This window comes from Lissotriton helveticus, chromosome 5_1 (assembly GCF_964261635.1).
Source record: "Lissotriton helveticus chromosome 5_1, aLisHel1.1, whole genome shotgun sequence".
NCBI classification, from domain to species: domain Eukaryota; kingdom Metazoa; phylum Chordata; class Amphibia; order Caudata; family Salamandridae; genus Lissotriton; species Lissotriton helveticus.
The window spans coordinates 1,531,771,797-1,531,843,885 of record NC_136065.1 but is presented as its reverse complement, the minus strand read 5'-3'; the positions used below and the strand labels follow the sequence as shown (position 1 = coordinate 1,531,843,885).

The 72,089-nt window shown below is 45.9% G+C and overlaps 1 protein-coding gene across 2 annotated transcripts; it reads left to right on the top strand.

Annotated features, from left to right (window-relative positions):
• The first annotated feature begins 15,739 nt into the window (after positions 1 to 15,739).
• DYRK3 (dual specificity tyrosine phosphorylation regulated kinase 3) lies at positions 15,740 to 64,050 on the top strand. Of its 2 annotated transcripts, none has more exons than XM_078644567.1 (3): positions 15,740 to 15,859; positions 39,579 to 39,694; positions 60,759 to 64,050. In XM_078644567.1, exons 2-3 carry the CDS (start codon positions 39,611 to 39,613, stop codon positions 62,337 to 62,339), a joined length of 1,665 nt encoding a protein of 554 aa, XP_078500693.1. In that variant the 5' UTR covers positions 15,740 to 15,859; positions 39,579 to 39,610; the 3' UTR covers positions 62,340 to 64,050. The 2 variants fall into 2 exon arrangements, with proteins under 2 accessions (XP_078500693.1, XP_078500692.1); XM_078644566.1 differs by lacking the exon at positions 15,740 to 15,859 and adding an exon at positions 16,910 to 17,520.
• Positions 64,051 to 72,089: the final 8,039 nt, after the last annotated feature.

Here is a 72,089-nt window from a genome sequence, read left to right as displayed (position 1 = left end):
TCCGATAAAAATGGTACCTCACTCGTGTGGGTGGGTCAAGTACCATGCAGATTCCTGAACTTTCCCACACAGAAATTTGAGAAAAATTTGATTTTTTTGTCAGCTGATTTTGAGGTTTGAAGGGGATTCTGGGTAGGAAAACTTTGGGCGGTTCACGCAAGCCATTACTCGCTGGGCTCCCCGGGTGTCTAGTTTTCAGAAATGTGTGGCTTTGGTAGGTTTCCCAAGATGGCCGCCGAGTCTGGGGCCAAAAACTCATGGGACCCCCAAAGCAAAACCATGTTGTTTTTGTGATAGGTAATTTTGATAACTCCTAAATACGTTTTGGGCCCTTACCTATTGCGGGTACTTGACCAACACACACAAGTGAGGTACCATTTTTCTCAGAAGACTTTGGGGAATGCAGGGTGGGTGGAATGTTGTGGATCCACGCAGATTCCAGAACTTTCCACCACAGAAATGTTAGGAAAATGTGGTTTTTTTGACAAATGTGGAGGTTTGCAAGGGATTCTGGGTAACAGAAGGTGGTGGAAGCCAGACAAGTCACCCCATCCTGGATTTCCCTGGGTGTCTAGTTTTCAAAAATGTATAGGTTTGCTAGGTTTCCCTAGGTGCCGGCAGAGCTAGGGTTTCATAATCTACAAAATGGTCAGTTTTCACTGTGAAAATGTGGTGTGTCCACGGTGCGTTTTGGGCCCTTTCTTGCTGCGGGCACTAGGCCTACCCACACAAGTGAGGTACCATTTTTCTCAGAAGACTTTGGGAAATGTGGGTGGGTGGAATTTTGTGGAGCCACAGAGATTCCAGAACTTTCCACAACACAAAAATGTGAGGAAAATGTGTGTTTTCTTTTATACATTTTGAGGTTTGCAAGGGATTCTGGGTAACAGAACCTGGTGAGAGGCTTACAAGTCACCCCATCCTGGATTTCCCTTGGTGTCTAGTTTGAAAAAATGTACAGGTTTGCTAGGTTTCCCTATGTGCCAGCTGTACTAGGGCCCAAAATTCACAGGTAGGCACATTGCTAAAAACAAGGCTGTGCCTAGTGGGCATTCTGCCCCCCTGGGAGGGAAATCGGGGGGAGGGAGGGGGAGGGAGGGGTTGGCTCCGATATGCCCCATAGTGGGGCATAAAGACTGTGGCTATTATTTTGGGAGGTGGTGGCATTGGTATGCCCATTCTGGGCCTCCACACCGCCACGCATAAAAAAGCCAGCATAATTGCTAGCGCCTAGTGTGCTCTCTGACACCCCCTGGGGGGAAGATCAGGGGCTACTGCCCCAATCTGTCTCCTGGGGAGCAGAAAGACTGTGGATTTTTTGGGGGTGTGGTGGGGGCATTGGCATGCCCATTCTGGGCAGTCCATGCCCCTGAAGTAAAAAAAAAAGTATTCCCTGATGCCTATTGTTCTTTCTACCCCCACCCCCCTGGGAGGCAGATAAGGGGCTCTTGCCCCTATCTTCCTCCTGGGAGGGGGGGGTGCAGAACAACTGGGGCATTTTTTTGGGGGTGGGGGCATTGGCATGCCCATTCTGAGCAGCCCCCACCCCGAACTTTGGAAAGAAACAAATCCCTGGTGCCTAGTCGTCTTTCTGCCCCCTCACCCCCCGGGGGGCTTGGGGGCAGATCAGGGGCTATTGCACCCATCTGCCTACTGGGAGGGGCAGAAAGTATTTTGCCTTCTTGGGGGGGGGGCACAGGGATGCCCGTTCTGGCCAGCCCCCACCCTTGCCTATAGAAAAATAATCCCTGGTCTAGGGTGCTTTCGGCCCCCGGGGAGGAGGGCAGATTGAGGGTGACTGCCCCCATCTGCTCCTCAGGGGAGGCAGAAACACTGCCCAAAATATATGGAGGGAGCAAAGGCCTTTGCCCAAGGGGCCTCTCCCTGATGCTAGTGGGTGGAGCCCTGCTTGGAGATCGCCCTCCTGGGGTGATCTTCAAGCAGGGATCCACTAGGTAAGAGTACCATTGGGGAGATTCTCCCCTTTCCAGCGATACCTCTCCCATCCGTTTTGGTGCTCGGGGCTGAGATAGCCCCACAAGCACCGAAATTCTGAAACTAAGTTTCAGTTTCATTTTCATTGCAATAACGATTGCGCGCCATGCGCGCGATTGTCATGGCAAGGAAATCTAAAAATAGGCCTTGGGAGGTTAGGGAAGCTCTTCCCCAGGCAAAAAATAAAATAAAATGGGACATCCCTCTGCTGTCTGCAGCAGAGGGATTTTCTGAGCATATGCTCATGACGAAAGGGTTCCGTTATGAGCACAAGAGCACTGGTGCTCATGACGGAACCATTCCGTCATGAGCACCCAAAGGGTTTATAAACCTTATCATTTCTAACCCTAATGTGTGAGGCGAGAGGGATAATGTTAGCCCCCATGTCTTTGATGAAATCCTGATTTTCCATGCATTGTAATGTGCCACGTTGCGCTAGCGCGTGCAAATGCGGCACCGCAGCATTAATAATTATCAGGACACCGTGCTCTGTTTCCTCGTGGCTCCGACTGACTTCGTCGTCCACGCCTCCTTTATTTTATACATGACGCGCGTGACGTCATGCGTCAGCGTTAGCGTGCCCTTGCCGGCGCGGGTAGACTGCACCGCTACCCGACGCCGCAGGGCACTACATTCCTTCTAACCTTTATTAAACAAAAACCCATATCAAATACAGATGGAAAATAGGTGGATCAGTTACCAGTCATTTAGTCCCAGTTCCTGGATCATCACACCAGGAAATCAGCCAGTTGGGATGATGGTGCTGGATTCTGGCGCAAGCCATACCTGGACTGTTCTCCTCTGGACGGTGGCACCAGCGGTGTCATTCTGGTTGGTGTGCTGTTTCCCTGGACTGTTGCTGGAGAGCTTGGCAGGCTCTCCCCCGGGGTTGTCGGCAGTGGCTGAGTGTCTTGGTCCATCAGGTTCTCCTCTTCCGGGGGGTACTGTTCCGACAGCTCAAAACCGCCGCCATCCCTGAGTTGACTCGGACGGGCTCTCGGGTGATCAGGCTCTGGATGAGGTGGTGTGCCAGGGTGCACCTTTTTGAAGAAAGAGATGTTGCGAGTGACGGTTTTGGTTCCCCTCTGAGCTGTCACCATAGTGCCGGTTCGGCGGAGGACAGTCCACGGCCTGTGCTCGAACGGTAGTCGGAATTTGCTCCCTGGATATCGATTGTTGATGTACATATGGTCTTTTACTTAAATGTCGGATTCTTTGGCTCCTCGCCGACTGCTGGCTTGGTTATTAGAGTGAGTCCGGTTGGCCAGGGTCCTCTCTGCGTCAACTTGGGCTGGGACCCAGGTTGGGTGATTCGGGATGGTGTCCTTCACTACTCGGCCCATGGTCGCCGGCCCCGGTGCTGCTTCGGTCATGAGGTGCGGGGTCAGCCGGTACTCTCTCAGGAAACTGTAGATGGCCCTCTCCAGTGGTGATCCATCAGCGTGCGCAATGCGTATCGCCTTGTTGAGTGTGCACATGAATCTCTCCACTTCCCCATTGGCTTGGGGCCAGCGTGGAGTTACTTTACGGTGGTGGATCCCCCAGCTCTTTAGGTAATCCGTGAACTCCTGCCCCTGGAAGGGTGGACCGTTATCCGTCTTGACCACTTCGAATATGCCATGTGTGGCGATCGTCTTCTCAAACTTGGTGATGACCTCCATGGATGTCTGACTTCCGACAATCTCTACTTCCGGATACTTTGTGAAATCGTCAATGATCACTAAGGCATAGCGTCCATCGGGAAGATGTCCGAAGTCCGCACTTACGCATTCCCACGGTCTCTGGGGGTTGTCTTCCGTGATGACTGGGTGAGGGCGATCTGGCTGCACCGCTGCTTGACACCAGGTGCAGGTTCCGACCGTCTGTTCTACCATCGCGTCCATTCCGGGGAACCACACCTTGGCTCTCAGCCGGCTCTTGGTTTTTACCATGCCTTGGTGTCCCTTGTGTGCCAATTCCATGGCCTGCTGTGCTAGGCTGACTGGCATGACCAATCTCGGTCCTCGTAGGAGGCAGCCTTGGCTGTCGAGGGACAGCTCTTCTTTAACCCTCATAATGGACTCTAGAGTTGCTCTGGCGTGCTGTGTCCGCCTGCTTAGGGTGGCTTGAATGGGGCACCAGTCATTTGATTGGACAGCATCCGCTGCTAGTTGTAGGCACTCGTCTCTTTGGGTGGCTTCAACGATGGCTTCTAGACTCATGGGCAGAGGCCGTAACCTTTCCATTACCAGCCGGACGTATTCCTCGGTATCCTCCGCCTCTTCTCTTTCCGCTTCCGTGGCTGCTCGGGGGTGTCTCGAGAGATAGTCTGCTGGATTCGTCGAGCCTGGTTTGTACTCTACTCGGTAGTCATACCCTTGCAGTTGAAGTATCCACTTCTCGATCCTCGGTGGCGGCTTTGACACTGAACCCTGAAACAGGGGTATGAGAGGCTTGTGGTCTGTGGATACTGTGAAGGAATGGCCATATACGTAGACGTGAAAATCCCAGCAGGCCCAGTGAATGGGGATTGCTTTCCGCTCTATTTGCGAGTATCTCTGCTTCGTGCCCGTTAGGGAACGGCTGGCGTAGGCGATGGACGCCCATTCTCCATTGCTTTGAAGCAGGGTTAGCTCTGCCCCTAGCCCATAGGGGCTGGCGTCCACTACAACGTTGGTGGATCTGGTGGGGTCGAAGTAGGATAAAGTTGTATCCGCTGACAGGGCTACCTTCGTGGCTTTGAACGCTTGTTCCTGTTCTGGGCCCCATTGCCATGTGGTGGTGGACTTCGTCAGTTCCCTGAGGGGTTTCGTGATGTTGGAGAGGTCGGGACGAAGCGCCCACAGAAGTTCACCATACCCAGGAAGCTTCTTATTTCCGAGATGTTGGATGGGGCTGGGGCTTCTTGGACATCTCTCACCTTGTCGGGGTCCGGTGCTATTCCTTGGTCGGAGAAGGTGTAGCCAAAAAAACTGATCTTGTTCTTTAAGAAGTGGCACTTCTCACAGTGTAGGGTCAGGCCGGACTCCTTGATCCTTTGGAGGACTCCCCTCAGTCTCTGATGGTGGTCATCTAATGAAGATGCATAGATTCATAGATCATCACTCACATTTAAGACTCCTGGGAGTCCGCTTAGGACTTCCCGGATGGTATTTTGAAATACCTCCGCAGCACTCGAGATTCCGAAATTGAGGCGCTGGTATCTTCTGAGGCCTACGTGCATGGAGAAGGTGGTTATGTATCGAGAGTCTGGGTGGAGTGGTAGTTGGTGATAACCTGAGCGAAGGTCCATCTTCGAGAACCATCTTGCGCCATTCAATTCTCCCAGTATGTCGTATATGGTAGGGGTTAGGTGCCGTTCCCTCTTTACCGCTGCATTTGGGAGGCGCATGTCCACGCAAATGCGGACTTGCCCCGGCTGTTTCGGCTTCCGGGCTACCGCGATCGGGGACACCCACGGGGTGGGCCCGCTGACCTTCTCAATAATACCTTGTTTCTCCAACGCCTCCAGTTCTTCTTCGACTTTCTTCCTCAGGTGGAACGCAATGCGCCTATGCCTCAGCGCCACTGGTTGGACCGACGGGTCGATATGGAGGGAGACTTCCTTCCCTTTTAGGCATCCGATGCCTTTGAAGACTTCACCAAATTCTTCCATGATGGTGTCTAGTTCTTCTTCCAGTACCACCATGGCAAACGATATGAGCCTCAATTTTTCCGCTGACTGCCCACTTATTAGCATGCCACTGCCCTCTTTCGTGACATACACGGTGGGGGGTACTTTCAGGCCTTGGTGCTGCAGCTCAGTCTTGAAACATTCTATCAGGGGAATAGGTGTCTTCTGGCCATACGCAAACACTCTGATTCTTGCTTCGCGTAGGAGAGGCCGGGTCCTTAGCTGGTTGTACACGTTGGCGGCCATCAGCTCAATGGATGCTCCTGTGTCGATAGTGGCCCTCACTTCCTGCTGGTGAATCTTGATGCGGTACTTCGGGAGACGCCGCTTCTTCCTCCGTGGCTGGTCTATCGCGAACTCGTAGTGGACCGGGTAATCACCCGTGTCGTCGTCCATGTCTTCACTGTCTCGTTCTTCCAGCACTGCGTGTGCAGCTTCTTTCTTGGCCTTCGCTGATCTGCATACCGCTGCAAAATGGTTCATCCACCCACATGCACTGCACTTCTTTCCTTTCGCAAGGGCATTCCTGCATGCGGTGGGGCTGGCCTCCGCAATATCCACACTCTTTCTTCTTGTCTTGCTGTTTCTTCCCCACGTTTTGGCGTGCTTTAGGCCTTACCACGTTCACTTTCTCCGCCATGTTAACTTGCTCTGTCTTGACGGGTCGGTGGAGGGCTGCTTCTATGTGGGAGGCTCTCGCCTGCGACAGTTCTTTGGAGTGGCCTAGGGTGAGGATGTCCGCTAGTGGTTTGCCGTCTTCTTGAAGGATGGTGACTCTGAGTTTGGATGAGTAGCAGCCTTGGATAATCTGCCCTCGGATTTCTTCCTGTTCATCCCGAAATCCGCACGTGTTGGGCAACTCTTTTAACCTTCCGTGGAATGCATCCAACGACTCTTCGGCTTCCTGCTTGGCCTGGCGGAAGATGAACCTCTCATAGTCTCTGTTTGCCATCGGTTCAAAGTGTGCGTTCAAAGCGTTGAGGAAAGTGTGATAAGTCTTTGGTGTGGCTTCTACCAACGTTTTGTAGATCCGGTGGATGTCTTTACCTCAGAGATGGAGAAGCAGAGCTCTGCATCGCTCCCGGGCCGTGCCCGCCCCTTCGAACTAGATTTGGAGGCGATCCGTCCAGTCTCTCCACCGTGGAGCCAGAGACGATGGGGCCCCATCCACTATGAATGGTTCAATGGCGGGAATTGATGCCATCTTGACGCGTGCGTAAACCCTCTTTGCGGCACGTGTGCTGTTCACCTCTTGGGCGCACTGGTAGCTGCCTGTCCAAGTGTAATGAGGACGATGCTGGAGTACTTTCCTGTGGCCGGCCTGCCTTCACTCTTGCCCCGATTGTTGTCTGTCTGGCCACTCTGTCCTTTGCTCAGATGCAGGTGCACATGGTACTTGGGTGTGGGCTAGCTCCTAGGTGCAGTGTGGACTCACTTTCCCTTCCTTAGGGCATGAGCAGAGGCCTCAGGGGATCGTTGAGTATCAGCACCTTAGGACTAGAAGCACCTCTCAGGCAGACTCAAGGGCAGCGTGATTCCCGTGGGCCCCAAATATAAGGTCACGCTGTGTGGGTGAATCACGAGGTGAAGGAGGGGTAAACTGCACAGCCTGGGGTCTTTTAGCCCCTCGTCGCCAGTGCAATGTGCCACGTTGCGCTAGCGCGTGCAAATGCGGCGCCGCAGCATTAATAATTATCAGGACACACGTGCTCTGTTTCCTCGTGGCTCCGACTGACTTCGTCAGCCACACCTCCTTTATTTTATACATGACGCGCGTGACGTCATGCTTCAGCGTACCCTTGCCGGCGCGGGTAGACTGCACCGCTACCCGACGCCGCAGGACACTACCTGCATGTTAATCAGAGAATCCCATTTCATTACATGACTGGAGGCTACAATTATGCATGTTGAAAGCCCTTTAACACCACATTTGCTCTATTGGTCTCAAATATTTTGCAAACGTTCCCACATTTGACCAATCGGCTGCTTTCAATATATTTGGTAACTTACCTCCAGACCAAAAGGCTTTACTTGCAATAGCAACTGTTACCGAATGGACTTTACAGCTCTGCCAGGTGTCACACATCTCGCGTTATACTAACGCATTTTAAGTCATTACACCGCATTACCGCAAGCAAAAATATTGTCACGCACATCAGATTATTATAAAAGTTTAATCTATTACCTCTTTTTGTGCTCTTTTAGTATCAGCTCCATATTTTTCAAGTGAGGTCCGCTATCGATGCATACGTGGATCAAGGGCACCCAGCAGCCAATTGATGTCCTTGCAAGTTATGATGAGGCTGTGTGATTCACCCGGATTGGACAGCGTTTTATTTGTTAGCGTAGTGATTGGTCACTACCATTACGCACGTGCGTGTGCAGTACGGCATTCCCGCACAACGAGATTTACTGCTGCCCGGCCAGTGGAGTGTTTCTGCTGATAAGGTAAGTTTGGCTGCCGCTTCAGTATGGCCCACTGGTTTTGGATATGCAACGTGAAACGAAAAAGCGTCACAATCCCAGCAAGGTGTTCTGGCCAAGAGACGCTGATATCACGTAACAGCAACTGTAAAGGGGGTCCCCGAGGCCGCTCGATTGGTGCCAGGTGCAGAGCCCTATAGCTGCCTTTTTTATGACGTGCAATCTCTGTGTATTCCTGACACTTGAACTGCCAGTGGCTTATCAGTATATATGAAACTGAAGCTTGCGCAGCCATTTCCTCTGATGGGGCTCTTCTGGTTGCGAATGTAGATATGACTGTGCCGCTGGCTATTCAGCTTTACTGTATTGGAATGAAGTTTACTCCGCCACTGCCTCTTCTGTTATTGAAGCTTGTGTTGCCTGTTCTGCGTGTATTTTGTATGGCATGCATATGTTGTGTGCACTGCCATCACAGAAGGCCTCTGTGGCCTTTGGGCAGGTTAGTCCACCTGTGCACAATGGCAGACAAAGATCAGCACTGGAGCAGTCTCAGGGTGGGTAAGAATAGCTGCAGTTGCCGGGGCAGAGTGAGGGAGGTACCACAGTGGTTTTATTTGCACAGCTATAGGTCCTGAGGCCGTCACTCAGTGACACGTCAATAATGCAGTATACATGAGAGTATGGGTAACACACCCATACTCTCATTTATACTGCACTATTGACGTGTCACTGTGGAGCATTAACCATCACTAAAGCACAGCTTAGGTTAAACCATGTTAATTAAGTAAACTATTAGTGACTGCAAGCGTTCTCGCCCGTCATGCCCTCGGTAGACCACTGTTCTCTACACGGATCTCTCACTGCAAAACATTAAACAAGCCGCACTGTAAACCATTCTTTCCGAATATGTACATCTAACAGGCCTGTGTGTGCTCATGTGAGACATGTTTTTCCACAGATTTACCTTACGGGAAAGAGCCCAGCCAGCCTCTCACACAAACCAACTGAGCTACTTCAGTTGTTGCGGCTGCCAAATGGCTGTGTCGTCTTTTCATACTTTTAGCCAGTAGTATCAATAGTCCCAAAATGCAACATCATGTAGGTTAATGAGTAAGACCTATAATAAGGTGTTACACCGGATTAAGAGCAATTTAGCAAGTAAACATTAAATAAGAGTATTTCAGGCTAAAAGAGTCAGCACCACTAAATATGAATAGGAGTCATCAAGACTTGGGAGAGTGGAGGAGAGAAATAGACAAGGGCAAAAGTGGTGCACAGGAGTAAGTATGGACAAAAGGAAGAGGGTGAAATGAGGAGAGAGATAGGAGTAATACAAGGGACAAAGGATGACGGGAGAGAGCCGGGTGGAGAGAGACAGTTTCCCTTGTCTTCATTGCTTGATTTTGGTTGTGATAAAGTGTCACTCACAGTCGTTGAAATGTCTCTCATAATTCCACTGAAAATATGAAAATGTCACACATAGCAATCTGAAACCTTGGCAGCTATGACTTTATACTGCTCCATATTCATCCCTGCTTTTTCCATTGTCATTTTAATCTGTCTATAAATTGTTGCATTACTTGCCGCCTTAATTGGCTTCACATAAAATATTAATAATGGTAGCCTCCGGTCTTATAATGAAATCAACAGTACTCGTTTCATTGTCCTTAATTTTGATTGTAAATTCTATGTCAGGACGGAGGCTCCGATTATGCTGTCTCATTTCTTTACTACCAAAAATACAGCAGCCAATCACAATAGTAAAGAAAAACAATAAACTACATATCCCATGAACCTCTAGGATACCATAGAGTAGGTGTAGTATAAAAGGTATTCCAGAGGACAGTCCTTCCTCTTTCTTTGCTGCTCCGCAGCCAGTTAAGTGCATTTTTGACTTTCTTCCTTGCGCTTTGTGCATTACTCTGCGCTTTGGGTAATTTTGGCTAAAGTTATAGCGTGCTTGCTCCGCTTACCTTACTGTATATGTTATTGCCGCTTGCTATTGTCGCATGTATTGTAGCGCTTGACTTCGCGCTGGTTTTGCGTTGGGGGCGTGTGGTCACCCCCCGCATGCGGGCTTGCTCTTCTGCGCCTGCTTTTACTATTGTGGAGTGGGAGTAGGAGCTGAGAAACGCGCGATCCTCGCGCGTCTCTCATTTTCAGCCGGCTTTGTTTTCTGTGTCGCGCATGCGCAGTACCTTCGTCTCGCGCTTCAGGCGACCGTCGGTACTGCGCGTTACCTGCATTCCTGGCGTTTGTGAGGAGGAATTGCAGCGCGTCTTCGTGCATCTGTCAGAAAACATTAAAATCGGCTTTCTAAGCCTCTGCCCACCTGCCGGCTGTCAGGCTCCAGACGCCCTTTTGTCAGAGAGGACTAAGGGTTGTAAAATTTAAAGTAGGCTTTGCCTAGAGTGTTACAAGCCCTCCCTCCACATTCAAATTGTTCCTTCTGGTCAGTTTTCTTGCCTGAGGCTTGTTATTGGGGTCGCACTCCCCCTGAATACCCTAAGGGTGTGAATTTCTGTCCTTTCCTCTGTGGGCTATTTACTGTTCTTTGTTTACCAAAGATGGGAGATTTTTATGAAGAGTAGGGCTTCTACCATGGTGAAGAGGAACCTTCTGGTTCCATGGAGATGGAATATGAGGGACAGGCTTTCCATTCCAATCTTGTTCCTTTCCAGTTACACCTCGCAGAATATGCATCTAAGCAGGGATGGTTGCCGCCTTCAGGGCGTTCCACTAGATCTCCCAAGAATCCGCATGTGGCGGACTTTGTTAAACTGGCGCATTCTCTGGCTGCACCCAAATCCTCTAAGAAGGGGAAACGCGCTAAAAAGTCTTGCAATCCTTCCCCTTCCACTTCTACCTCCTCTGACTCTACATCTTCTGAATCCGAGTCGCCCCCTCCTAAGAAGAAAGCTCGTAAAGAGCATTTTGTTGATGCCCCATCTAAGCCTCCGGTGCTAGATTTTGAACCCACTGAAATTGTGCATCCTAATTCTTCGGCCTGGTTGCCTTCCCCTGAGGTGGCTGCTTATGTTCAGATTAATATCAGGCGATCTTTTGACAGTAACGTGCGAGCACGATTAAGATCTGAGTGTCCCCGTCCCGATCTGTCCGACAAGTTAGCGGAGACTCCTGAGGTAGACCCTACAATGGTGACTTATTTACGGAAGTATTCCAAGGATCCTAAAAAGGGTCTCGACAGGTCATGGAGATCCTGTCAGGATAAGATGCTGGATCTTCTTGGCCCTCTCACGAAAATTTTGGATTTAGCTTTTCGAGCGAAAGACTCTGACGCCCTGATTGATCCGGAAGAGATGGTAGGATGGGCTCAGCGGGCTATCTGCATGCTTGGTAATGCTAACTGCGCCCTAAATAGTGAACGCCGTCGATCAATACTCATGAAGCTTGATCCTAAGCTCACTGATCTGGCTCCTTCGGAGTCTGGGCCTCTAGCTCAAGGTTTACTATTTGGTCAGCCGTTTTTACAAGAACTCTCCAGTTTTGTGGCCACCTTCAGCGGTTTGGACAGAGCGCAGGCCAACCTGCGCGGAGCTTTCCGTCCGGTTTTCGGTCGGGCTGGACGAAGGGGGCGTTCGTCCGGCCGTGGAACTTCCCAACCTAATCAGAGAGGAGGTCAGTCCCAAAGAGGAGGCGGACAGGAGTCCTACACTTCTGGAAAATCGAAGTTCTACCCTTCAAGGAAAGGTCGGGGTCAATACTCCAAAGGTGGATACGGAGGTGCCCAAGGTGGCCGCCCAGATTCCTCAGGTGAGATTAATTCTGTCTTCAGAAGTAATTTTGGGGGGCAGGTTGAGATGTTTCCTTCCAAATTGGCAGTTAATCTCCAGCGATGCTTGGGTGTTGGAGACGGTCCAGGGCTACAAACTCGAGTTTTACGCTCACCCTCTCCAACACCGTCCTCCTTCTCCCCATGTTTTTTCCCTACGAGATCAGGAATTCATCTCCACAGAGATAGAGTCTCTTCTGGCGAAAGGGGCCATAGTACTTTCTTCCCCTCATCCAGACGGCTTCGTCAGCAATGTCTTTCTGGTGGTAAAGAAAGGAGGGGGTTCTCGTCTAGTCCTCAACCTCAAGGACTTCAACGGCGGAGTGGTGTATCGTCACTACAAAATGGAAGGTATTCACCTTCTAAGGGATCTCTTGAGGGAAGGAGACTGGATGGTTTGTCTGGACTTGAAGGATGCGTATCTTTCAGTTCCAATCTATGCTCCACATCGTCGCTTTCTCCAGTTTCAGTGGATGGGTCAGTGGTACGAGTACACGGTCCTTCCGTTCGGTCTATCTTCCGCTCCGTGGTGCTTCACGAAGCTATTGCGTCCAGTTGTAGAGTCCTTGCGGGCCCGTGGGGTCAGGTTGATTGTTTACCTGGACGACTTTCTTTTGATGGCCCAGTGTCCTCTCCTTTTACAACAACATCTGCATTGGTCCATCGATCTTCTGCAATCTCTGGGATTTCTTGTGAATCCTCAGAAGTCGGACTTTCGTCCTTCTCAAACCATGGAGTTTCTGGGGTTCAAAATCGACTCAGTTGCTTGTCAACTTCTGCTCCCGGGACAGAAGATCAGAGCAATCAAACGGGAATTGCGTTTGGTTTTGTCCGAACAGTTGGTTTCCTTGCGATCGGTAGCTCGAATTGTGGGTCTGTTGTCCTCCTCAATTCAAGCAATCTTTCCAGGTCCTCTACACTATCGGGCCCTTCAGCGTCTCAAAATCCGTCATCTTCAGAAGGGCTTGCGGTATTCCGATATGGTTCCTCTTTCAGAGGACGCCAAGTGGGAGATGCTGTGGTGGTTAGACCACATGGAATCCTGGAACGGCCGTGCTCTTTTCGGTCAGACTCCAGAGGTTGTGATCGAGTCCGATGCGAGTCTTTGGGATGGGGAGCTCAGTGCGGCTCTCTGACGACAGGGGGGCGTTGGTCTCCAGAGGAGTTGTCCCTCCATATCAATTGCTTAGAGCTTCTTGCGGGCTCTTTTGCGATTCGTTGTCTGACTCCCCATGCAACGAACTGTTGCATTCTTCTACGCATGGACAACATTTCGGCTGTGAGGTATGTCAACAAGCTCGGAGGTACGAAGTCCATGCTCCTGGCAGAAATTGCCAAGGACTTCTGGCACCTGTGTCTGCAACGTCAGATCACGGTTATTGCCGAATACCTTCCAGGTCGCCAAAATCAAGTGGTGGATTGGAATTCTCGCCATCTGAGGGATGCCAGCGATTGGAGGCTTCACCCTCGGGTGTTTCGGCTCCTGTCCCGAACTTGGGGTCCATGTCATCTGGATCTCTTTGCTTCTCGGCTGAACACGCAGGTTCCTCAATTTTACAGTTGGAGACCGGATCCCGAGGCTCTGGCCACGGATGCGTTCCTTCAGACCTGGCCTCCTCTTCTATGCTATGCCTTCCCTCCCTTCATAATGATTCCGAGGGTTCTGGCCCGCGCGAGTCTCTTTCTGTCGGAATTGATTCTGGTCACTCCTCTGTGGAGGGCCCAACTGTGGTTTCCGATTCTTCTGGAGATGAGTTGCTCTCCTCCCATTCTGCTTCCCGACCTGCAGAATCTGTTGCTGGACCCTCTGAGAAATCCCCACCCTCTCATTCTGTCGGGTCAGCTTCGGTTAGTGGCGTGGCGGATTTCGGGGGACGTTGGCAAGTCCCTGGGCTTTCTTCGGAGGCTGCCCGATTTATCGGGGAAGCTTGGGCTCCCAACACACACAAGCGTTATGCTTCATCTTGGAAACGATGGTGTGATTGTTGTGCACAGAGGTCAGTGGATCCCTCTTCTGCAGATGTCACTTTAGTTTCCAATTTCCTGGCTTCTCTGGCTTCTTTGGGTTTGGCTTACAGGACGATTAACAACTTTCGGTCTGCGATTTCAGCTGGTCATGTCCCTGTTGATAGTAAACCTATTGGTGAGCATCCTCTTATTTGCAAATTACTCAGAGGCATTCGGATGGTAAAACCTCCTTGCCCAAAGTATGTCGCCTTATGGGATGTTTCAGTGGTTTTACGTTTCTTGGATTCATGGCCTTCTAATTCTTTGCTCTCTCGCAAACAGTTATCTGCCAAACTGACCATGTTGTTGTGTTTGCTTTCTTGCAAACGTGTATCTGATGTTCGTGCCTTGGATCTGGCTGGACGTCTTTTCACCCCAGAAGGGGTTTCCTTTACTATTTCTCGCCGTACTAAGTCTAACACTTCTTGTGTCTCATATCCTTCTTTTCCTCACAATCCCAAACTCTGTGTGGTTCAATGCATCAGGGATTATGAGGTGAGTACTGCTCCTTTTCGTAGCAATCTCCAAGGTCAACTGCTTATATCTTTACAGAAACCGTTTAAGCCTGTTTGTCCTGCCACTTTAGCAAGATGGGTTCGTTGGCTCATGAAGGAGGCGGGCATTGATGTCTCTGTTTTTGGTGCCCACTCGGCTAGAGGAGCTATGGCCTCTAAGGCTTTTTCCTTGGGTGCCGGCCTCCAAGACATCTTGAAGGCTGCTGATTGGTCTTCAGAGTCAGTGTTTAAAACCTTTTATTTTAAACCTATTCTGCATGTTGCTTCTGTTGTGGTGGAACAGCTTTAAAAAAGCATAATCGGAGCCTCCGTCCTGACATAGAATTTAAAATTTGCTAACATTCGTGCCAAGAATTTTCAATTCTATTAAGGACAGGAGGCGAGGATTATCCCACCCTTATTTATATATATGCATTGTATTGCTCATTGCTTTTACACTTGTCTTCTATGCATATGTTGTATTTTTTCCCTCCCTTATCCTTTATCCATGCTTCCTTCATCTGGTGGTTTTGGATATTACGGATTTGTTTTTTCATTTCAGGTTCTGATCCTAAATGATTGCATTTGGTCGTGTCCCTCGGGCCAGCGGTGGCTGTTCTTCGGACGGTTTCTCCAGTTGCAGCTTTCTGTTTAGGACGTCCTGGACCCTTGGCCATCCGTCTTTCTTCTGGTTCATTGTTCTGCTCCCCGAAGACTGGGTTTCGTGTTTATCTTCATTTTATCTTGTTGGATTCCTGGAACTTTTACTTGTATGACTTTACTTACGACTGAACTGTTCTACACAAAGAAAGAGGAAGGACTGTCCTCTGGAATACCTTTTATACTACACCTACTCTATGGTATCCTAGAGGTTCATGGGATATGTAGTTTATTGTTTTTCTTTACTATTGTGATTGGCTGCTGTATTTTTGGTAGTAAAGAAATGAGACAGCATAATCCTCGCCTCCTGTCCTTAATAGAATTGAAAATTCTTGGCACGAATGTTAGCAAATTTTTAATTCTAGTTCACAAATGTAATAGAATTTTCGATTCGCTTGAGTGCTGCTTCTTTAACAGACAAAGCCAATCGCGTTCAGACATTGGTTGCTTAAACTAAAGCATAACTATATGCAGGCTACACCAGAGACTAATTTGTTAAAAAAAAAAGTTCAGTCAAAGTTCAGTCTAAGATGGCTGGCTGGCTGACCTGTTATCCTTACATAACGCCCGTGCTCTAGTCTGTGAGCGTCGAGGCCATCTTAGAAAGGTGAGCGTACCCGTTTAATAATGGCACACAAAGCCGTCTCATTTCTATTTCTCGAGTCTCAGCTTAATGACGTTCCCAGCAACGTCATGCAGTGGGACGCAAGCCAGACGATGCGGCATGGTTGTCAACGGCAACCGGCGGAACACACAGGTTTCAGGCTAGGCGGACCCGGGGAGGCTTGAGGCCGGAAGAAGGATCCCGTTGCCGTCTCCATACTGGAAGCAAGGGTTGGCTCTTAGTTCCTCTTACGAGTTATTTATTATCGTCGTCAGTTACGAGTTTTTATATAATCAGTGAATGACACTCGCGGCGTTAAGATAGTGGCTTCTGGGAAGCGGACGTTTATTTCCTATGGGGCAACTGGTGATGAACGGGGTGAGGAGTAGGTCAAATACAGCTTTAGCCTGGGATCATACATGAAAACTTTTACCGATACTTAAGATAATGTATTATGTTTGCTAAAATGAACAAATTAAAATTGTGTCTATTTAGATAGGGAGAAAACAGACCCGTTGAAACAAATGTCACGCTTTGCGCGATGATATGGAGGCTTCTCCTTAATTAAGGTGTTGGTGAATTCACATTAGAATCGCAGCACTAGCCTTGTTAATGTGTCAAAACCTTTGGCCTGTATTTGTGCATCTGTGTCAACATCATGCTCATAAGTTGCAATAGTTCGGTTCATCTAACTGACGTTAAAACACGTAGAGGACAATATCCCTCTTTCCAAAGATCGACCCACTTATCGTATCCCCCATATAACTATCATATGTGTACTCCATTTCCGCCGTTCCGTGTTCTTATCAGTTAATATTTGTTGTATTCGTTTTTGTCTAGTGCCTGTTCCTTTTGAAAGACGCCGCCTGTTTGCGAAAGTCTCCCACATTCATAGCGACAGGAAACACGCAGGCTCCAATACACATCTCTTTTAAATGTCTGAAGTTTGCCACCTTTCTATCCCGAGATCAAAACGCACTTCTTGAGTTGCTCCCGACACGCCTCCGACGGATCCTCCAAACATAAACAGCACCCTCTACACACCCTTCCCAACACACATGCTATCAGATGGCTCCTAAAACTTCTGCTAAAGCTGTTCCATTTCTTAGCAGACCTTCACAAAAACATCACTATTTCCTTCTCAAAAGAAAAGCCAGCATTGCAGGCTAGAATCGTAAGCCTGGTTCACGTCTCCAGCTGCCTGCCTGCCCTGTTGCCGCAGGAGGCCGCTCCCCTCCGTTTCTGGGAGCCCCGCCCCGCATCCATCGCTTCCCTCAATAGGGAGGGGCGAGCTCGTACTCTCTCTCATCGCATTACTAGAGGCCGAGGAAGAGGAGAGCAGGAGCCTGACACAGAAAGCAGAAGTAAACCCGGCCTTAAAGCGAGAACACCTATCGCTTCCTGCAAAGATCTCCGACGGGACCTAGTTCGGAGAGAGCAAGAGCCTCCTCTAAAGGGATCAAGTGAGAGAACCGCAAAATAAAGAGGCAGACAGCCCCTCCCCCAACCAACGAGGAACTAGGGTTGACCGAATCAGCCCACGCTTAATGAGGGGGGATGGGAAGGATCCGGTGCCGGAGTCGCTACATCAAGTGAGGTGGAATCTTAACAGAAAATGCAGGTTACTGAAGGGACAGCGACCAAGCGCACGAGGCCTAGCCAATGAGGGGCTTTGGATTCAACACAGGAGCTCTACAGACCACTCTCCCGCACACCTACGATCTCCCGATTGCTCTCCTTTCACTGTGTGAGTGAGGCCATCTGCACAAGGACGGGGTGTCCCATTGACTCGGGGATGGGTGGTGATCGCCCCCTGCAGCCTCCTCGCCCTCCATCTCCCTGGCAGCCATGATGTTATTGACCAGAAAGCCTGATGGCCCTATCACAGCAGGTAAACTACTGCACAACGGACACAAATGTAGTAATTGAACTCCGCTGTTTTCTTTTCTGTCGCCTCCTCAGAGGATCATACAAATATTTTTAACAGAAAAAGAGAGCCAGTTTGTCAGTGGATATTTGGTATTTCCTTATTGCGGTCTAATAGTCCTGAAGGGTGCATCAGTTACTTTTTAATGTAAAGGCTGTACCGTGTTGGATAAGGCTGCTAAGGATCTGCTTAGAACTACAGTCATCTTTGACCTCCATTCTGCTGCGCGTTCGCAATCTAGTGTCAAGGGTGAGCGGTTATTCTGAAAATATGGCAATGTAGTATTTGTACAGAGCTTCGTAAACCTGCTGATGCACTGAATAGTTTTCTGGGTGGTGTGTTTTACCCTCTTTATGTATTGTAGGAACGTGTGGTTTTATAGGGTGGTCGGAGTGGGAAGCATCCAATGTTGTGCATGAGGGTAGAAGTACAAACTAGTAGCTGCTGTTAACCATGAAATAATGGCAAAGTATGTAAGGCAGTCAGCCAGGTAAATACATACTGCCTCTTTTTGTTTGAGCTACCTTTGAGTTGTGACATATTTGGTACAAGCATTTGCAATGCAATTGGTCTCGCATTAGTAAAAGTTAGAGCTGTTGGCGTTGCAAATTACACTGCTTTTTAGTTATGTTTTTTGTTTGCAGTGGAGTGACCATTTGACCTATCTAAAGAGGAAGGAAACGGTATCGAGAGGAAACAGTGGAGCGGAGGGGTGGTACGAGTAGTGCTTTAAAAGAAAAGACAGAATTTGTAGTGTTGCTCTAGCACTGCATTAACACCACTGCAGGAGACAAAAGGAAGAGTACACACAGGCGTGCGCTTAACTGAATATTGTATGCATACTGTATTGTTAGTAGCTTTATAGAAATTAAACTATAAATATTATATGCCTTTTATGTTTATGTAGGCATTCCACCGTCCTTTTGGAATGTGTAGGTGGTAAGAGCGGAGTCGAAGTAATGTGATGTTGACGAATGGGCAGATAGGGAGGTTGGGGGCAGAAAAAGTTAGGTGACCGGGTGTAGTCAAAGCAATTTGAGGTAGCTGTCCCTATGCACAGGGCATCTGGACACTCCTCTTCGGAGACAGCAGTGGAGTGAGTCAACCGGTCCTACCGCACCCAGAGTCGCTTATGATAGTAATGAGAAACTCTGTCACAAAACCAACCACCCGGGGCTTTCTTTATAATGGGCTGCTTTTAAAAAAAATTTTTTACAGAGTTTTATATAGCGCGAACTTGAACCGAATCGGGTATCAGAGCGCATTACACGAGGGCACAGCCATTTTTGTTAGGCACAGGGAGATTAAGTGATTTGCCCATAATCATAGGATGTTCAGCGTCTTTATTTATTTATAAAGTTTTATATGGCGCGGACATGTCCCACGGAGGTATCTGAGCGCTTTACAGTACATAATTATCACATGTTATACATACAATCGGGAATCGCATATAGTGCAAATGAGGTAGATATTGCTGTTTGACTAAAAGCGGTGGCAAGTAGGTTTCAAAGAGTTAAAGGTTTAAGATGATAATTTGTTCATGAGAAACATTTTCGCTTCCTTTTTGAAGGTGGTAAAAGAAGGGATTCTGCGTAAGTCTGGGGGAAGGTTGTTCCAAATATTCGGTGCGATACCCGAGAGAGCTCTGCACCAAGTTCTCTTTTTGTGGAAGGATTGAGTTTTTAGTAGTAGTGAGCTTGCACTTCGCAAATGTCTTTGCCAAGACTCGAAATCCGTTCCCCAGATTCGGGGTCGACCGCCCTAGCCGTTAGGCTAACTCCTCTCCCCATTGTAGCCAGATGTTTTTCATTTGCTGTAATTTAGGGAAAAACACAAAATGATTAGTATTTAATTAAGTAACGAGGGGGCATAAAAGTAAATTATGGAGGTGGGCGACCACAGGCTTTCTGAACTTGCAGGGAGAGATGGAGTTGTGTAGCTAACACTGCACCAAAGTTTACTTTTACCCAGTGCGTAGTGTGCAAAGCACAATAACAGTGAGAGCCTGGAAGATCCCATCTCTTCTTTCGGCAGTGGCGGGGGATGCAGAAAAGAAGAAAAAAAACACTGAAATGGGAAGGTGGAGGGGCAGCTAGCAGGCAGTACTAAAAGAACGGCATTCGAAAAAAACATTGTCCTGTGCAGTAGGGGCAAGATAATAAATAAAAAATAAAACAGAAAAACAGCGAAGCAGAAAAATGAAATAAAGAACATAAAACTGGCCCATTTGCATTAAAAGGGTGCTCGTAGGCGCATGCAGCTGTTTGTGCGTCAATCTCCGAAAAACACCTTTGAGACTTGTTTTGTACTCCGTAACCATTCCAATCTGAGGGGGAGTCAGAGGAGCACACTCAACACTCCTTACGTAACTAAAGGAGACAGGCAAACTCTAGAGGCCAGGCTGTATGTATGGGGTCAGTGTGACCTGACTAGAGACGTCACCACCCCCTCACCCCCGTATTGTGAATTAGGAGATGTTGGAAATGGCCCTTTTGCAAGGTTATCCCCAAACTTTTTGCTTCTTCCTCCTTTTTTTTTTCCTGACTTGTTTGTGTTGCTATTAGGACCCTGGGCACTCTACCACTTCTAATCTGTGCTAAAGTACATATGCTCTCTGTGTAAATTGTGTTATGGATTGGTTTTTCCATGATTGGATATTTGATTTACTTGTTGGTCCCTAGTAAAGTGCACTGAGTGTGCCGAGGCCTGTGAATCAAATGCTACTAGTGGGCCCACAGCACAGGTTGTGCCACCCACGTGAGTAGCCTTACAAAGGTAACTCAGACCTGCCATTGCAGAGTCTGCGCGCAGTTGATAACTGCCATGTCGACTTGGCCAGTGCACACACTTGCCAGGTCCTAAACCTTCCCTTTTCTACATGTTTGTCATCCCTAAGGAAGGCCCAAAGTACCCCTGTGGGCAGGGTGCAGTTTATGTGGAAGGTAGGACATGCCCGGGTGTGTGTGGCATGTCCTGATAGTGAATAACAGCCAATTTCTTTTTTCACTATTGCAAGGCTATCTGTTCTCATATGCCAGAATGGGCAGTTTGATTATAACATCTTATAATCCTAAACTGACCCAGGGAACAAGGTAGAGATTCGAGCTTAGTATGCATGAACTCAGAATGTTAAAATACATCTTTTAGTGAAGGTGATTTTTACTTTCTGTGTTGTAAAATACCACTTTTAGAAAGTAAGTATTTTCTTGCTCAGTCAACCCGTGTGCCTCTGCTGGAATGTGGATTGCCTGTCTGGGTTTCGGATGACAGAAGGCTAGGGAGCAGGAGGGCTCCAGATAGTCTAGGTAGGGTCAGGAAAGGGCTGAATAGACCTGGGCTGCAATGAGGGAAGGGGGATGAGATTTCCTTGCACCTCAAAGGACCTGGTCTGCCTCTGACAATGCCGTCTCCACCTCCGACAATGCCGTCTCCACCTCCTGCCAGGAATTCACACAAGAGAAGGCAGAGCTGGTTCTGGCTGGTCACAGACACCCTCTGCCTAGAGAATCAACTGATTTTTGGATACAAATACTGGGTCCCAGACCCCTGAACTCTAGAACTCATCTGGATCAAGAAGACTGCCAAGAAGAAGACCCGGAGAAGCTGCGAAAAGGAACGACTGCTTTGCTGGGCTGACCTGCAGTGGCTGCTTCTGTCTTGGGCAGTGACAGGCCTGGACTGGACTTTTTGCAACCTAAAATGTGAGTCTCTCCAAGGCCTTGAGGTAGAGCTTGCCCCCTGTTCACGAAGTCTCAGGAAAAACAAAGATTTCAAGCTCTTCTGCCGGCAGCACTGGGGACTGTGTGTTTTGTGCTTCAGACAGAGGAAAAGCAACTCGACGACGCAGCTGCCAGCTCCGTGTCCCGAAGGTACCGCAGAGGGCAACGCCGCACCGCAACCCTGGTCTCACTGACGACGCCTGTTGACGCCGTCACCGAGCCTCTGCTTGCACCGCAGTCTGTGGGCAACGCATTCCGCACCGTCTCGCTTCACGAAACAAGCTTTGGCACCGCAGAGAGCACCGCCACAACGCTGCACCACAACCCTGGTCTCACCAACGACACCTGTTGATGTCGCCACCGAGCCGCTGCTTGCACCGCGACCTGTGGGCACCGCTCCGCCTCGCTTCACATCGAAGCGTTAGCGCCACAGAGCGCACTGCCACAACCCCGCACCGCGACCGTGGTCTCACTGATGATGCCTGTTGACGCCGCCACCAAGCACTGCGACCTGTGGGCTCCGCACCACCTCTCTTCACGACGACGCTTTGGCACTGCAGAGGGCAAGGCCGCACAGTGACCCTGGTCTCACCAATGACGCCTGTTGACGCTGCCACCGAGCCGCTGCTCACACCGCGACCTGTGGGCACCGCACTCTGCACCGCCTTGCTTCACAAGTATGCCTTGGCTTCCCTGACGCAGCCGCTCCATGCCTAAATCGACGCCGCTGCTTGCACCGTGGTTCGAGGACACTGCTCGTAAGTCGCCCGACGCACCGCCCTCATCCCGCACCGCAGCCATAGCCTACCGACGTCGGTGGCATTTACTCCAGTTCTTCAGCCGACGACAGCGCTGCTTGCACCGTGACCTGCTAGCACCTTGGCGAGCACTGCCTTCATCTCGCACCGTAACCTTGGTCTCACCGACAACGCCATCTGACGCTATCACCGAGCCGCTGCTCGCACCGCGACCTGGGGGCACCGCACCGCTGCACTTCGCACCACATCACCCGACGCGCGCCAGCGCTCCTGATTCCATCAGAGAGGAGCTCGACCTGCAACGCGAGTGACGTCAAGGGCCTCAACGCCCTGCATTTCTCACAGGTTTTGTTTGCGGGTCTTCCCGACACTGTAGCTGGCCCACTGCAAGCCAGAACTGTTGGATTTGTTGTTCGCGACGCAGTGTTAGCCCCTGACAGAGCTATCGACCTCAAGGAAGTGTGTTTGAAACTTATTTTGATAACTTCAGATTTGTAAGTATAGTATTGTGGATTTTTATAGTAATTGGTCTTGCCTTGAAGTATATAAAAATATTGGCTATTTTTCTAAACTAGTGTGGTGTCCTTTTGTAGTGCGTACACTGTATTACTGTTGGTTATGTGCATATGCTTTACACACTGCCTCTAAGATAAGCCTGACTGCTCTTGCCAAGCTACCAAGGGGGTGAGCAGGGGTTATATTAGGAGTGTAACTCCCTTATCCTGACTAGAGTGGTGGTTTCTGCTTCGCTTTGACGCAAGTCTCAGCTAGCCAGAAATCCCATTTCTAACAGGAGGCCACGCTACTGTGTGCTGATTTCAGTAGTCTTTCCTGTGCTGTTTCTTTTTGTGGCACTGAAAGGTATGTTGCAAAGCAGTTATCTTACAATAAACAATAGATCCTCACATTGCCAATGCTGTCGCGCCGCATTAAACCTTAACCTGTCCCATTACTAACACTATTAAAACGAAGCAACTCAGCTCACCGGCACTATCCCGCACAAACGTGCTCACAAAACACAAAATCTGTTAAAGTAGACTGAACATAAATTATTTCATTGGAAGTCAAAGGTCCCCTGACTGTGTACGCCATCTTGTGATTCCCTTACTTGGGTATGGCTCAAGTTAAATCCTATTGGTATAAATGGCCAGAAGGAATTAGGGTTCTGATGGATTCACACTTTTCTAGTCCGTGAGGCATCTGGAGATCCCATGGTCACTTGTCCATTGGGGTTTCTTTATGTAGCCAGAGGCTCAGAGTGGGAGGAATCTGTTACACAATATCTTTTGGCTTACTTCTAGAATGTGATAGCACATAGGATTGTGCAAATCTGAGGTGGGGGACTTCCACATCCTCTGAGCTGTGCTTGAGTGAGAGCATGCATAGGTCCCCATTTTTTTCCCTTTAATTTTAGAGGTTCCAGTTGGACAGAGTTGAAGATGTGTAATGAGCGTATGCCTCCGTAAATGGTGAGATTTCATACTAGGTATTTGGGAGTACTTGTGTGTAAGGCTTCAGGAGTTAGATAAGCTATATTAAGCATGTTATTTGCTTCAGTAGGGAGCCACTTGAGAGATTTTATTCTCGCCAGAGACTGTTTTAGAAATACCACTAGTGTTCTTGATCTGCAGATCAGGCCCCTAAAGAGAGCAAAGCTGGACAACAACAATAGTGCTGGGTAGTGAAATTCTGTAATCCATTAAATACAGTTCGGACAGTGAAAGCCAGTTAACTTCCGAAACTGGCTAGCGACATCCAGCTATTTTAGAGTATAGCAACAAATGTCAAAAACTTCCCAGAGTATAATGTTATTTTGCGACTCACTGTACAGTGATATCACAGTTACAGCAATTTATTAAAAATGTGATTTATTATAGTACTGTTATGTTCAATAACCGTACCTGCTATATGTTACTCAAATCTGTGTTTTCTCAACTATCCTGCTGACATGGCTATTAAGCAACATGTTGGCACTATGCAAGAAACACTGAATCAACATGAAAATAATGCAAGCTTTTATGTCCTCCAAGGCTAAAATAGTGGCATTTATCTGTATTTTATATCTAGTTTGGTTTTCAGGTTTCGTCTGCACAGTGCTTGCAAAATCTCTTGTATTTAAAAAAAAATCTTAGAACCCGCCCAATATTTACCTGAAGTTACCATTTGTTGATCCCAACGTCGCTGTCATTTACATGGTTCGGTTTGGCCAGCATGTTATCTGCTTTCACTTCCTGCTGTGCTTTGCCATGAATGCATGGGGCACGGCCCAAGTACAGCTCACTGGTTACTGGCCCGTGTCCTTCCACTGGCTACTCACTCTGATGTTACTTTTGTATTTAATTTCTGAACAAGCACTTCGTATAAGTATATGAGTGCATCTTCTACAGGCCGTCTTATCTCCTCCCAACTTAGGTGCATTCTTACATTTTTGCTGTATTGTAATTGCTGTATGATGGCATGATTTTTATGCAGATACTGTGTCGTGAGAACAAACAACCCCCCTCTCCCCCCGCCCAACGCCCGTTCTTGCTTAGCTTGTCCCACTTGCGCCCTTTCTCCTGTTGTTTTTCCATCATTATTTGCCCCGCCCTTTCTCGCCCTCCTCTGTCTAGCTGCCCCCTCCCATGTTGTTTATCATCCTGTCCGTACATAGTTGTATTTTGCTCCCCCACCCCGTTGCTTGCCAAAATACCAACTAGTACACTCCTCCCATTGCTTGCCTCGTCCCACCCACATGTAGCCAATATCCTTAAAAAAAACCTACACTAAATCAAATAAATAAAATTCCAATATTCATCCCCAGAAAAGTTCACGCCACAAAGTCATGCTTCTTTATGTCAAATATGTAAACTGATTAACAGTTGTACTATCACTGTCTGTGTATCACAGTGACAGTCTTCTGCCTTGCTTCAAGCTTACTCTGTGCAAATGAAGTGGGGAACTGAATTCTAGTCTTGGTGTCTGCTCCACATTCTGTGATTCGGGGCAAATCACTTAATATCCCAGTGTCTTTAAAGATAAATGAAGTGTTACTGAAATGTATGCTACAAAAAACAAGCATTGGCAAAGCCTATAGGTTTCGCAACTGAAACATCTGTTTTTGTCAAAGTTTTTTAGACCTGTTACACAGCAGTACTAGATGCTATGCAGCATGCCTTAAAGATTTAAAAAAAGGCACTTCGACACCATCAACGGTGTCCGCATTATCGCTCTTTTTGAAAAAGAAACTACAAGCCAGTTTGTACAGCTGTTAGCGGTGCTGTGCAACAGGTCTAAACAAGCATTGGCATAGACAATAGGTCTCGCTTTTGGGACCGTATAAATATTTTGTTATGCAGCACAATATCCTTGGTGCAACAACATCAACTGTTGCATGGCTAAAAACTTATAAGGTCCCAAAGGCGAGACCCTTTGGCTATGCCAATGCTTATTTACTTTTTTTAATTTATTCAGCGCAGCACGCCTTGGCAAGAATAATGGCGGCAGCGCTTTTCTTTAGTTATTTGCTGGCCGAATGCGGCTGCATGCTTTAATTTTTATTTTAATAGGTTTGTTTTAATTGGCAGCACCCGCATTTTAGCTTTAAACATCTTCAGCTAAAGCACGGGTTCCGCGATTGCTTTAAAAGTAAATAAATAGAAAAGAAAGTGTGCAGCCACCATTTTTTTTATTTATCTACTTTTGTTACATTCTCGGCAACCGGGCATTACTTTCAGCATCTTAAGCTAAAGCGCGGTGCCGTGATGGCTTCAAATCTATAGAAATAGAAAACCATGTTTTTTCTATTTCTTTATTTTTGAAGCTAACACAGCACCCGCGCTTAACCATGCAATGTTCAAAGCTAAAGCATGGGTGCCACAAAGGTCTCGCATTTGCGAGAGTTTGAGCTAAACGGCAATGCCTTTTTATTTATGAATTTACTAAATCTGCAAGCGGTGTTGGCGCACTGCTTGCAACTTTTGTAAACACATAAAATACATTCTCATTTACAATGCCAATAGATAAAACTCAAGCAAATGCAAGACCAATTGCATTGCAAATGCTTGTTTGCTAGATGTTGCTGTTTTTTTTTCTCTAAAGTACCAAAGATCCTGCTGAACATGTGGTCTGACCCTTAGTGTATGTACAGATTGGCTAATCCCCAATTGGCATTTTTAACTGACCCAAAAGTCCCTAGTGAATGGTACAAAGTTTAACCAGGCCTAGTAAGTTGAATGGTACAAAAGGGGGTGGTGATGGACAGAGCGTCTGAACCAATCAAACACTCACACCCAGGTAACAGATCTGGGTTTAATTCATCACTATTCTTTAGCCCACTCTGCCACCCCAGTTCAGACCTGGCCATATGCAAATCAGTCTGACCCTGTGCCTCATGGGAACAGTCCAGCCCGAACTGCCAAGCCATGCCTTCCCTGGTCAAGGCTGATTTGCATATGGCCATGTCTGAACTGGGGTGGTGTGGAGTGCAAAAAAAACGATGGATTTAGGCCCAGATCTCTGTACTGGGGTGAATGTACGACATTGTTCTGCATTCTGTCCTTCAACTGTTGTTTTGCACTAGTAAGTTAAATGTCACTAGTGGACTGCAGCACTTGCTGTGCCACCACCAAAGTGTCAAATTGAAAGCATAGCTATAGGTCTGCCACTGAGGCCTAGGCGGGCGGTTTTAAACTGCCAACCCAATATTGCAAAATAAACCTTTTTTTCAATTCAAAGCCTTCCTTTTTAATATTTATAAGTCACCCATAGGGTAGGCCTTAGCAACCCTCCCCCTGGCAGAGTGCTCCACATTAAAAAGAAGGGCATGTTCCTTTTAAATGAAAACTCGAAATTGGCATTTTCACTGTAGCAAGGCTTGTAGTCCAATTGGCAACATAAAGTTACAATAGCCCACGCCCACAGTGCTAACTTCTACTTGGGCCCACGAACCTTAGTACTCAAAGGTATCAAATTAATTGTTACATTTAACCCTACTTAAATTCCTAATTCGGATGTAATGTTAATTTTAATGCAAGTGTGATTTTAGAAATAAACCAATTTCTTGCTCCAAAGTTCTTGTAGCCATGGTTGATTAACTGCAGCAGTTGTCACCTGAGCTAGCCCTCCGAAGATGTAAAGTGCTCCCAGGAAGGAGAACAAAGGATCTGCTGGAGGAAGGGGATGGGTGTGGCCTCCCCCTGACAGGAAGGCGTGGGCAGTGGACACAAATGGCCCTGTTTCGAAAGGGTTACCGCCTCTGAGAAGCAAGTGAGCCACACCTTAGCTTGCCCCACTCCTTTGTGTAGGTTGACAGGCTATCATCTCCTCCAGATTGGTGTAATTCCCGTTGCAGAACCGTTTTTTTCAGGAGGGGTTGTCATTTATACTGGACACACCTCGGGGGTATGCAGTGCACATAGCTGTGACATAGGGTAGAAGGGTCCCGAAATTATGGATTTGGGCAGAGAGAAATATTGTGGATTTGGGTTTTGCTAACTCCCACAGGAAATAATCTTGGAAGGGGTAAAATACCCCTCCAAGGTCGGGTTTTTGAGATTGTGGACTCTGCTAGTTTAGGTTTAAAGTATACTGAAGAGGGATTCCCAGACAGAATGTTGATAATTGATAAACGCAGACCTGATCCCATAGAAAGGTAACCTGCAAAATCAGGTAAGGGTCTTTTAGAAAAACGACACTTTTGGCTTCAAATACAAAACATTTCTTGCTATATTGCTTGGACTTGGCGAAGTTACGCCTTTAGGTTAATATTGTCAAATGCACTGTATAAGTATTCAAAGATATAGGGAAAAGGTTTAGAAATATAGCTTGGATTGAAAGGAATGTGTAACTTCTCTTATCCTTGTTTCACTACCGCTCGTCGGCCCTGGTAAATCTGTCCATCTGAGTTTGGTGGATGCACTTTACCAATCTACTGTACGGTTGGGCGGCTATTTTTCACATCAGCAGTGATGCAAATTGAGTGCTTGCCATTTTTCTCTGTTCCTCTGGATAATCTTTTTCGCTGTGCTAGGGATAGCGTGACCAGGCGTCCCGGATTTGCCAGGACGGTCCCCGTTTTTCACCAGCTGTCCAGGGAGATTTTGATAAATTTATCTCATGTCCCGGTTTTTGGAGATGGTCGACTAAAAACGGGTGGTGGTGTTTTTTATGTTTTACAAAGCGGGGATAGTTAGCAGTTGTTACAAGAAAGCACTTTAATTCACAGGCAAACTACTAGATTTAAAAATAGCATTTTATGCCTGTTCTATACAAACTTATTGCTGTGCAGTTTGACTATGTTGTTGCACTCATAAGAAACCATGGGGAAATTCTTTGGGTAAGTGTTTAGCATAGCAGCTGCAGTGATGTGCAAGTTGGATTAGTATTAAGTTTTCTGCCCTTTTGGTCAGCTGAGCCGTGTACCTGCCATGCCTCGGGTATGATTCAACAAAAAGAGAGGCAGGGAGAAAGTAATCATACACTCTTAATTCCCAATTATACTGACTTAAACAAGAAAAGAGTGTAAGAACTCTAATAACGACAACAAGAGCAGGAAAACAGGGATACAAAAGACCAATTAGGTTTGTATAGAAAGCCCTCACTCCCCAAACTGGTTGGTGACATGCTTCATCATAGGGCCCCACTGGGAGAGGCCTCCCCAGTGTGCTACAACGCCAGATTTACTGCGGAGCGGGTATTGTGAAATGGTGAATGATAAGTGATAGTGGCGGTGGTGAAGATTAAAAATGTCTAAGTTGTATCAAAAAAGTATTTAATGTTTGATCAATTGGACATATTAAAATCAATGTGTTGGAAAACAAGCCTAATAGATTGTTTAGCTATTTCCAGATAGGTGGGTCAACATGTTTCTGCCGTAGGAGGTGTTAATTTACCAGGCATTCGTCAGGACAAAAAAGTGGACTAAACCCCGGCGGTATGAGCACGCTAAGGCCCACCCTAACCTAGGGACGTGAAAGTGAAAATATGTACAAAGTGCAAGTGAAGGAAAAAATCCTTCTCTGGTACTCTCGATTTGAGAAACCAAAAAATTGTGCACCTGCAAAGAAAGCGACATGGACATACATAAAAGAGACAAAATAAACAATTAATTATTGGTCTTAGCTCAAGGGTATGTTTATTGTAGTCACAAAAGTGCTCTAGTTGTGAAAAACTACAGACCGGTAGTCTAGCGATTATATTTCACACCAAACCAAATCAGGAGGGTGGTGTTCGCGCCAGGGGGTGGGTACATAAGTGCATAAGAGATCGGTAAAAATGCACTCAGCTTTATTCACATGCTGGTCGACCCGTACGAGGGGCGTATGTGGAAGGTAGGATCAATGGACCAAATGGCCAGTGACCCCAGCAGTAAAACAAAATGTTAAAAAGTTCTCACTTGAATGGTGAGAGACAATCACACCATGGATCTCGGGAGTGGGGTGGTGGCGAAATCGGCACACCCTTAGGGACAAAGAGACACCATTCAGCACTTAAAACAGACAGGTGGTACTTAGCTCGTGATGTTGGCAGAGGCGGCGCCTAGACTTACGCCCTCGACGCCAGGCACCCACTGGACACCTGCAGATCACCCTCAGTAACTGGATCCCAAAGATGTTCCTTTGGTCCGGTGGCGAGGTATATGAAGGCAAGTGAGAGCGGCGCCCAGTTCCGGGGTAGGCGTGTTTACGTCAGGAGGCGTGTTTACGTCAGGAGACGTCATTCAGTCCAATCAGGGAGGACGTTCCGAACAGGGGCAAGTAGTATGGGGAAAACAACTAGACCGGGAGCTGTCCGTGATTGCTCAAGTACAAAACATTATTGTCAGGAAATGTAGTGGACACTGGCGAGAGGCTGACAGCCCACAGAGCTAGAGGGCAGTTTAGATGTCACAAATTGGCAAGTTCGATGGATAGGTACTGTATGAAATTAGACTGGTCGCAAGAGGGGGAGAAAAATTGCAGACCTTGAGGCTCAAGCAATAAATCTTGGCATGGTTCGTGGCAAAAGCTAAAATAAAAAAAAGGATTATGACGAGGATGTCCCGCTTGACAGAACGGACAGTCGTAGAGATTCAAGCCTGCACACCGAAGTGGCTCACAGGAATGGCAACTACCATATAGCCCGATGTTGGAAATAAGAGACCCGGAAGATCAGTGCAGGTACTGATGTGCAAGCCGGGATGTAAATAGGGGTTATAGTCACTGGTCCTAATACGGTACAATCGAGGGGGCATTGGTATCAGTGTCACCCAGTGCTGGATTATTTCAGTATTGACGGCCATGGGATGTCGTCATTCGAGCTAAAATCAAAATGAGTTTTAACGGGAATGTCCCGCTTGACAGAACAGAGACTAATAGAGATTCCTAAGTGGCTCCCAGAGATGTCTACTACCAGATAGCTCTAGATTGGAAAAAAGATAGCCACAGGATCAGTGCAGGTACTGATGTGCAAGCCGAGATGTTCATGGGGTCATGATCACTGGTCCTAGTACGGAGACGAGTGGGCATTAGTATCAGTGTCACTCAGTGTTGGATTATATCAGTATTGACAACCATGGAATGTCGTCATTCAAGCCTTGGTTGTGGGTTCCCAGACGATAAACCCTTCTTTGTTCTTTCTCGAAGAGTCTCTGAGTAATGTTCTTCCCCCACTGATCTGTTCGATTACAGTCCACCTGAGATCGTTTGTGGTATGGTTGGTCTGGAGGAAGTGATCGCTCATTTTCGTTGTTATTCTTCGACATCGTATTTTGTTCCTGTGTTCACAGATTCTCTGTTTGATCTTTTGGGTGGTCATTCCGATGTATCGCAAATCGCAGGTAAATAACGTTTGAAGAGTTACAGGTAGTATGGTCTCTTTGGGTCCATATTTTACCTGATTCCGAGACTAGTTGCTTGGTTCGAGTCATCAAATGACAGACACTACAATCAGAGCAAGGGAAATGCCCCACAATTTTGGGCATGCCTCAAGTGTCAGTGATGGTGCGTATTCCTGGTAAGGAAGTTTCCTTGGGTCGAGTATGGACTAATGAGTCTTTTAGGCTTTGTCCTTTCTTGAAGGAGAAGAGCGGTTTCTCCCAGGTTTTGTTGGTGCTGGAGAGGATATTTCATTATATTTGACAAGCTGCTGTAGGTCGTGCCACAGGTCAGGGGGACTTCCTGGGGTTACCTGGGATTATTTTCCTAAAGGACCTCACGCGGTTGGTTGCGTGCTCGTTTGTATCCTTTGTTCAGGATGCTGGTTGGATAACCTCTTGCTTGCAGTTTCTGAGTAAGGCCAGATGATTGTTCCTTGAAGTCTTTTACATCACTGCAGTTACGCCTGATTCTCAGATACTGGCCATATGGAAGGTTCTCTTTTAATGGCCGCGGATGAAAGCTAGAGAATTCCAGGAGATTGTTCTTTGCGGTAGGTTTATAGTGAGTTTTAGTTGTCAAAGATGTGCCATTAACAGAGATTATGACGTCTAGGAAAACAACTTCAGTTTGACTCATTGTGTGGGTGAATCTTAAGTTAAGGTCTACAGTATTGATCCATCTCAAAAAAGTCATTCAACAGGGCCTCACTGCCTTTCCAAATTTGGAGCACATCGTCAATGTATCTCCTCCACATATAGATGGAGGGGGAGAACGGCCCTTGGTTGGTAGGATGTGCTTTGCTTCAAAGTCATAGACATACAACCCTGCCACACTAGGGGCGAAGGTGCTGCCCATTGAGGTCCCCGTGCTTTGCAGGAAGAGTTGCCCTTTGTATGCAAAGAAATTCTCTTTTAGGGCCATGGTGGCACAGTCTAGAATGAAGCCCTTTGGTGTTTGATGATTCCATGGGATAGAATCAAGGGCGGTCCCCAGGACCTTGATGGTATCGTCCTGGGGAATGCTTGTATATACGCTCTCTATATCTAGGGTGACCAGTGTCACGGTGCCCTCCTCAAAAGGTATTTCTTGTAGGAGATGTAGAAGGCTCTTGGTGTCCTTCAGGTAGGTGGGGGTGTTCTGGATGACTGGTTTCAGGAAGTGGTCACAAAAACGTGAGAGTGGTTCCAGCAACGAACCAATGCCAGAAACAATAGGCCTGCCTGGTGGTGGAGATTTGTTCTTGTGTGTTTTTGCCAGGGTATAATAGTATGGAATTACACTGTCACTGGCACTCAAGAAATCTGCTTCATTCTTGGAAATGTGCCCGTTTTCCTCCGCTTCCTTTACGAGGTGAGTGATTTTAGTTTTCAGCTCTGCTGTAGGGTCTTTGGTTCAGGGGGTATAGTGTTTTTTGTCATTCAGAAGATCTTGGCAAACTTTCTCATAGTCTCTAGTGTTCTGAATGACTATACCGCCGCCTTTGTCTGGCGTTGTAGCACACTGGGGAGGCAATCTGGTGTTGTAGCACACTGGGGAGGCATTCGGCCTCTCCCAGTGGGGCCCTATGATGAAGCATGTCACCAACCAGGTTGGTGGGTGAGGGCTTTCTATACATGCCTCAGGTATGCACATCTTGGCTTCGACTTTCCTTCAAGTCTAACTCTGGATGTGAAAGTTTCTTCTAGCGGTGTTAGTTGTGGTTCACAATATGGTCATGTTTTGTTTTTTTGGTATGCTGCTGCCGCAAGTCCTGTTATAGTCTTTTTCCTGCCATCAAATTGACAGTGGCTGTGTTCGAGGTTGTCGGGGAACTTGCCTTCAGACCTGAACTATTACTTGGGGTTCCTGGGCTGCTCCTTTGCTCCTCAACCTCTTTTTGTGCTGGAGAGGTTATATGTACCTCTTAATCACCATCTCTCATGTTCTTGACTTATCCTTTTCTAGCAAATATATCTTTATCATTACTTCTCTCCCTTGAACCAACAGGTTTGCCTCAATTGATTCATATTTACTCACTCAGATTACATGCCTACACGCATTGGGCAGCTATCCTTTAATGGTTAGTGGCTGCAGTAATAACTGCTGATGGATATATGTGTATATATATATATATATATATATATATATATATATATATATCCACACATACAAGGCCCTGCACAACCAAGGATCAGCATACATCAACCAGCGCCTGAACTTCGACTGACTCTCCAGACACCCACACTCTGCCTCCCTGCACCTTGCTCACACCCCTCGCATACGTTGAAGCTACAGCAGAGGTTGTTACGTCTCCTACCTTGGGCCAGGTCCTGGAACGACCTCCCTCTGAACTTCACCCTCTCTGCTGGAATTCAGAAAATTACTCAAGACCTGGCTGTTCGACTGATCCTCAGCAGCAAGAATACTCAGCGCCTGGATACCCTCACGGGTGATTAGTCGCGTTATACAAGACTTGTTTGACTGATTAGTCTTCTCATGCCATGCCTCTCTTCTTGTGCTGGGTTGGCACGTGGTGTCTCGTGTCCACATTTTAAACTCTTTCTATTCCTTTGGTAGCTGGAAAGAGGTGTATACGTTTTTAGGTTTTGCCTGGCGAAAGCTGCGCTCTGCGCAGCTTTTTCGCGCAGGCGAAAACCTAATGAGAACTGTAGTGTGGGTTTGGGTCGGCCCTCGTCATTTATTGGCTGGCTCCATAAATGGAGCATAGCCATTGGACGAGGGGCCTGTCCGTCAATGCCGGACCAGATTCAGAGGCGTTCCCGAGATTCTTTGGCTTTTGCCGACGTCACGCGATGTCAGCCGAAAGCCGGGAACGCCCCCGAATCTGGTCCGCCATTGAAGGCACCCGGAAGAAGTCCAGGTGAGTGCTTGCTTTTTTTTTTTTTGCTTTTTACCGCTGCCTCGGCTCCCGTTCCCGCCCCCTACCGCTGCCTCGCTCTCTGTCTCTCCCCGGCCCCGTTCCCGCCCCCCTACCGCTGCCTCGCCTCCATGTCCCGCCCCCCTACCGCTGCCTCGCTCTAGCTGTATTCGCTCCCTCAAAGGAAAGAAGTTACGACCCAGTGTGACATTTGCATAAACAGAGGTGTGGACCATATATTGAGCAGTATGTAGGGTGCTACGAGCACTCCCAAGGTACACGCCGTGGACCACTGCTCTACACAACCAGCCGTTGGGTCATATGCACAGCTTTCAGGGTTCCTTTTCTTGCTGTTGAAGAGATTGATGCTCATTGAACCAAAGACAAATAGAAAAACGTAAAAAATCGGTATTTTTGTTTGGGTAGTGTTATTGCTACAGCAGTTTACTACCTCCCTTGTTGTATACTCTCACCTGTGGCTCCGGCCTATAACTGAAGGGAGGGAAAAGAACAGCTGTTATGGCCCACAAGCAGGAACGCCACTATATCGTGGTCTAGTCCACTGGTTTTCCACATGTATATCCTTCTAATTATTTGCTCTACTGGTTTGTTGTGTGTTTAAGTTTGCTTTCTCCATTTAAATACTGGCATTCAGAATTTAAAGTGTAAAAATCCAGGAGTCCAAGGTGACAGTACACGTGAGATTTGTTGAAGGTGTAATGCTTTTCTAATTGGTGTAGGATTGTGGCTTTGTAACTCATCTGTGCGCATTGAAGGCACGGGTCACATTAGTATTCCGTGCTGTAATCCTGTCTTTAGCCGCTTGTGAAACATAAGGTTGGCCTGTACATTTGTAAACCTCCACCCTGAAATAACTGTGTGCAGACACGGAGATCTCGGGAGCCACTACAGCCGAGTAAGACTGACCTAATCTGTGCAAATGTGCAGAGTACGCAAATAATTTATTGTTTTGAAAAGCAAACACACTATTTTGCTGATTTGCTTGTATGTAAATGATGTACAGCCTTGTGTTTATGAAACTGCCTCATCTGTGCAGACTAATGTTGATTCGTGGCCCAGCTTCTTCTTGCGCGTGGAACAGTCACAGGGATGGTGTTAAAATGTAGTCTGTCTTTGTGGTGGGCAGAAACAGACGCATCAGCCAATAACCTCTCCTTCACTTCAACAGTGATTTGTTATTATTATTCTTGTATCATTACGAACTCTCGTCCTTTTCATTTACGTGACCCCCTTCTATTTGCCTGTAACTACGCTTGGGCTCGGGCTTGCAGTGTGTGTGGGGGCTTGCAGTGTGTGTGGGGGCTTGCAGTGTGTGTGGGGGCTTGCAGTGTGTGTGGGGGCTTGCAGTGTGTGTGGGGGCTTGCAGTGTGTGTGGGGGCTTGCAGTGTGTTGGGGGGCTCGCAGTGTGTTGGGGGGCTCGCAGTGTGTGGGGGGGCTCGCAGTGTGTTGGGGGGCTCGCAGTGTGTGGGGGGGCTCACAGTGTGTGGGGGGGCTCGCAGTGTGTTGGGGGGCTTGCAGTGTGTGGGGGGCTTGCAGTGTGTGGGGGGGGCTCGCAGTGTGTGGGGGGCTCGCAGTGTGTGGGGGGCTCACAGTGTGTAGGGAGGCTCTGTGGGTGTGTGGGGGGGCTTTGTGTGGCTGTGTGTGTGGGGGGCTCTGTGTGGGTGTGTGTGTGGGGGGCTCTGTGTGGGTGTGTGTGTGGGGAGGCCTCTGAGTGTGTGTTGGGGGGCTCTCTGTGGGTGTTTGTGGGTGTCATTTGCGAGAGATAAAGCTAGTGGCATTGTAAATGACAATGCCATTTATTTATGTTAAAAAAAAACATAAATAAAAATATTGTCAAGAGCAATGCCAGTAGCTCAAACTTTAACAAAGGCAAAACCATTGCATTGTAAATGCTTGTTTACCACATCCTGCGCTATCGAATGTGAATTCATTTTGCCAGCAGCTGAGGGATTGCCTTGGAACAAGCACTGGCCAAGACAGGAACTGCCAATGTTAAACATCGGACACAAAGACATGCCAACTCAGCCACAGTCTGCCTTCCTTCATGTATTAATCTTGCTTTTTTGTTACTTATAGTGTAGAGTTTAATTACTTGGCCTGTTTGTCACTTTACACAGGCATAAATGTCTGTGGCATGCTGATAAATCCTGCTGTATTCTTCTAAGAAAAGGACATTCCCGTTGTCTTACCTCTCTAGGCATTTTTTTTAATTTTTTTTTTTTAGCTCTGGCTTTGTAGTGTCCTGAAGACGGTGGTACCAAAGTTTGGTCATGCACCAAAACGCATGTTGCGTAACCATAACCCAAACTGGAACCAGAAACAAACGCAATTATTGTAATGATAAATCAAATACTTTCAAGCACTTTAAAAAAAAATAGTTTTTACTGAATAACATTCAATTTGTATACCATCGGAAAATCTGTTTGTGTCCAACATTATATACATTGCTATTATGTTCAACATGTACTACAAATGATATCAAAATCAATGTATTATTATGTACAACGCACCCTACATTTCACTCCGACCAAATTGTTACCCTCATAGATGCGTCAGTCATCATTCATACTCTTTAAGCCTGCAACACATTAAAACCATCTGGCATATAGAACCAAGCCATACAATGTGGGGGATATTCCCCTAGAGATCTTAATACAGTATAATACAATGAATTTACCAGTAGTGAACAGCAGTTTGCAAGTAGAGTATACTATACAACGATTAATTAATCACAATTCTATTGTACATGTTTAGGGCTCAACAACATAGTACTGTCCTTATGGTTACGATTTATACCAATACCACAAGGTGGAGTGGGCAGTTTGATTATTGTAGTGGTTTCTTTCCCCTGGCCCTGCTTGTCTCTTATCTGTTTTTCTCCAGAGGCCCTCTTACATCTAATAGACTCTCCCTGTAACTCTGCCATGGCCCACAGATGACACCTTGTGTTATGGAAGTCTCCCATTCGCCACCTGGGCTAGCTTCTTCCTTCCATATTTAGTATATCCAGCCCCTTCCAAGACTTCCTCCATATTGAGCAAGAGAATGACCATCCCAGTGTCAGATAAGTGTGCCCCATCTTGTTCAAGACTTCCCACTCGGGGTCTGTTCAAAAGACTGTGTTTAACCCCTTCGCTGCGGGGCAAATTCCACCGCGGTGCGAGAGGGGGCGGGCTGGGCATGGCGCTGCCATAATGAGGATGGCTCCCGGCTGTCATGAGTCACAGTAGGCGTGTGCTCATGAGGGCCGGGAGCTGTCTGAACTCTGCCCACTGATAATTCTCCTGCACAGGTGGGGAATTAACCGCGCGTGGGCAGAGCGGCAACGGTCGGACGGCTCCCACATGACTACCCTGACACATGGCGGCCGGGAGCCGTCATGAGCACCCATGGTGTTAAACTAAAACCAGGTGGCTTTAAAAAAAATTTGTTCAAGCAGGAACACTCCAAGTATGACCTGGGCACTGCATGCAGCCCTCCTGACCTTTACATACGGCCCCCTAATCAACAGCAGCACTGGACTGCTGTACGCTTCACTCAGCACGAACATTAAAAAGATGTTAAATAAACAAGCAAGCTTTTATTCAAAGATTAATTGAAGTTAAGGAAGCAACTAGGTTTCCTGCACCGCTTATCTTTTGGAACATCTTCATTTTTAAAGGTATCTTGCAGCAAGAGTGCATAAATATGATTGTCTCTTCAAAATTCAAAAAGTGCATTTCGTTAATATGCAGGGCCATTTCAACTTGGTATATCAGATATCCGTGCATTCAGAAGTATTTGTTTAAAGTGGTAGTTCTCAAATATGAATTTAGAAAAATTAAATAAAGCAGTGCCAATAGTGAACCTAAAGTCAAGTCCGTTATTCTGTGCACTTTTAGGGTGGTCTAAGTTCCTATTATACGTGAACAACATTATAGTTAATTAAATCAAACACAGGAAAAGGTTTTGTACAGCACACATTCTGAAGTCCTGTATTTTCAAGCCCTCCTATATGTGATAATGCAGAAAAGGAGGGAACAGGAAATCAATCAATTGCCAAAGATCATACAATTTGCAAAGTGAAAGAGCTGGGATTAATCCCAAGTTTTCTGGTGTCAAATTGTGCACCTCCGCCACTAGATTTATATGCCTGCAGATAAGGTGGCAACATTTGCTGGTATGAGGTATCCTTGCATGTGGTTCCCTGAATCAGCTCGGCCCCTACATTCTAATTTAGGTACATTTGTACTGCCTGGCCGTTCCAATGTCCCGACTCAGACTAGAAGTATTGGTGCAGTTAGGAAGGTGTCCCCTCGGCCTGTGTTTAAAAAATATATATATTTTGGGGGGGGTCCCATCATGCGAACAACAAAAGCCCTAGGGGTGGGGAATCAGGAAGAACATTGAATTTCCCCTTAATCGGAAACTGCTGAATGGTTAGCCTAACCCAAGTATGCTTTGTGTGCATTAGAAAACACTATCCAAAAAGAGTACACATGTAACAGAGGGAAATGGCGATCGCCGCTGCTTTGATTGCTGTGGCTGTCTTTATTAGGTCTGCTGGTGGACCGACTGGCAGATCTATTGTGCTCCGGAGCGTCATCGAAACGTACAAAAGGAGGAGCTGTTTAGCTGACAAGTCGGTGATGGTATCGCCTGGATGAACTGCACCCGACACAAGTCATTTCCACTTACTACAAACGGAGTGTGCAGTATTGAGTGGAATCCATCCCCGCCCCCAGAGCAAACCGTGGCAGTCGATTGGTTTGTTTTGGTCTGTGTGTGATATTTTAAGATGTGCTGCTTGAAGTCGCTACTCATAAGTTACACAATATTAGTATTTTACGATGTCCCGTAGTTGCCAAATTAGCATGGCTTTTTTTTATCGGTCTGTTGTATCGAATCCTCTCCTACAATACTACCCGAGTAGTAAAAAAATGGTATTATGCCCAAATCGCAGTCCATAATCTCTCCCCGCCTCTCCTTTAGCATACAGTAGTGAATCCATGTCCGAGACCCCCTGTTGTCTGAAAATGCACGCGCTCTTGTACAGTTTTAAATGTATGTCATATTCCCTCTGAGCTGGTGAGGTGTCGTAAACAAGTGCTTTCTGTAAATCTCAACTGCCTCGTACTTCCCATCATCTTCACGAATGTCCCCGATTCTTATTTAGAAGGCTCCCAGCCAGCACTGAGCCGGGAAGTTATAAACCACCTGTTATATTTGCATAACGTCCATGCGAGAAGCCTCGGAAACGAACCTGGGAAGAGAAGTACCCCGGGAAAATATTGCAGCTGCTATTTCGGCCTTGCTAGACGCGCTGTACTGTAACCTGCATGAAGCAAGGCTGTGATGACAGGAAACCTGTAACCGGCCCTCCAGGGGTGACCCTTACTTGGAATCCTGGACCGGTCTCTCCTTTAAATTCACGGGGCGTTCGATGTGTTCAGGTCATTTTGCTCCTAGAGCTGGAGGAAGGTGTTCCTGTAGACTGCTTGCTTTCCGCAATGGCGCCAGCGCCCCGTGAGTCCCATTGCCCGGGCTTTTTGATTACTAGATAAGGCCATGGCACATAGATGGCCCCGGGATTTCCTTTATCCAACTGGTGCAGTCTGATACTTTATTCCAAAGTTGCTGTATTTTAAGTAGACCAAGACAACCACGATCTAGAGTGCATTTATGTTCTTTGCTGAGACCTATTACTGGACACAAGTCACCCAGGAACAGTTTTCTTTTAATCTGCTTGAAGAACAATTATTGTGGCGTTGTGCCTATTATACCAGCGTGGGTTGTATTTCTGTGTCGTATCAGTGAACTGACACTTTGCCTTCTTGTATCTTGCTTGCAGTGCGCGTCGGAGATGGCCTGTATGACTCTTATATGCGATTAGACCAGGTGGGAAGCCAGGATGCACCAAACGAGGAGCCAAGCCCAACTGCACTACCTGCCATCGGAAGACTCACTGTAAGTAAACTGTGGACACCTTACATGGTGATCAGATGCTATACATGGTTTGGCGAGCGAGAAAAGTCCGAGCTGTTTCCATTTAAAGCCCTGGATTGCCTTGCTTTGAGCAACGGACCTGCTTGTTGGGAGTCCATCAACCTAATGGATGTTGGCCCTTCTCTTGCTGTGGGTCACAATATATTTGGTCGGGGACTTTTTGACAAGCTTGTTAGGTGTGCTGGGGCAGTGAGGTTTTTTTTGGGGTAGGGAGAGGATCCGTTCAGGTGGTCCTCAAGGTGCTGTGTGTTTGGTCTTGGGATACTGACCCTGCACACGTGGTGGGCGAGACGAGCATATTTTGTGAGGTACTGACCGGGCTAAGCAAACTGCTGTATACGGGGGTACGTATGGTGGGACTACTTGTCAGGGTTGTAGCAACTGCACGTATTTATTGAAAACATTGTATGAGGCCTGCTTGCGGTTGTGGTGTGCTGCTTGATGAGGTCTGTAGTTGAAGATAATAACCTGAAGGTCTTAGACATGCATGTGTAGGAGCAGGAGGAGTGGCCTCTAAAGTTTGCTGTAGGAGTGCCTGGTTCAACTACTTGTGAGCAGATATCTGGGAAGATCTACTTGTGTGGTGTGACAGAATATATCATCCATTGGGGCATGGAACTACTATTTATGGCGAACGAACCTCTTAATCCCCTTTTCCAACATTACAAATCTCTAATACTGGGGTTAATAATAAATGTGCACCTTGAATAACACATATAAAGACCTTAAAAACTATTCCATGGAGCACTGTGGGCCCTGGAAATCCTTCACACCCAGTGCACAGACGAGCAGTCAGCATTTAGCATCTTTGCACAACATCAACACCTGGCCACTTACTCTCTTTGAACTGGATACCTTGGCATGCTTTTGCAGTGACCCTGACAGTAGCTGATACATTATTAAGTGTCCTTCCTAATGTTTCCCAGAAGACTTGTCTTCACCATGACATCCAAGCCACCATAAACATTATGTCATGGTCCAAAGTGCTTTGTTTGTCAGGCCAGGTTGTTCGCCTGAACCTCGGGAGTACTACCATTACAGATTATCAGATTAAATGACCTTTTTTTCTGTACGCACACTACCCATTGGAGTATAGGCTGCATTTTCTTTTAATGGTTTCCGAATAGGTCAACGAAATTTCGATTACTGTAAGAGTAATACACCTTTGATTTTTCTGTCTTAAACACACTTGTGCTGCTTTATTACAAATCGGTTGGTATTATAGCACTTTGGCAACTCTCGGACCATTTGAAGTCACTGAGGAGGGAAAAGGTCAGCGTGAAGAAGGGACCATGTTTTATTAAGTTGCTGTTTGTGACGTATGTATACTTTAATACCAATGCTTCAAACATCTTTGGTTGAACAGAAGAATAACTGCGGGGGCGTGAAACAGAAGAGAAAGCTAATAAGCTTATGGGATAGAGGAAGTAGGGCTCATGTTTATGCTATGTTTATTTCATGTGCAGTAATTGCACATCCCGTGCACATCTTTGAAGCATACCGGTTGGTGGGATGTAGGGAGAAAAGAGGGGTAGTAATGAAAGGGGAGGAGGAGGAAGAAGTGCAAAGGGAATAACAAAAACAAGAGACCTTGATAAGTTGGTTTGGTTTCTTGTGTAGCGCTTGCACAGCACATGCCTTATGCCACTTCATAGATTATGGGGAGCAGAAGTGGGCATAAAGGGACCCTAAGAAGTAAGGCCATGCCCCTAAGATTTGACTAAAACGTGAGAGCCAAGTGTGTTCGAGGAAAATTGACCAAGACTGGAATGCTTGCTATATGATGATAAATGTGCAGTATTCTTGCTTGGATTGAAAAACACATTTTGGTCCTTTTTGCTGTCCTTCCTTCCCCCTTCTGCCCCATCACAGTGGTTTGCTTTGTTGTCTGCTCTAATAAGTTGTTCAAGGCAAAACTAATGGAAATAACATATGTGTTAAATTGACCATTTTTGGTGGACCCAACACCGAAGGGTCCCTGTAGTGTGTGTTTTTTTTATTTTTTTTTATTTTATTTTTTTAAACATTTTGGATTGTGTAGGAAACTAAACCCTTCTTGCTCCTTTTGTGTCTTGCCATGAGTATATCGGCTACAGACAACAAACTGCATTGTTGGGTTTCGCTTGGTGCTAGTGCTGCCCACGTGGTATTTTGTAGTGTTATGAGATGTGTAGATTCCTTTCTTTGGGTGTGTGGGACGGGGGTCGTTCTGCCATAGAGAAAGCATGTGTTGTCCTGTCTGGAAGAAATGTGAGCACCAACAACGGAGTAATAGTATCAACTGTTATTTGTATCACTTAGAAACTCGAAGATGTGATGTACCGTATAAAATAACGGGGTGGTGGCGGTGGCAACATGGATAATAGAGGGCGGTTGAGAAGGGGCAAGCAACAACATGGCCAGCGGGAGGAGGGCCGCCTAAGTAGCAGCACGGGGGCAGGAAGGGGCAAGCATCAACATAGACAGTTGGTGGGGGTGTAAGCAAGAACAAGGATGATATGGGGGGTAAGCAACAACGCAGAGGGTGGGAGGGGCAAACAAACATTCGAAGGGTAGCAAGCAACAACACAGTCGGTGGGAGGAGGCTAGAACCAGCCCTGAGGAGGGCACAAAACAACACAGAGGGGTCAAGCAGCAACACACAGCAGGAGGGGTCAAGCAGCAACACAGCGGAGGGGTCAAGCAGCAATACGCAAAGCAGGATGGGCAAGCATCAACATGCACAGCAGATGGGGCCAGCATCAACATGCACAGCAGATGGGGTAAGCATCAACATGCACAGCGGATGGGGCAAGCATCAACATAGACAGCGGATGGGGCAAGCATCAACACAGACAGCGGATGGGGGGGGGCAAGCATCAACCCAGACAGCGGATGGGGGGGGGCAAGCATCAACCCAGACAGCGGATGGGGGGGGGCAAGCATCAACCCAGACAGCGGATGGGGGGGGGGCAAGCATCAACCCAGACAGCGGATGGGGGCAAGCATCAACACAGACAGCGGATGGGGGCAAGCATCAACACAGACAGCGGATGGGGGCAAGCATCTACACAGACATCGGATGGGGGCAAGCATCGACACAGACATCGGATGGGGGCAAGCATCAACACAGACAGCGGATGGGTGGCAAGCATCAACACAGACAGCGGATGGGTGGTAAGCATCAACACAGACAGCGGATGGGGGCAAGCATCAACACAGACAGCGGATGGGGGCAAGCAACAACACAGACAGCGGATGGGGGCAAGCATCAACACAGACAGCGGATGGGGGGCAAGCATCAACACAGACAGCGGATGGGGGCAAGCATCAACACAGACATCGGATGGGGGCAAGCATCAACACAGAAAGCATATGAGGGCAAGCAACAACACAGAAAGCATATGAGGGCAAGCAACAACACAGGCAGCAGATGGGGGCAAGCAAAAGGATAAACGGTGGGAGGGGGAAAGCAACCACATGAACATGTGGATGGGCCATGCAAGAACACGTACAGCGGAGTGGGAGGCAACCTGAGCACTTGAGGGGGACAGAATCGTATGGCTGAGAGAGCGACAGGAGCGTGAGGATGATGCACGTGAGGAAAACAGCTCGCAAACACATACTCTCTCATAGAGTGTTTCAACAAAAACAAAAAAGTACCTCTCAAAACGCAAGCATTGGAAGGACACAAGTACTTGTGACGTGTTACAGGGGAGGGTCAAACAGAAGAAGAGGATGCGAGACTTGTACGCATGAACAAATCAGAAATTATCAATTAAGTGACGATGAAGCCAAGCAGCTTACAGTGAGCTTAAAGCCCACCCACTAACAGAATGTCTTGCAAGCAACTGGGCATGCACTGTTTCAGTCGAAGCCTAAATATGCCCCTGTGTAAAAGGTGGCTTGCATATGTGCGGGGGGAAAAAGTAAGCAAAACATTACTCATCGAAAAAACATAAAGTTCAATTAAAGCAGAGATTGGCAGGCTAGTCCTGACACTGAAGTACACGTCTGTTGTAGGCAGATGTGCACATATGCATATGCAAGAGGAAAACACAATCCCTTGCAATGTCTCAAGTGGACTAACCCATTGTTATATACTGTTGTAGTGTGCGGGAGCAATTGTGAATGATGGCTTTCCAAAAGTCACTCTATGTAAATATGTTTGTATTTTAATTATGACTTCATATGGAAAACATGAGGCTGGCAAAAAAGCAAAAGCTGTCTCTGGACAATGTCTAAAAACGTTTATAAACCTTAACAGCAAATTTGTTTTCACCACATTATCCAGGTGACTGGCCTGTAAGAACTCGGTCACTGAAAAGAGAATTTTGCAGTCCTGCACTTTCTTTTAGCAAGTTCGTGCATTCTAGGAGATGTGCTTTTGGTTGTTTTGAAAGGAACCAACTTAATTGAAGTCCATGATGACAATGGTTTGTTGAAATAAGCCTCTAAATTATAAAATAATTGTTAAGATGATCGAAAAGTACATTGACACTTTGCTTCTTGTCGACACCTCCTATTGCCTCCCACTTATACTGAATCATTTGAGCTATTTTGTTTACAGTTCAGCGTGTTAGGCTGCAGAAACCAGTTCTGAATGCGTTTTGTTGTGCAGCGTTTCACCCACCTAAACTCTTTATGTATATTTTACTTTCTTTGTGTAGTAGGGCCTCAATAAAAGGCACTCTTAGTCCGCTTTCCTTTACCTCTTAGTTACTCATGCAGACACCATATAGCAATGTTGGACATTGACGTGCGTATAGGGGGTTCCTAGTGTATTATCTTCCTTCACGTCTATGGACAATAGAGCAAGTCTTCTAAGATCCTGTGTCAGGCGAAATGTAAGATCCCGTGTCAGGCGAAATGCAATGAATTTAAACTAAAGGGACGCCTCTGGCGAGGAACTCGGTCTCTGGTCAAGTTATGTTTGTTATGAGAAATTTCCCAAATTACAGCACTTCGTGTAATTCAGTGCCATTAACTGTAAAAATGCAATTCGTAGTAAAAATGTACCACAAACGTGGGTGACTGTTATTCGCTGTGCTTTTGTCTATTTGCACTTTTTAGTGTGAATTGCGTCCTCATGTAAAAAAATTGACAGGAACGTATTTTGTGTAAAACATAGCGAGACATGCTGGATAAGCATTTCCCATAATTTTGGGTAAATAACATTTTGAATGATTACGTGAAAGCAAATTAATCAAATCACGCATACTTCTCATTTTGACGTAGGAAATTTCAACCCTGTACCTCGGTCCTAAATCATCTCTTGCTCTGATGAATGGTAATTAGTGAAACAATGTTATTTTACCAGTCCCAACATTTGCCATTAGGAACTCAAGTCTGTAGATTAAATATATCAATAATAATAAATAAAAGCCTTTCTTATGAGAAAGAAAGCAGTTTTTCTAGAATGTTGAAGTATGCTTGCATCGAGCAATACATTCAGTTCTTGCCTCAAATGCACTAAATGTAAATTTGAATAGCCTAGCAAAGGTATCTTTTGGCAGACTTCCCTGCAAAATCATTGAGACGACTGTTCTTGAACGTTTCCTCCGGATGTTCCATACCTGCTGTTCTTGTCCTTCAGCGAACCGGCTAATCTGTTTCTAATTTGGGCACAGCTGCTGACTTTGATTTTGTCCTTTATTTACCTTTTCCTTGTTAGTTGATCCAATTTGCCTTGATTTGCACACAGGTCTTTTCTGTACTGCTGTCTGTCTTCTTGAACATATGCCACATTCACCCCTAAATCATAGTGTTTCTTTTGGTTGCGTTTGGGATCCCAGTTATCATTCTCTTTTTGCGTAAGTGGTGGTCCCTAGGTAATGGCTGAGGTAGCTGTCTCTCCTGCACTGTCTGGTTTTCTGTAGGAATGTGGCTGCTAGAGTACTGAGGTGTTCTAGAGGATTTCAGCTGTCCATAAGTGGGTGCAAGTAGCTCATCCAGTCCTGGGTGGTTTCTTTGCCTAGAGGTGCTTTATCTTTTTCACTACAAATGCAAGACAACACGTATGAGTAAGCAACAAAAAATGTAGAACTGGGTGAACAATGTGCACCTCTAATGCACTTAGCTATTTAATTGGATTGTCCTTGCTCTCCTGTGTGGCACCAATCTCTTGTTATGTGGGCTAGCTGCAGTCTGGTACCCGTCTATTCACACCACATGTTTTTTACAGATTCTGCTTGATCTTCTCGCAGGTAGTTGCAGCGTCAAACTTTCTCTGATACACTCAGAGCAGATCTTCAGTCCTCACTCATAACAGACCGCAACACCTTTGTAGCATACGCAAAACACACGGCTCATCGTGAACTCAGAATATTTAGACAAGGGAATGGCATTCTATTGCAATTGTAAATGCATTTATATAGTGCTTACTACCCCTGACGAGGTTTCGAAGCACTTTTTCGGAGAGTAGCTCACTACTCCCGGAGCTTAAAAGGATTATTGGTGTATTAGTATAGGGAGATATTAAATTTATCTCGGCGGTGGACATGTGAATTTATTTGGATTGAAAAAGGATGGTGGAGGGATAGACGAGAGGTGGGTTTAGAAAGTTTTTGGGAGAGCTCATAGTAGTAGAAGATTTGGCATGAGTAAAAGTGGAGGAGAAGGGGGATGAAGAGTCAGAGGGAAAGGTTTAGAAAGGCTTGTTTAGTAGATCTGACTAGTAAAAGAGGTATGCAATGATGCAAGGAGGAGATGATGCATAAAAATATTAATCACCCCTGGACATCACAAATTAAATATACATGGATAGGGCAAGATCGTGTCGAACTGGAGCTCCCTGGGGTAGCTCCAGGGTTTTGGGACCATTTAATCTGTAAACAGCCCTACTTTTGCCCTGGCATCCACCAATCTGATATACATCATTGCAACAAGGATCGCACTGGAAACCCCATAAATTAAGTAGATTCTGCTCCCATGCATTGTTTAACTTTAGCCCCCACCTTTTGCCTGGTTTTGATGCAGTTTCAATTGTAGTGCACAGGTCCCTGCCAACCAGGTCCCCTGTGCCAGTGCTTCTTCACTAAAAACATATCCACAATTGATACCTCTGCCCCCCTATATGCCCTTAGTAAGTGGTATTCAGGGTACCTAGGGCCTGGGAGCCCAAAGATGTTCCCTGGAACTCCCCCTCACTGGGACTATGCCACCGCACCTGCAGCTTGCATCTCCCTGTGAGGGAGAAAGCAAAGTCTGATTGCCATGCCAGCCAGCACAGCTTGATGGTTTCGGTAAGTCACCCCTCTAGCAGGCCTCAAAGCCATAAGCCAGGGTGCCCTATACTATAGGTGAGGGCAGATCTGCATGAGCAGATATGCTGCCACAATATTAGGGTCCATACCTTCATATTGTCTGTCACAGGGAAGTCATGGAGAGTACATGAGCTGGAAATTCGACAACTCGAACTCCACAGCTTTGCTGAACCAAGGAGTGTTTGGTACCAAACTACTCCTCGCAATAAATCCACACTGATGCCAGTGTGAGATTTATTATGCCCTGTATTCAGACGGCACCTCAGAGGTGCCCCTTAGAAACCTACCAACCCTAGTGTGGTCTTTGACCTGCTGTAGGCAACCAACCACCACCAGATATGTTTCTGGACCCTGGGTGGCGAGTCTCTGCTCTCTGGTACCAGAAACAATGCACATCCTGCGCAGAGGTGTGTCACATCCTCCCTCAGGATGGGCCAGTGCTCGAAGGGACAAGCGTCAAAGGCCTGCTGCCTTTGTAATGCGACACCTAGCCTCTGCTGCTAACAGCAGATGGAAGCCCCCAGTTTACATCCCCACTTTGGGCAGGAAAACTTGGAAGAATAGAAGGTGTGACCACCTATGCCAACTCCATCCCTGTGGGGGGGGGAGGGCGAGTTGAAGCACATTTTTGAGTCCCCGCCATCTTGACGATGTGGAGCCCCCTCCAATCTGGCTAGGTCTATGCCCCCTCCCACAGGAGGGTGGCATAATGGAGCATGTAGTCACCCCAGGTAAGGTGCCCATTGGCCCTACCTGCTACTCCCCTAAAACGACCCTAAATGTATTATTTAGGTGGCTCCACCAGACCTAGAAACTAGATCTGCAACGACCTAAGAAGACCTCCCTGCAGATAAGGCTGAAGACAACTGCCTTGGCCCGAGCCCTACTGACCTGTCTCCAGCTTCTGCAATCCTGTGACCAGTCATGCAGCCAGCGACCTCTGAAACCCTGGGAGGACTTCTGCCTTCGATAAAGACTCCAGTCTCATGGGCAGCAGACCTGTCCAAAAGAAACCGACTCCAAGGACTCTGGATCCAGGCGGATCCACATCTCCTGGCCAGTATGCACCCGACGCCCACGGGCCGAGTCTGAGTGGCTCACCTGTGTGGTGAAGTCTCCTCAGCGATCCTGATCTCAACTGATCTCCATGGCGGCGCCTGCAGTGTGAATCCAGAGTCTGTATCGCGGCCGGCTCCGGTAAGTAGATGCTGATGTCGAAAGGCACCGATGCACCTGAAGCCCATGGGCCTTGGTAAGCTAAACCCACAGTGCCCCTACGACTCACTCACATCTCTACTTACCTCTGCTGTCATCAGTCTCCCTCCTGCAACCTCTGGTGAAACGCCTGCAGCCTTTTGGCCAAAAGGAAAATCTCCATCAAATAGCATTGGTGTCCTCATGCTAAACCTGCACCCGACTGCCCCTGTGCCACTGGTGATGTATTGTTTGGTGCTGTTTTGTGACCATTCCCCACCTCCCCGTGCTGTTCCTAAACCCACAAAGCTTGGTCTCTGAAACCAATTTACCTGTGGTCACACACAAGAACCAATTGTAAAACTATATGAATGCCAATAAGACTGGCCTTACAACTTAGAATCTTTGTAATTTTCTATCCCGCCAGTTACACTGCTTAGATGATTCTTAACTTTGATACAGGTTAATGTTTCCCCCCTGTTTAGATCTGAAGAGGTTGCCATGAAGCTGGTGACGTGCTGTGGTTTGATGTCTCCAGGAAGGCCCATGTGCTTCAATGGCCATCTACAAGAGATATGGCCCTCTCCTGGAGATGAAGAGGGAAATGTTGGTTCCTCTTAGTGGTGCCATCCTTTTTGAGGCAAGGATTACGTTTTTGATAATGATGAATACTTTTTAGCATTGAGGGACCCTTCACCCTCCCAACTGTTTTTTTCCTTAAAGGGGATTTTTTTTCTTTTCTTAAAGGTGGATAATTGAGTATGGTGTCTCTTCCCTACAATAATAATAATAATAATTATGTGGGTTTGAGTTGATTTTCTCCATCCTCACGTTGTGGGGGTTGGGTGTTGCTGCAGAACAATGTGTCTTCCTAAGAGCATGACCACAATTCTTTTAATTTAGTTTAATACAGCATTTTTTGAGCGCATAGCTACTCTAAGGCATCCCAGCGCTAGCAGCAATGCAAGTGTGTCTCTGTTTGGTAGTTGACACCTAGGGCTGAACCTTTCTACATGCACATAGTACAGGTTCATGTGCAAAAGCTGTATCTTCCCCTGGGTGAGGCGTGAGTGGGTGTATCTGTCTGGTAATGGCATTCTGGGTTGAGGACATGAGTTACTGTCATTTCTATCGAGAGACTTCTGGGATAGAGGGACTGCATGTGGCGAATTCCCAACCACTGTCCCTGTTAAGAGGCCAGCCTCTCCAGGATGCCAAACAACAAACTGTTGCCTGTCCATTAAGTAATTTCCATCGACATGGCAAGGGAGAAACAGAATATTTGAGCAGGCAAGGCTGCATGCTTTCAGGGGTAAGTGAGCACAAAAATATATTTCCCATAATTGAAATTCCATAAAAGCCAGTGAAGTAATGCGGGTTTAGAAGGATAGACTCTGCTCTGTTTTTCCGATCCACTTTTATTCCAACATTTTACAGCAACAGCTAAGAACCAAACTGCAAAAAGACATTTGAGAGTGAGGCAGGAAAACCCACACACCACTGCCAGGCTTGCACAGTTCAAAACAAAACGCTTTCGGAAGCCGGTGGAGTTTTTGACGTATATGGGAACCTTTCAGTGTATGTTTAGTACTCTGAGTAATGCAAGTCTTGCAGGTTGTGGCGCACCAACAGACGTCGATTCAGCTTTTTCAAATGATTCTTTTTTGGGAACAACGGGCTTCAGGTGAAATGTTCAGCGAAGCTTGGGCAAATTAAACTCCTACCAGTCTTGACGCACACGAGTACAGTAGAGTTTCCCGCCAGAAATCACAGTAGACGCAGTTTAGGGAGTGGTGAAGACGAGCGCGGAACAGAAGGAAGTGGTGAGTTGTTGCAACGGGGCCAAGAGAGAGCCGGCTAAGAACAGGCATTTATCTAGTACTGTACAAAAGAGCCTCCTCGCCCTCCCCTCTCTTTTTCCGCTACGTCATCATTTCCTCTACTCTTACTCCGTATTCTCTTTTAACCCTGCACTAGCTATTACTGCAGTTGTTTAGTTTTTTCAGTGGGTTTACTACTCGCCCACACCATTACCATTGGTCCATTGGTTGTTTTTGTTGTATGTCTAATTTACAATCGTTTGATTGCTCAGCTCCCGTAGACGTTGCTTACTTTTGTTAGCTCCTTCCTTCCTCGTGTTTTTGTCTTTCTCGTCCTTTTGAAACACTGTTTTGTTTTTTTAAAAAGCATTTTGGTATTTATTCCAGGATGCCCAATGTGCTATCGTACTCTTTAACACTGGCATACGACTTCTTATGTATGTTGCTTTCACCCTATCTGCCGTCGCTATTGATGCTTTGGTAATGTTGAGACCCCACTTGGTGCATGGAATTATGCTCTGTAAGTACAAAACAAGGGTAATGAATGCTTTCAAAGGATACGCTTTGGTTTAAAGAATGCGTTCAGTAGATGCACTTTCATTTTGCATTGGACTTTCTTTACAACTAATCAATTCATGACACAGAATGTATTTGCATGTCTCCAGCAATTTCAAATGTTCAGATGTTTTACTGTTTATTTATGTTGCTTTCACTCCAGCTGGTATCTCTATTGACGCTTTAGTAACTTACACCCACAACTCTATTACTCTGCCACTTTATTCTATGCCACTCTCTGCTTCTCTATTCTGTGCTACTCTACCCCACTCTGCGCCACTCCACTATACACCACACTGCACCATTCTACTCTACCCCACTCTCCTCGATCCCACTGTACCCCACCCCACCTTTTGCAACACCACTTCGCTATACCCACCCCACGCCACTTTACTCCACCCACTCTTCTCTATGCCCCTCCACTCTACACTACTTTACGCCAGTACCTTTTAGCCATGCGGAACACTAGCCACGCTTCTGTTCAACATGGGCTAAGGGACAATGGCATAGCCAATAACTCACATAGGCAAGTCCTATTGGCTTGGCCAGTGCTTGTATCTTGTCTCCCTTGCATTGCAGCCAGCCTTCTTCATTGCAGTGGTTCTTTTTCCTTGCTTCGCTTGGCTGTAGTCACTCTGATTCTGTGCAAGGGTTCTTTCTCTGCCTATTCTTTCCACTAAAACCAGCATTTAAATGCGATATGTAATGTTTCTCGTCCTTGACACGCACACACCTGCCTCCTCTATTTGACGGCATTGTCCACGGCGTGCAGTCTGACACACTGCTGCGTTGCTTTTTCCTGGACTGCCTTGTCTGGGTTGGAAAATAAACAATTCCTGGAAGGTGCTGGGTGATGGCGGGCTGCAGCGCACACCTAAACCCGGCACTGAAGCTGGCACCGAGCCCACTGCTTCCCAAAGGCCGTTGTGCAAGCCCCTGGCTGCTATCTCGGGTTTCTGTCCTGCTGTACAAAGCAGCTAAAGACAGGGCAAGTTGTGCACGATGCAGAGAGCAATCGTTAGAAATTAAATAAACCGGTCTTCAAATGCTCTACCTCTTAAGTTTTAGAACGTAGGTATGTTGTTTTTGGGGGTCGTAGGCTTGGGTTTGGAAACAAAGGGCAGGTCCCTTTAATTTCAAATACAGCACGAGTTGATCCAGAAATTAACCGTTTGGAATCACCTTTGAGGATTAGGTGCCTTAATAAGAAATATTCCAGTGTGGGGCTTAAACTTAAACAGTAACTTTTTATTTTTGTTTGTGGTTTTATAAAGCACCACAAGTGCCTGCAGTACTCTGAATGCGTTGGGATCATGTATATGAAAGACATTTTGATCATTGTCGAGCATAGTTTGATCACATTCAACAGGTGTATAATCGCTGATGGCAAGGTTCATCCATATAGGATGATGAAATATGTGTGAACCTTTGGAACGATTCAGCAGAGTCAACAGCAAGCCCAAGAAGATGGGAGCAATAGCCAGGTTCAGGCGTCTAACCGGCTAATTCCAATGAACCGCAGAAGAGGTGGGAGCCTAGCACATGCGAAAGGATTAACTGTACGTCTCCTTGAAGAGTTGAGCTTTTAGCGACCTCCTGTGATTGGTTTCCAGCTTGGGAACCAATTGCAGAGAGATCCCTTGAGATGAGCCTTTCACATGGAGGAACCGTCCTCCATATTTCTTGCAATGCATCCATTCCATGTACAATTCATTAGGACTGACGGACCTAAAGCCTCAATGTGGAAGGTAGGGGATGAACACCGTGGCAAGGTAGTTGGACAATAAGCCACATATTGCTTTGTGGACGAGACACTAGGATTTCAATGTCTCTCTTTCTGGTACTGAAAGCCAGTGACTACACCTGTTCGTGATCGATGGAATGCAACCTTCTCTCAAATTTCTTGCAAACTTAGCAGCCCTACTTTACCAAAGTAAACCGTTTCAAACAAACTTTTTCATCTTGTGATCAGGCGGACTGGGTCAGGTACACATTGTTCTTTTGTTATTACAGAATAGTTTTGGACATATGCAGTGATGGTTCTGGACGTGAGCCATCTTCAGAAAGTTTTAGCAATCAGAAGTCCAAGAACATAGTGTTACTGACTGCTAGTTCTACCTGACTTGTTTGTTGTTACTGAAGTGACAGTATGACGGCACGTTCTCAAAACCCAAAGCAAACACTTGTATCTCACCATATTGCATAGTCATGGTTTGAGATACTTGCTGACTTAGTACGTGGCACAACTTCAACTAACCCTTCTGTGAAGTCTCACCCATCCATTGTATTGGACACAGAAGAGTCTCCAGTTCAATGCAGTGTGTAACACGTTTGTAGTCTTCATTAATCTAAGGCGATTGTTGTTCACTTCCTATATGGACACCATAGTCTGTATTGTGCAATATGAGCGTGACACATTTATCCTCACTACCCGTACAATTGCTGTCCACCACCCTCGGTTTGAACGCGACTGCAGCACTTACAAAAACCCTAAATTTAAGCATCACTCTCATACCATCAAGATTGCTGATGAACTACATTAAAACCAGGGCATGAAATGAGTAACCAAGTTGAGTGGCACCGACTAATAGCTGGCCTTGTGATTTGCCTTGGGTTCTGAGGCTATTTTAAATGGTTGCATACTGTTGCCTCCTAGGAGCAGTTTTGAACAGGAAGGTCCTGTCGGCCTCAGCTGGATGCTTCACACTCCACTCCCTCTGCTGTGGCCAGCCCTGGTTCTGGGTGTGTTTGTGTGACAAGTTCTTTGGTTTGCACGAGGAACTATTTAGAGTCCTTGCTGGCGAGCGATGGAAGAGTCCAGGGTGAAAGGCTTGTTTGGAGTTGGCAGCAGTTGCCGCCTCTTCAAAGCGAGCTACCCTGTTTGATCTCTTTGTATGTGCATTGGTTTTGTTCTCTTGCTAAAAGGTCCAGGTGTGCGGCTCTGAAAATAGTGGCTGTTGCCCAACAACGCATTCGCAGTTAATGCTTTCTTCTGATTTTTGTAGCCAAAGGCTGACTTAACAGTGGCATTGCAAAGCTTGTTTTGCGAAACAGCCTCTGCTTGGCTTTCAGGTTTACATGCGAGTCGGGGCTTGCGGCAGGATAATGTGGCTGTTGTAGTGTCGTGTCAGGCTTTCCTGATAGACGACTAACCGCGACAGCTCAGTGGGCCTTTTGGAAAGAGTGGCCTGTTGCGGCCCCTCGTGGAGTCCAGAAACTCATCACGCCGATCTGACGCTGATTCCGGCCCAGTGACCCGCCTAATTTCTATAAAGGTCAGGCCACCGCACCTTATTAATAAAATCCTTCCTTGGACAACCAGGATAGCCATTGCCACGCCCATAGTGTGTGTCATAAAATCCAGCATTCTACCTGTGATCCCTGTAAATGGCTCGCCTCTTGGCTTCATTGCTACCGGAAGTCCGCTCAAGCAGTGTATAGACTGTAAGAGTCCTATATATCTACAGCACATTCGGCAGAGGCTGTGCAAGCAGCCCGTGCTTTAGTACACCTAGACAAATAAGTGTCTGTATATTCCCATGCACCCTCATCTGTCTTCATTGGAAAGGAGGGACTGCATCCCTTGATGGATAAACCCTGTCTCCGTTCGTATTCCTGGTGTTTCGTGTGCCGTGGGGGTGTTGTCTCTTGGACTGTATCTTCCCTTCTGTACCAGGAAACGAGACTGCAGCTTGGGAGGAGAAAGGCAGGGAACTGGGGCGTGCTCCGTGTCCTCACGGGGAGGGTCATTCCCAGCAGTCAGTCGGTGGCAGCAGAAGGGCTGGGTGGCTTCACGTGTCGCCCGATCTGCTCCCCGCCCACGGTGCCAGCACACTCTCGTGCACCCACTGCTGACAGCTGCACAGTGTGCCTGGCCTTTTGTGACTGGGTACTTTTAATCCACGACTATTTGTGTTCGAGTCCAGCTGCCAAACTGCTATTTCAGGTTCCTGCGGTTATTCTGGCTCCCTCTTCCCGCTTTGTCTCTTGCACTCGGAGGCCAGAATAGGAAACAGATGCTGGCAATAGAGCTGCGGCTTTTGCTGCGCAGCGCCGTGCCCTATTTAACGGCGAGTAGTGGGGGCGGCAGGAGTTCTCTCTTGGAACCCGTGATTATACATTCCTTTCTCTGCTGACCTGGAGGTATATCCAAGGAATAAGCACTGCTGAGCCCTTATGGATACCCATGTACGCAGGCCTTCCCGTCCCGCCCCTTATGGCCAAGATGGACCAGGGACCGGAAATGCAGATCCCTCCTGTCTGAATAGGGCAAATCTGTATATAGTCCAACACGGTTATCTCATCTGCAGTAAACATATGAATCTCCAGCCAAAGTTTGAGTGTGCAGTCCTTTAATAATAACTCAAGTCTACAATAATACAGTTGCAGTAGAAATAAAACTTCAAATGATCGTAGTAAAAGAAACAGTAATGTATTATGACACAATGACAAAAGGAGGCTATTCAAAGTGCACACTATATTCAGTAGGTAATCACTACATGACTGAGAATATCAGCACAATCCTGAAAGCACAAAAATAAAGGAAAGTGCCAGAACAGTTCACTTACGCAACCAGTGGAGCAATGTTCGCAGGCAAAGTTTGCAGTTATTAGCTGGCTGCAATCCATGCCTTGCCAAAATGAATTTGCTTTGTTAAAAGCCACTAATATGTACAGTTTGGTCCCTAGTGTTCATAAACACCTAAAAGAATAAAGAACAAACCAAAGGCAGTGCTGAACAAAAGACGGTGTACGTGGTAATCTGTAAAAGAACGTGACACTGCTCATTTAATTCTGGCCTGGGAGGCAGAGTTAGTGTTGGTAGTCATTTACATGTCCCCATAGATGCTTTGTAGGATCCAGGCCAGTGTTTCTTCACTCAGAAGTGGAGCAGCTTTTATGACTGTGACAGACCACTGTCCCACAGAAACAATTCTAAGCCCAAAGGCAAGAAGGACTTCCCTCAGGTCACTTGATCCGACTGCCTGGCAAGCCAACCAGGCACTGAACCACCACAGTAACATCAGATTCAAAATGATGATGAAAGCAAAGTCTGCATTAGACGATTCTACAAGAGATTGTGCTCCCCAGTCGGCTCATCTGCATTTGCTAAAGTCTGGTATCTTGCAGAGCCTTCCCATCTCTGTTGAGGGATGGAGAGGGCTTCAGTACTTTGTGTCAGTTTCTTTCTTCTTCTTGGATTAGCTCAGATGTTCCCATGCAGCAAAGGTCCCATAGAGTCTTGGTCACATTTTCCCTTAACAGAGCGAATTCTGTGACGTCCTCTTCCAAAAATAAACTGTAGTGGTCACTCTTTAAATGTAGATGACCTAGTACATCTTCCAAGAGGCTGCTTGTGCAGGAAACATTGTGTAGTCCCTCTGCAGAATCCCTTAAGTAAAGCACTGCAGAGGAAGAATTGGTGTATAGCGGTTGCACATGGCAGCATCCATCCTCAACCTTACACATGTCGTTCTTGCAAAATAAATGGTTGTGAATGGCTAACCCTAATGATAGGTACAAGGATGGTGCTCGTGAAGCATTTCAGGTGATCATGAGTGATACAGAAAAAATGTTACTCTTCGCAAATATCCCATCATACAAAAAATAATCGATATGAAGTAGCCCCACCCAAATATGTGCAAAGCCTCTGGACATAATTTACACAGGAAGACCATGAGGCAGCTACCATAGGTGCTACTTCGGAAACCCACGAATTGGAATAGGTTGCCCCCACTTCAGGTTTGTGCATAGTGGGGCCTACAGTGGGTACACTGAGACTGCAGTGTGTGGAGATCAGTGGAGGTTATCCTCCTCTCTGCCTTGCAAACATATAACCTGAGAAGCATTCGAGCTGTTTGAGGACTAACTAGAGATTGGCAAAACAAAAATGTTAGGAAACTTGAACAAAAGGAAACTGTGACCGCACAGCTGCTGAGATGTCCTGACCATCAATCAATCAGGGGTTTGTTAAAGCGCAACTACTCACCCGTAAGGGTCTCAAGGCTGGGTGGGGGTGCAGGTTCCATTCCATCAAGGAGGGGATCTATTGAAGAGCCAGGTTCCTCGGTTTCTTGCGAAGATGGGGAGCAATGTTGTCTGTCTGAGGTGGAGCAGTAGGGCGTTCCATGCTTTGGCCGCGAGGAAGGAGAAGAAGCGGCCTCCCATGGACTCTACAACGTTGAGCAGTCAACCCGTCTAAGCACTTAGTCATTTACAGCCTCCTTGTAGGCCATGAGCAGGGCTGGTGTCGTTACTTTCTGTAGGTAATTGGGTTTTAGATTACACACTGTTAGCGGTCTGCAACATTTCTAGCCCTTTCGGCGCTTATGACGAGCTCAGCTCGGGCAGATGTTCTGGTCGGATTCTGTTAATTATCAACCAAAATAGACTGTGATGGAAACTCTCTTTTGAGAATTAGGTTGGACATACTTTTCATAGCAGGAAACATTTGTACATTATTTATAATTCACTGTACTCTAATATTGCACACAATTACTTCGGGGGTTCGGCGATTGTCCTTGGAACAAAATACATCTCCAGCAATACTTGTTCTTGAAATTGAAGAGAAAAAAAATGAAACCATCTAAACACTGCTTAATTCCCTCTGGGGGAATCCATTGCCAACCTTTTGTTGACATTCAGTTTGGAACATGTACTTTGTAATTGTTCGATACCCACCTTCCTATTTTCAAAATGACCACCCTCTGGGAGGCCCTCTTTCAATGCAGTTGTGACTGTTTCTATGCGAAAAAGAGGGTGTGGATAACTTTCTCCTATAGTACCTGGCCTTTATAGTGCTATTTCTAACACTTGCCTGAGCTGGGATAGGGACACCGGGTTTCCACAAATGGTGTACCAGCAAGTTCCCAGGCAGCTGCGGTCCGTGTGCCATGTAGGACTTCAATAGCTTTGCTGGGCAGAATCTGGGATTCTGGAATCCCCATATTGACTTGACTGCACACTGTTCCCGTTTCTCATGTGGCGAGTTTTAGATTCACACTCACACAAAGGATCTAGTGGGAGAGGCCCAACCAGATACGTACTACTCCCTGTCAATCATTAAACTCACAAAAAGTACGTCTGGTTAATTAGAAGAATGACACCATACACATATAATCCTATATGTGTGTATAGGTTGTTGTATAGCTGTTAGAAGCTGCAGTAGTCTGGGTGGGAGCTGTGGGACGTCCCGGCGAGAGTCTGCATCGAATAGAGGTGATTCTGCTCTCTGGAGGCAGTTGTACTCGTAATTTTCATTGTACTCTGATCTTCTAATGTCGTTCATTTTCAAAACCGCCATTGCATTCTGGGTGTGAGGATGGAACTCAATGATGAAGCATGTCATCCTTGGGTGAGTGAGGGGGGGGATGAATAAACAAACACACACACTTTTTCGATTGCCTTGCTGTCAGTTCTGCCTAGTCATGTGTGAGTACACACCGTTTCAGTGCCCTAAGCGTATTACTGTCTTTTAGCATTGTCAAGAGCTCAGAAGACCTAATGGTGCCAAATAGCACCAGAGAGAATATTGTTGAGAACAGAAGGTCTTCAAACTGGGACTCGCAGTCCCCTTATAGCGCCTCAATCAACTCTTTAGGGTCTTGGATTTTACAGTTGCCCTTTCACCTGGAACTAACGCCGCCTGTCTAGGCCGGCTCCCTTTTATATTGCCTAAAGGGCCACTGCTGCCAGGTGCCTTTTTTATTTTTATTTTTTTATATATCCAGGCATGGGTTTTTCTATGGTCCAGGACTCAAAAGTTTGCACCATCCTGTTCATTTTGTACTCCTCTCCCACAGTCAGCGAGTCTGTTACTGTTATGAAAGATGCTGATGAGCCTGCATTTTGTCCTTGTTGAAGGAGTAAGAGAAGGCTCCTCTATTGCCCCTAGCCTCGGATCTATCTTACAACATGCAACCACTGTGTCCAGAATGTTTTTTTACCTGGCGGGTAAGCTGCCTGGAGTTTATTCCAGTGAAAATGAGAGATCTCAACAGTAGCTATATTTTTAAACCCTTACACGTGGCACATACAAAACTCTACATTTCCTTTCAGGCAACCAGTTCTCTAAGAGGCCAGTTGGTAGTGGTCCGTTTATAAACTTTTGAGTACATTGCCTGTACAGCTGTTGGGTTGTCTAACCAATTTCTACCATAAGTGGGGTCCACACCTATGCAGGCACATGCCCATTGAGTGACAGCAAGAAGAGGCCAAGCCCCTCAAGCTGGCTCCTTTCGTACGGTTTGTCCGCTCCTTGCTTTTCTCAGCAATGTTCTCCTTTGGGAGGAAATCCTTCGCCTACTGTCCCGGGTGCTCCCATTGGGATATAATTATTTGTGTTGTAGAGGAACAATAATATGTTCTTATCACCTCTACTTTCACCCCTTGGGGGGCATGGCTAGCTGCATTCCATTCAGCTGGGTGTTGGCGATCACATTGAAACATCTTCACCTGTGGCCATAAGGTGTTTGCTTGTGACGAGCTTGGTCAAACATAAAGGAAGCCATTTGATTTCATAGAAGGCTTCCTACAAACTTCTTAGATGGCAAAAGAATGTTAGGGGCCTATGAAGTGGAGCTGCTTTTTAGATCTCGCCTGTCGACAGCACATGCAATGCCTTAGGAGGGGTACTGTTTACTATAAAGGACTTGGAGCCTGCTCATTGCTTACTATTCGTTGGCTTCATTGTCACTCTTCTTTGATGCCTCCTAATTGGCCAGCACATGCCAGACATCACTTCCTTCTCTTTCTGTAGAGCATGGACCAGGCAATGATTGCTTCATTTTGATTAGTATCTGTCCACTGCTGTTGCTATGATTGAGGTAAATTTGCTCTTGCTCTTGAGGTGGCCCCACTTACAGAGAAAGTCTGTCCGGGATGAAACGAATAGCAGGCTGACCCACACATCTCCACCGACTGAGCGAAGGGATTGGAACTTTGCCCTAATTTAAATTGGTAGTGGAGGCGGGTAAAGGATGGGATAGGTGATACTTAAATTCCCATTCACTGGCTTGAAGCACACAAATGCCCAAGAGGATATATCAAAACAGTTGTGACAGGACTGCATTAAAAAAAAACCAGAGGACTGCAGCGTTTGTGTGGAATGGTTTGTAATTTGTAAATCTAATTTCACCCAAGTTATGAAATACAATATATGTTTTTCAATGTACACTCTAAAGAAATAGACGACAAGGTACTTTGGAACTACTTGAATGACAACAAAGGACTTTCAGCATTTGTGTGAAATGGATCGTGATTCGTAAGTCACAAAGCGCACTTAAAAAAAATATATACAACCAGGAGGCTACGATAAACAGCAAGGTAGTCTGTCACTTGCCCTTTAAAAACACCTTGTCATCACGAGGGAAGATAGACTGCTTACCTGTGAAGCAGGCTAATTACATAAGCCAAAACGCATCCGGAGTAAAGCGAACTGCCCCACGTTTACCGAGATGTAAGAAATAATGAAACCACTCCCGAAAAGGGGAGCAACTAAAAAAGTGGTCCTCAACTTAAAAGTTCGCCATTAAATTGCGAATTTTAGACAGTATTTAAAATAAAGCTCAACCAAAGCCAAACATGAAAATTAGTGCCTGATTTTGCTTGGAAGTGCTGGACCAGGCCCTCTGCCCTACCCTGCCATGCTTAGCCTTAGGTGTGGGTGGGCGCAGGGCCTTGCACCCAAACCCTGCTGCTCATGGCCTTGGGTAGAAATTAAGTACATCATAATCATAAACAATAACATTCACTGAAAAACCATCGGTTAAAAACTGAGTTAAGGTTCTGGTTCAGACATGCAAGTCCACTGAAATGTACCAGTTAATATAAAAAACACACAATACATGCCATAAACTCGGTTTTTAACCGTGTGTTTTTTTTTTTTTTTTTTTTACTGTCCCCCCCCCCCCCCCCCAGGTGGTACAAACACATTTTCTCTTTGTGTGAATGGCCTACCATCTGTCCTGTTTAACCTCATTTGGGTAATGGGTAGAAGTAACATGTTTGCAGTGACTAGAAATGAAGTTTCTCTTCATGATAAAACCCATGCTGTGGTTAATCTGGCTGCTCTGCAACCTACAAATAAGATGAATAAGAACGTTTTCAAAAGCCTGAAATGTCTTGTTTTGAAAGTGCTTTTTGTATTGCTCTAAATCCTCTTGTTGTTCTCTCCAAATGTGTATTAATTGCTTCTTTCTTTATTTCTGCACAGGTAAGCAGTAACAGACACACCATGAAGGACCCACAGTCGAATGGTAGCCAAGGGCACGTGAAAGTCCAACAGTTATTCGAGGATACCAGCAACCGGAGGGGAAATGGATCTCTGCCATCAGCGGGGGGTCCTGGATCGGAGAAATCCATGCCCCTGCTTTCAAAAGAAAAAAGTGTGGACAGCTCGAGCACCACGAAGTCCAGTGATAGCTCCACCAAGTCTGCCAAAATGTCCTACTTGACTGCAGAGCAATCTATAAAACAATACAAGCATCAACTGTCTGCCTTTGAACTGCAGGAAATTGGGGGATTTTCCGAAATCTACTTTGTGGGTCCAAATGCAAAAAAACGACAAGGTGTTGTGGGTGGCCCAAACAATGGGGGCTACGATGACGACCAGGGTGGCTATATTCTGGTGCCCCACGATCATCTGTACTACCGCTATGAAGTACTGAAGGTTATTGGCAAGGGCAGCTTTGGACAAGTGGCTAAGGTCTTTGATCATAAGCTACATCAGCACCTGGCCTTAAAACTAGTGCGCAATGAGAAGCGCTTCCACCGGCAGGCAGCTGAGGAAATCCGAATCCTAGAACATCTGAAGAAACAGGATAAGACCGGTAGCATGAACGTCATTCATATGCTTGAAAGCTTTACCTTCCGTAATCACATTTGCATGACCTTTGAGCTGCTTAGCATGAACCTGTATGAGCTCATCAAGCGCAACAAGTTCCAGGGCTTCAGCCTGCAGTTAGTGCGCAAATTTGCCCACTCAATCCTGCAGTGCTTGGAGGCCCTCTACAAAAACAAAATTATTCACTGTGATCTCAAGCCGGAAAACATCCTGTTAAAGCAGCAGGGCCGCAGCGGAATCAAGGTAATCGACTTTGGGTCCAGTTGCTTTGAACACCAAAGAGTCTACACATACATTCAGTCACGCTTTTACAGGGCCCCAGAGGTGATACTGGGGAGCAGGTATGGTATGCCCATCGACATTTGGAGTTTTGGCTGTATCTTGGTTGAGCTTCTCACCGGCTATCCCCTTTTCCCTGGTGAGGACGAGGGGGATCAGCTGGCATGCATGATGGAACTCCTTGGGGCTCCACCCCCTAAGCTCCTCGAGCAGTCCAAGCGGGCCAAGAACTTCATCAACTCGAAAGGCTATCCCAGATACTGCACTGTTACCACGCTTCCTAATGGCACAGTGGCACTCAACGGGAGCCGGTCCCGTCGTGGAAAAATGCGGGGTTCGCCTGGCAACAAAGACTGGGTGACTGCCCTGAAAGGCTGTGATGACTCGCTGTTTATTGATTTTCTAAAGGAGTGTCTTAACTGGGATCCATCAGCCCGAATGACCCCGAGTCAAGCACTGAGACATCCTTGGATCAGCAAGCGTGTTCCCAAACCCCCGAGTTCTGATAAAACTTCTGTGAAACGGATTTCTAACCACACTAGCTCTTTCCCAGGGATAAACTCAAAACTACCTCCTGTAGTGGGTGTCGCCAACAAACTACGAGCTAACCTGATGAATGAATCCAATGGCAGCATCCCATTGCGGACAGTTCTACCCAAACTGGTTAGCTAATGTACTAGCAAAAAAATACATTTATGTTGTATTTAGGTTTCTACCGCAGGCCCTTTTACATTGACAAATTGCAATAGTTTTATTGAATTTTACATATTTAAAAAAAAAACTTTGTACATAAACTTGAAATGTAGACTTTTAAACAAAGGGCTATTTGACCAGATTTTTCATTTGCAATCTGGTGCACACAGTCGCCTTGAGATCCGTTCAGCGAGGTCAGCAATTTATAGCACTAGGGGAGGGTAGAGACTATATCACCAGCATTTGAGGCCAGGCATAAAAGTTGTTGATAAAGAGCACTGTTACGACCTTCCTAAAACATGTTGAGTTGCCAGTAAAACCTGAACTTCCGCCAACTTGGGTGTCATTTATGGCAGATTGAGGTAGTTGTGTGCTCCAAAGATGTGTGGCTTGGTGGGTTCGCTGGGAAGGTTATATTACAAATATTCTATTTATTTATTTATGCTTTTTTCTACATGAACTCGCCTAACCACCATTTCTGACTGCTTTGGATGTCCTTGCCAAATTAACTTCTCTGCACATTATTCTAACACCGATCCACTCTGAATGTGTTTCTGGCTACTGTCGATTGTTGGCAGGAAGATGGTGGGGATTAGGTTATTCGTTTAACCTGCATTGGGTGAATGAGTGATTCATTTTTGAACGATCCTGTTTTGGGTGGATCACACAATATTTACTCCGGAGCTTGCTGATGAGTCTTCGATTGGATGGGGCACATAAAAATATAATTTTCTCTTTTTGTGGGCAGCCTATAAACAAAAGGGGCCGAGGTCTGAACGGCCTTGTTAACTCATTCAGCAATTTTGATAGCCACTGTGCTGTATTGGAAGGAAGCTGCCGCAGCTGTGGCTGTCTTAGTTTTTTACAATGCTTTCTATTGTGTACCTTTTAACAACACTAAATGTGCACTCTAAATTCAGACTGTGCCTACAGACCGTTTAAACTTCATTGTACACTGCTTAAAAATGTCACTCACTTTATTTGGTTCCAAGAGGCTCCCTCTCCCTCAGGATTAAGTTCTATTTGTAAAAGTTTTTGGCATGGGTAATGATTAAGATTCAACCGCAATACTAAATTTCAATTCCATAAAAGTATGTTCTACGCTGTAAGTAGCAGAACTGTAGTTATATTTGCCCTTCCTCTGTCCTGTGCAGTTTCCAGCTTTGTGGCTGTGTGGACTATGCACTTTTTTTTGTTACTTTGGCATCTTTCATGAAACAGTCATCGGGGTTGCTATTGGTTTGTATCCAGTGGTCGTTCTCTTTGGATATGGTGTGCTAATTTCAACAACAAAGTGGGATGCAGTTTATCTATGCATGGAAGTATGTCTCCCATGGGAAATATACTGACTGATATTCATGCCATTTTATAGTTTTACGAAAAAAAAATATTTGGTTGACTGGTGAAATCAATACTGTATGCATGGCATTTGGTACAGATCACACACAAACCTCGGACATGGATGGGTAGACAAGTTGAAACTTGGATGTCAAAAGGCCCATGCAGTTGATTTAACTAGCGATTTTTAACATTTCAGATGAAACATTGACTCCGCTAAAATTGGAAATTGTTTATTGCCATAGATGATAGTGGAACATCAATGGGCCTCGCCTAACCTCGAAATCATCTGTAATCTGTGTGCAGCTCAGTGTTGTTTTTTAGTTAAAAAAAAACTTTCAGTAGAATGTAACTTACTGTTTATTGGGTAGTAATTATTTCTTTACATATCAGTTTCTAGGGTTTATTTTTAGCAATCAATTTTTTTGTTTGTGCTTCGCCCATGGATCAGGTCGTTTTTTTGGTTTTTCCTTTGCTCAAAATACGTGCTTACCACCTATTTAGAAGTAATGAATAACTGCAGCACCCCCTCATAGAGATGTAAGTATAGACTTGTTGCCGCATGGCTTTGCCTGATGTTGCAGGGGTGAACTCCACATCTAGCCTTCTTAAAGGGAAGGGGGCGGCAAAGATGAAGAAATATGGATAAGCTGATTGTTGGCATCTAAAATAACGTTATTATATGTGTGAATGTTGCCACTTACATTGAGAGCGCCCCAAGAAAAATTTCATGTTGGTTATCTGTGACACTGCCAGCATCAAAGATCCTGTTGGATCATTGTCGAGAGAGAGAGTTCACAGAAGATGAGGGGACAAGATGATGGGAATGCGGACTATAGCCGGAGCCGTTTGTCCCAATAGGTACTTTGTTTGTAGCCAGTTTGGGGCATCTAACTTGAAGGTGAACATGAATCACTTTTCAGCTTCTGCAGCTACCTCTTCCACCCATGCCCTTTTCATTGGACTTGATGTATTTTGAAAGAGCTCTTTTCCTTTGTAACCCCATTTGCAAAATTTTGATTAATTCAGCCAAAAACATCTTTATATACATAATCAAATATCCATAAAAGAAAAACCATTTTAAGAACACAGACGCATATAAAGTATAAAATATGGAATAAACCCAATGCATCACTCAAAAGTGCCATGTAAAAGCTCTACAGTCTCAATAGGGCAATCTTGACCGGGAAGCATTATAGAGAATAAACACAATTCATTGCACACAAAAATAATAACCAACCTATGACGGCATGTATAATCACTACAATTTCAACAGGGCCATCTTAATCCTAAAGCATGGTAAATTTGGATTCAGCCCTCTATTATGAACAACACTTCCTTACCGCTGCAAGGCTACAAATACAAGGTGGTTAAGACACCTAACAAATTGAATGTGAGTGAACCTTCACTTTAAGCAAGACCAAGAGTATAGGTTAAGAAGGAATCCTCTTTATGAGCTTCAGTTGGCTTTTCTTCCAGCTCATTATAAACGAGCACGATCATGGATGGTCTTAAGAAATGAAAAGATTGGGACATTTTTTCCCCCCTCGCACTGTTGTGAGCTGGTGAAGAGATCAGGGTTGAACGGGTTCACTGTGTAATTACATGAAGGAGAAAGCAGTGAAAAGGTCCTCATATAAAAGTGTTAAACTGATAATAGACGCCTGAATGAACCTGGGCAAAAAAGTTACATCAACGCAGTGATCCTTCCGAGAGTGACTGAAAGAACCAAAATTTCAACAGGCTGGTGTTTTTATGTGTTGACACTTCCCGCCTCTCAGTTCCCCGCAGTCTCTGGTTCGCATGCAAATATATTCCCCACATGTGCACCAACTTTTTTCTTTTCTTTCGGAGTTTCATATATCGCGAACTTGGCCCGTTGGTATCGGTATAAGAGTGGTTTACATGATCACGAGTTGCGTTACACAAGGACAAATTCATTTTTGTTAGTCACCGGGAGATTAAGTGATTTGCCCAGAATCACAGGATGTTGAGCGTCATTGCTCAGACTCAAACCCAATTCCCCAGATTTGAGATTGACTGCCATAGCCATTAGACCACATCCTCCCAGCCTTCCCCGACCAACTACTTGTCTTTTCACTCTCTGACAAGGTCCATGAATATAAAAGTTACCCAAATATTCAAGGGCTGGAATTAGAATAATATATTTTCCTGCCCTCCTAAATTTAGGGCATATTTCTATGCCTCTTCTCCAATTTTTCAGGGAAGCTTAAATATATGGCTACTTCCACAATGCACAGAGAGAAGGGGAGATTTAACAGAACACCACCAGCGGGGGCCACTACTTAGCTGAGCTATGGCTAAACAAATATGAACGTGAACAGGTGTACGTCTGAAAGATTGTGATCCATCAGCGATTATGTACCTTTAGAAACCAGTGAATTCAGGTGTTTGAAATTGTGAATAAGGTTTTCTTTCCCTTCAATACTATTCCACTTAAAATTTGGACAGAATAGGCTAGAGGAATCTGGCAACTTTCAACAAACCCTGTTCTAACAACATATAAACATTTGATATTCAGGGCAGATGCACTAATAAGATCACCCCCATGACAAGATTCAGAAGAGAAATCTGTCATACCTCTAGTGATGGACAGAGTATTCTCAGCCAGTTGATGAGTCTCAACAAGACTGTGTCTTGTGGTATTTAAAAGCAATACTGATTGTGAGGCAAACAATTGCTGTAAGAAATGCATCCTTTTAGGTCTAGTGTTGGCAAAGACCTTTTGATTTTTACTAAAATTGCACACACAAAATACTTACTGGGCCTTTCACAAGGAGCACATCCAAACACAATAGTTCCCTTAGGTGTCAAGGACTACTTTGGCAATGTGTGTGTGCTTTTTGAGACCAAACATTTCTGGTTTTATCAAGTTACGTTTTTTTTAAGCTTGGTGAAGGTGTGACAACTCCCCCAACAGTAAACTTTTGCGCAAACCATAACAAAATAAACCAGTGACTGAGCAAAAAGGCTGGCACGCAACACCAGACCTATTGACTTTGCCAGTGATGAACTTAATAGTATTGTAAATATTTGATTTGGGAGAAAAATTGGTCATCTGCTTTATACAATACTGTTTGTTGACCTCAACTGCATACGTTAGAAGTAAGTATGTTGCAGCCTTTGTTTGATCAAAAGCATGGTCTTATAAAAAGCTAATTGCAGAACCCTGCTCTGAACTATACCCCCAACATAACAGAATGACTGGCTGCTGGCCCAGAGTTAGCCATACCTTCAGTCGGCAACATGTTGTAAATGCTTGCACATCTGCATGTTTTTCTGTGGTTGTGACCCCCAATTCCCGCAGATATGATTTTCAGCAGAGCTAAGAGCCTGTGCCTCAATTTCAGTCCATTAGCGATGCCCGAGTTCTTCCTTTGAGAGTTTCCAGAATAGGCATACTCACAAAGCTCTTTCAAGGTGCAAGTCTTTCTTACACATTGAAAAAGCAGTTATTTGTACACATGCAGAGTACTTGTTATGCGTTTTTTCATAACGCTTTATTAGTGACCCCTATGTATTGATATGTATAGTCCTCTGTCACTCCATGGTCTCATGTCACTAAAGAACAGTATCTGTGAAAGGGTACATAAACTGTGCCTGCTGCTAATACTCTAGATCTTCAGTGAGGAAAAGCAGGTCTTTAATTCCTTTACAAATTTCCGATTATGACATTTGTTATTATAAATGCCAGGAAGGAGTCCAAAGCATGATAGTTTGGACACTGCCAGGTCTACTTTCTAGTCTATTGTGCTTGAAGTTCAGAGTTCTTAATTTTGGGTTGTAGGTGAAGTGCAAGGCACATGTTGGCTAACAGTGGTGACATTTTTCAGTCAAGAATGTAGGACCAGTTTGAGAGTAGGACCAGTGAGCGATGGGTTACACTTTGGATTTCATTTATTGTACACCATGAGCCTCGTGAGACGGCATTGTCAGCCTAACATGTTTTAATGTATTGACTTAATATTCTTTGAAAATAAGCAGTGAACATTCAAGCAGGCTTAAGTAGTTTCTCTAAGTTGACCTTGAGGATCTTAACGCCATCAATTGGAATTAAATATGGGTGCCGTGCCCTACACACAGCCTTGGTTATTCCTCAGACATGACCACAAGAAGTAATTGCCTCCGGTTGAATAAATCCATTTGGACAGTCGAGACGACCATTTTCAAATGGTTCCTTGTGGGGCCTCTGGGCATTAGAGATAATCAGGATTCCTCCAGCACTGCCACGAATGTGCAGCATGTGGGGGGGTGGTGAACCCAGAGGACTACCTTCCGTCTCTCCAAAGACATCGAAGGGGTAGCCTTGGAGGCTTGGTTTTAGTTCTGGTGAAGCAGCTCTACATACATGTGGGAGAGAGGGGATTGTAGCATGTGAAGGTGCAGCATGCTTTTTCTCAGTGGGGGAGCGATGGTGCCTGTTCGTTCCGGGCTAATCGGGAGTTACCGAATGATGCACGCATACGCTTTACCAAAAAGGTAGCGGAGTGGGTTCGCTGTACCCTTCAGAGGGCTCCTTTGCTGGCAGACCCAAACATCACTTAAATGCTGCCATACTACCCATCAGGCCATCTCTACATCAGGTGGTGCATGCTACCACCGAATAATGACAGCAGAAATTGGGTGAGGCAAACCGAATCCGATTGGTGCTATCACCATCTCCTCCTTTGCATTGTGCCTTGAAATTGGTGGGCGGGTGGTGGTACCTTGCTAGAGGGATAGTTCCACTCCAAAGTTTAAGTAGAGGCCTAATAGTGTTAGCCTGATATTATGTTTTGGTGGTTCCTTATTAAAACACCTTGGAAGCCGCGTAGAAACTGTAGATCATAGAAAGTTGTACTTGATTTAGACCCTACCCGAGCCTCGTGGAAGAGGATAGAGTAAAACAGAAGACTGAGAATATTAACATGGGTTCATTTTGCAAGTCAGCCCCAGTTGTCTGAAATCTCAGAATGCTTGTTTCATGTTTGTGAATAAAAACCACATTCATGGCCTGTGAAATACCAAATGATATAGTTAATTTGGGTGGAGTCTTCATATCTCCTGCATATCCAAAGCATATGTAACACAAATGTTTGAACATATAAAATTATATTAGAAAAGTGAGCATGGGTATGATTGGGAAAAGGTAGTGTAAATAATAACACGCACAGTTATACATTAGTAAGTATTCAGGTACATTTTCAATGCATCCACGAGTGGAGGCGGTGTACATTGGTGCACCAAAATATCATTTTTTCAAAGACTTCTGATATGGAGGGAAGGAATACATGTGAACATGTTTACAAACCACAACTCTCATTACCTTTGGGGCAGTAGGCTTCCTGGTCAGTTGGTGTAGGTGGTGATCCCAGAAGTCATTTACTCGCGTGGAATTTGGGAGAGAATCAGACCCTTGAATCCGAGAGTTTAAGCGTTACTGAGCAAGAGGTCAGTGGTCAGGGACGGCTAATGGAGGGGGTGGTCAGAAAGAGAGGAGTTGTACTTCTTTTATTAAGGTACATGAAGATTCCACAGCAAGATCAGGTAACTATGATAGGCCTTTTGGGACCGTTGAAGCCTTTACCTGTTACCATTTCGATAAGTTAATAAATTGTTCTGCTGCCTACTCCTTTGTTGACTGCATTCCCATAAGGCAATGCCCCATATAATTGAAAACGGTTAATTTTTAAAGGCATTGTTTAAGTAACCAAATAGTCATCATAGAAACACTATAAAATTATTTTCAGTTTGATATTTTGAGAAGATGTTTTAATTACGTTCTTCGTTTTTGCATATAGCTCCTGGGTTACACAATGTTTAGTTTATGCAGGCCTATGCCAATACCCAAAACACTTTGACATTACAACCCTGTTTAGATGTACACTATCCTTATATCTTACATGAGCTTCCCATTAACTTTGTCAATTGGCCTCCCAGATAGAATGCTACAATTCATTGTTGCTTTAAAAAAACTAAAAACAAACTAAAAAAAAAAATTCACAGGGATGGATAAATGGAAATGTGGCACATTTTTATCTTCTTTATCTGCCATTTTATAATCTGCGGAGCAATATTGCCAGAAATGCACATGAGTGCAGCATTACTGCTTTATAAAAATCCTGTGGCTTCTGTAGCAATACGTAAATGGAATACATAGCCCGCCCAACATTGTTTCCTCCTCCTAAGGCATCCTGTGGCCTATAACTGCCTATGCTTCCAGGTACGCTTCTGCATTCTCATCCACTATTATTTTTCTCAGAAGTTGCGCTTCAGGTCTCCGATCCAGGACTGGATTGTAGGTGCTATTGAAGATGGCCCCCTTCTAGTTCAGACCCGAGCTGTTGGCTTTGTATGCAGCAGTTTTATCCACCCTATAAAATTAGGGCCAAAGCCCAACTGTAGCAGCATTGTCAACATTTACTTCTAGTCCAGGGTGATGAAGGCTTTCTCAATATCAATATGCAATCTCCTTTTCAGTGCCTTTTATCCTGTGCATCACATGATTAAGTTGTCATAGTTTCATGCGAGGGGCCCACCCTGACATAAAGCCACATTGTTCCACGTGGTGGGCTCCTTGGCTCATGAGGACCAATCTGCCGGCCAGAACATTATTGATGGGCTAAGGCCTATATGAACCCCCTTTTAGGGGGTCCCTATCCATTTTCAATGCTATTGTTGTTATGACCTACTTCATAGACAGTGGTAATTCACCACAGACTCTATCTTCAATAATAACTGATAATCTACAAGGGAGCATTTCTGCAACGGATTTATAGAACTCTGGTGGGAGTTCATCCTCTTCAGGTACCTTGCCTCTGGGCATGTCTTTTATGGCATTTTAATAACTTGCCACTCTGAAAGGCCATGGATGTGGATGTGGACCAGCCTCAGAAAAATCCTTCAACCGGACACAATCATGTGGAGTCGATCTAGTATATAGTATGGCTAAATATCTGTGAAGGATCAATGGGGCACTTCTTTAAAATACAGTTTAGCTAAGTTTGTCAGATAATGTTGACAGTATATTGCCAATATGCATATGGGACTAAACTGCATATATAAAACTTCAAGTGGAACGTTTTGCACAATGGACACTTTTAGGGTGAATTCATGTGTTTTTGATGAACAATGTACTTCTCACTTCCACCACACATATTTATGGATCCAAGATGATGGATGCAAATTGGAGCTGGGGAAAAACTTTTTTGCACCTGCAAATAAAATGCTTTTTTAAAAGCAGAGCGGCCCAACAGCAAATGAAACTGTCCGTCCCTCCCACAAAAAATAAAATGACCCTGAGGGGTGGGTGAGTAAGCAACAAAGAAGTGGGTGGGAGGGAAGCAATGGAGAGTGGGTGTAAGGAGCAATAGGCATGGGAGGTAAATAGTATTTTTTTAAATAATTAAAAAGCAAATGTGGAGGAAGCAATGGCTCATGTAAGGGGAGGATGGAGCAATACCGATATGCGCATGGTGGGTGGTAGAAGAAGCCGAAAATGTGAGAGAGCAAGTGGGGTAGGAGGGAGCAACATGGACCGCTCAGGGATGAAAGTGCAGAATTTGGTGGAAAAGATGTAGCGTACAAGGGAGAGATCTTTTGAGCAATGGAAATATCCAAATCAGCCAACCAAAAGGATGATAAAAAGGATATGCTCCAATGGAGGGACAAACTGAAGAAGAGGACGGCAAGCCATCAAATAAGAAGCAAGCAAATAAGAATGACAATAAAGCCATCCAATTGTAAGATGTGGGCAGGCTACTGTAAGTTTTCAGTATGGTCAACAAGAAGCTTTTGCCTATAGCCAGCAAGAAGCTGATTGGCAGGCAAGTCCTAATATTGTCAGACAAACTGCATCACTAGCCAAAAAGACTTAACGAAAATTCATGCTAAGAAATAATCTTGTTTAGAACTAAGACTGTAAATTCTTTAGGGGGCATGGGGTGAATTGTTACAAGATTTTTGAAGTGGCTATGGTTACATTATCCTAAATTGAGTACATAAATATTTGAATTTTTTTTAACCCAAAATGATTGTACCAGTGTGGCATGTTTCCAAATGATGTTTTAAAATGAATTCTTTTTTTGAAATGGTCTACATTTAGCTGTTGTTTTTTTACATCATGTTTTTCCAAATAGGTTTTTTGTACAGTGCAAAAATCTTATTTTCAGGGCGGCTCCTCTCTACCAAACTAAGTTTTTTAATAAATGTTATTAAAAGCATATGTTTACATCTTACAAAACATTATTGTAAAAGTGGGGACTCCCTTTGTGAATTGTTAAGCAGCCGACCTTTTTGCAAATGAAATGTAATCTTGCTTATTTGTGTTCCATCACATTGCACATGACTGTGTGCTGTCTATTTGTATGTTTCTGGCACTTTGTAATGTGT

Excerpts from the sequence above, each read along its gene's own strand:
- DYRK3 (XM_078644566.1), top strand. The coding sequence starts at position 17,478 with ATGATGTTATTGACCAGAAAGCCTGATGGCCCTATCACAGCAG. Across the intron at positions 17,521-39,578 it reads TGATGGCCCTATCACAGCAG|TGCGCGTCGGAGATGGCCTG; the intron begins GTAAACTACTGC and ends TCTTGCTTGCAG. Across the intron at positions 39,695-60,758 it reads CTGCCATCGGAAGACTCACT|GTAAGCAGTAACAGACACAC; the intron begins GTAAGTAAACTG and ends ATTTCTGCACAG.